Here is a 72,089-nt window from a genome sequence, read left to right as displayed (position 1 = left end):
TACGTTCTCAAATCATTTTCAGATTAACTGCTCTCTCCGGCTTTCTACCTGTCTTATTGATATTAAGTATTCTTTCTTCTCAGAAATAGATACCTGCACTATAGATTTCCCACAAACTACTGCTTTGGTTGCATCCAACAAATTTTGATTTGACCTTTTTTCTGTAGGTGATCTATGGTTTTCACATAGGTCAGGCTGGCCTCAAATTTCTTATGTATTCACAGCTGGCTGTGGCCTTCTGATTTTACTCATTCCCCCTCTTCTCTGCTCTGATTGATGTGTGTGTGTGTGTGTGTGTGTGTGTGTATGTGTGTGTTTGCTTAAATAAAATATTCTTAAATTTTCTACTGAAATACTTTCTTAGATGTGCATATTAATTAGAGATTGGTCTAATTTTAAATTATGATATCTTCAATGATCACTCCATTTTCCTTTGTAGTTTCACTCCACTGATAATCTGAGAACATACTCTGATTTTTAATTTCTCTTAAGTTAGCAAAGTATGTTTGCATAACTGTATATTCCCATATCAGGAGATGTCCCTCTCAGACTTCAGAAGGTGCCATTGTTTAGTAGCTTATCCTGTAAAAGCTAATTACATAAAATTGACTTATATTGCTAATTTACTGCCTGTTTGTTCTGTCAATTACTGGTGGGGGGAAAGGGTAAATTTCAGATTACCATAGTGGATTTATGTACTTTCTGTAGCATTCTGTCAGTTCTGGCCTTCCATGCAATGTTGCTACTGTGGAGGATATGCATCCTAAGGATAACTACAGCTTCTTCAACAACTTACACCTTACCAGCTCTTTGAGACTGATAAACTTCCTTAGTCTGAAGTTTATTCTGTCAAAAGTTAATAAAACTGTTTCTGAGTTATTTTAATCATGGTGAAATAGTAAAGCTTCCTTAATCCCCTTTCCTTTCTATCTTACTCTATAAAATGGGCTTTTTAAATTGGCTGAATTATTGTTTCATCTGACAAGTTGTTTCCCTATGACTATTTTTTGCATTTTAATTGAATTTAAATCTACTCGTATGTTTATAGCTCTTTTCTCCAATTTGCATTTATTTTTATAATCTGTTTCACCTTGTCTAAAGTGACTATTTAAGGTGATCACACTTTATCTTCCTTCTCTCTCAGCATTTCATTTATGCTTCTGAAAACTTTAGCTATAACCCTCAAATATATGCTACATACTTTGAACAAATATAAGTCAACTTTCAAATAACAATTATTGAACATGGTAGCGTGTTTTTGTTTATTTGATTTTATTAACTTTTTTCTCAAATTTCAGCTTGGGAAGTTTGTACTGATCTGCCTTGTGATTCTCTCTTTGGTCTTGCCTAATCGTCAGATTGGCTTTTTCCATTAATTCCTTATGTGCTTTTGTGACATGTTGGGAAATTTCTTTGGTGTTTTTATTTATTTTTTCATAGTTTCCCTGTTTCTATTCACACTACTTAACAAGTGATATTATGTACTGCTCACCACTCTGAAGGTGGTGGAACCCGGAAGAGTGGAGACAAAAAATGAGGCAACCAAAGATGCTTGCAATCCCTGGGTGAATAATTCCAGCATTATCTTTTATTATCTTTCTGTTCTGTTTCTTACCTATGACTAATTCTTTTTTATGTTTTCTCTTACAGTACCTTGGAAGTTTGTTTATTTGTTCATCTTGTCATTGGATATTAACAAATGAGAAAAATAGGTCTCTTACCTGAAATTTTATGTTCATTTGCAATAAATATAGGCTCTAGTAGGGCTGTGTAAACTTTTCACTCTATGATGTGATGTTATCATTTACACATGTGTTGGATTCCGTTCATAACTTTTGAAATGCCTGGGGTACCCTGCTTTCTCTTGTCTCTCACCTCAGCTTCTGCTCCGTGTCTATCTCTTCCCTACAAAGCCCTTTCCCATGTCAATAATCGCCTGTATGTGTGACCCAGTGAGTTTAACTAGGGACATCTGTGTGAATCTCAGTTTGAAAATATATTATAGAACCAGGAAGTGCTCTATAATCTTAAGCTCAAAAATCTTTCTTCCATGGGTTTGTGCCTGCAGATATGAATTCCATTTGTGTTTTTGTTTGTTTGTTTGTTGTTGTTGTTTTTAACCTTTCTCCCATAAATCAAAGATTCAGGCAGACCAAAAGGAACTGGTACTTTTTAAGTATGAAAAAGGAGCTTAATGCAGGTAAGATAAAGGTTTTGTAAAAATCCCGTGAAGAGTATTCTTTAGTGGATAATGTTGTGGGTCTGTTCACCAATGATGGTTGTAGGGCACAGGGGACAGCCAAAGAAACACACCCTGACCCTGACACCTGAGTCAGTGAAAGAAGAATACCCTGGCCCTAAAACAAGAGCAACGGAAAGAAACACACTTTGGACTGAAAGACCCCGGCCCAGCATAGGTGGCTGAGGCCTATGGAAAATTCCTTTCCCCCACAGCTCAGCCGAATAGTCATTTTTTATCAGAAGGGAGCTCTGCCCAAGGACATGGGCTTTGGGTGTCTTCTGTGACCACATGGCCAGCCCAGCAAGATTGGGCAAGCACAGAGACCTATTGTTCCTCAGATAGGGCCAAGGCCGAGACTTGAGTTCTAAGCAAAACCTCAATTGCCCTCATTCTGAGCCCCAGCCTCATTTAAATTGCCCAATCAGGGGCCTGTAACTAGGCTTCTTGCTTCTGTACTCCGCTTTTGCTATAAAAGGACCCCTGAGTCCCCAGCTCGGGGCTCTCAGTTCCCGAGACTGAGATGCCCCGGGTACCCGTGTATTATCAATAAAGCCTCTTGCTGTTGCATCCAAGCTCGTGGTCTCGGTGTTCCTTGGGTTCGGGTCTCCCTCCCGTGAAAGTCCCCCGCTTGGGGTCTTTCATTTGGTGCATTGGCCGGGAATCGAAACCCCGCCCAGGGACCACCGACCCACTTCTGGGAGGCAAGAATTGTCCGGACTAAATTTCTGTTATTTCTGTTGTCTGCTGTCTGTCTATGCCTGTTGTTTTATCGCGCCTGCGTCTGTAATATACAGCTGTATACATCTGTATCTGGTGGCACCGACCGCAGCTCCAGGAGACGTTCTGCCCTGTCTGGAGTTCTTAGGAACTCGTCTGTTTGGGGTAGATGTCAATCTGCCCCATCTGGAGTTCTTAGGAACTCGTCTGTTTGAGGTAGATGTCAATCTGCCCCGTCTGGAGTTCTTAGGAACTCGTCTGTTTGGGGTAGATGTCAATCTGCCCCGTCTGGAGTTCTTAGGAACTCGTCTGTTTGGGGTAGGTCTGTATCTGGAGCTGGAGTTCTTAGGGATGCGGTTGTTTGGGGTAGATGCCTAGGAATCTGCCCCATCTGTTTGGGGAAGTCCCGCTGGCCGAGGGAGTTTCCATCCTGATAGGGGACAAGGACGGGAGCACAAGGCCCCCGTCCCCGATCTGAATTTGCTTTTGACTTTCGTCAAAGCCGCGCAGCGAAAATCTGTTTGTTTTTGTTTCTTATCTGTTCGTCCATCTTAGTGTCGTTTGTCATCGCTCTCGAGAAAATGGGCCAGACAGTTACCACTTTGCTCAGTTTGACCCTTTCACATTGGCCACAGGTTCAGGAGTATGCTCGTAACCGGACTGTCGATGTGCGCAAGAAGGAATGGATCACCTTTTGCTCTTCCGAATGGCCAACTTTTGATGTTGGCTGGCCACGAGATGGCACCTTTAACTCTCAAATTATTTTCCAGGTGAAAGAGAAAGTCATGGATCCTGGACCCCAGGGCCACCCGGACCAAGTATAGTTACCTGGGAAGTGCTGGTCTATGACCCTCCCTCCCCCTCCTCTTCCCTAACCCCCGCCGCCGCCGCAGCGACAGGCACCGCTCGGGCTGCGGCTCATTTCCGGTTCGCGTTCAGCGTCCCGGCCGCTGCGGGAAGGGCGCCCTGAGTGTGAAGGCGCGACCGGCGGCGATGCGAGGGGAGCTTCATCTGCCTCCCTGGTGGTCTAGTGGTTAGGATTCGGCGCTCTCACTGCCGCGGCCCGCGGTGGACTGGGTACGGACAGAGAGCGGCCGCCACGCCCTCGCCCCGCTCCCCGGCAGACACTCAGGCCCTTCCGGGCGGCGCCGCCGCCTCAGCCCGCTCCGGTCAACCGCCCTGCCTCCGGACGGGCCATGATGCCAGTTGCAGTACTGGCCGTTCTCTGCCTCAGATCATTATAACTGGAAAAGTAATAACCCCTCCTTTTCAGCAGACCCCGTGAGACTGACTGATCTATTAGAATCGATTCTCACTGCCCAACAGCTTTTTGCAAGTCCTCCTAACTTCGGAGGAGAGACAGCGGGTCCTTCTTGAAGCCCGGAAAAATTGTTCCTGGGGCAAATGGACAACCTACGCAGCTTCCAAATGAAATTGATGCTGCTCAGACTGGGACTTCACCACTGAGGCAGGTAGGACCCATCTATGTCTTTATTGCCAGTTGCTTGTAGCGAGTCTCCGAGAGACGGATAAGCAATCTATAAATTTGGCCCAGGTAAGACAGAGAGTTCAGAAGGCAGAGGAATCGCCAGCTGCATTTTTAGAAAGACTTAAGGAAGCTTACAGAATGTATACCCCATATGACAGGGGTATACACTACCAGATGTATTGAGGGAGGCAGAACGCATTTTTAATAAAAGAGAGAGAGAGAAAAGATGGAGACAGAATGTCAGAGACAGGAAATTAGAGAGAGGCAGAGAGAGGGACAAAGGGGGCCTCACTTAGAAAGAAGGACCTTTCAGAGACCCAAACCCCCTGCTGGTCCCCCTGGAACACTCCCCTGTTGCCAGTCAAGAAGCCAGGAACCAATGACTATAGGCCGGTCCAGGACCTCCGGGAAGTCAATGAGTGGGTTGAGGACATACACCCCACGGTCCCCAATCCCTATAACCTCCTGAGTGGACTGCCACCTGACTATGTTTGGTACTCAGTCCTGGATTTAAAGGATGCCTTCTTCTGCCTGCGATTACACAAAGACAGTCAGCCACTGTTTGCCTTTGAATGGCAGGATGCAGACCTGGGAATCTCGGGACAACTTTGACTGGGGGGAGAGCCAGGAAAAAGCCTTCATGGACATCAAGAAGGCTCTGCTCTGCTCCCCAGCTCTGGGGTTACCTGATCTGACTAAACCCTTTGACTTATTCGTGGCTGAGCAAGAGGGTTATGCGAAGGGGGTCCTAACTCAAAAACTTGGGCCCTGGAGACGACCGGTTGCCTACCTATCTAAGAGATTAGACCCCGTAGCGTCAGGATGACCCCCATGTCTCCGCATGATCGCCGCCACCACAGTTCTCATAAAGGACTCTCACAAATTGACTTTGGGGCAGCCTTTGACTATCTATGCCCCCCGCTATGGAGGCGGTCATCAGGCAGCCACTGGGCCGCTGGCTCACCAATGCCAGGATGACCCATTACCAGACTCTGTTGCTGGACAAGGACCAAATTCACTCCGGGGCTCCGGTGACCCTAAACCCCGCCTCGCTACTCCCCCTTCCCGGGGAAGCAGAGACTCATGACTGCTTGCAGGTCCTGGCTGAGGTCCATGGGACGAGAGCTGACCTCACGGATCAACCCCTTCCCAACCCTGACCTTGTCTGGTTCACGGACGGAAGCAGCTTTGTACATCAAGGGGAAAGGAAAGCCGGTGCTCCAGTGACAACTGAGTCAGAAACAATTTGGGCCGAGGCCCTGCCGCCAGGAACTTCGGCTCAACGAGCAGAACTGATTGCCTTAACACAGGCCCTGAGACTGGCAGAAGGTAAGAAACTCACTGTTTACACAGACAGCCGCTATGCTTTTGCCACCGCTCACATCCATGGTGAAATTTATAGGCGAAGGGGGCTATTGACCTCAGAGGGCAGAGACATTAAAAAAAAAAAGGAAATCCTGGCCCTCTTAGAGGCTCTGCACCTCCCAACCGCCCTCAGTATCATATATTGCCCAGGGCATCAGAAAGGCGACAGCCCAGTTGCCCGGGGAAACCGGAGGGCAGACCTGGCCGCCCGGGAGGCTGCCCTGGCCATGAAAAGCAGCAGTCACCTCCTCCAGGCAGCTGTAGTCCCTGTAACTAATGAGGCTTCCGAGAAGACCTCCCCGTCATGGGACTATAAGATAAAAGACATCAAGGCCATGAAAAGACTGGGGGCGACCCGAGTACATGATGGTCTCTGGACCTATCAAGGAAAAACTGTCCTTCCCCGCCTAATGACTAGATATCTGGTTAACAGCCTACACAAACTCACTCATTTGAGCTCCAGGAAAATGCAAGAACTATTAGCCCGGGAAGAAAATACTCGCCACCTGTTGGGAATAGAAGAAATAATAAAACAAGTGACTGAGTAATGTGACGCCTGCGCCCGCGTCAATATGACCAGGCTAAAGCTACCCATGGGGACCCGAGCTCGGGGGCACCGGCCTGGGGTGCACTGGGAAATAGATTTCACAGATCTCCTGGTTTTTGTTAACACCTTCTCGGGATGGACTGAAGCCTACCCCACCAAGCACGAGACAACAAAGGTGGTCACCAAGAAACTTCTTGAAGAAATCTTCCCCCGTTATGGAATGCCACAGGTATTGGGGACAGACAACGGGCCTGCCTTTGTTTCTCAGGTAAGTCAGTCTGTGGCCACCTTGTTGGGGATTAATTGGAAATTGCATTGTGCTTACTGACCCCAAAGCTCAGGACAGGTAGAGCAAATGAATAGAACCATTAAGGAGACTATAACTAAATTATTGCTGGCAGCTGGCACTAAAGACTTGGTCCTCTTGCTCCCCCTTGCCCTCTATCGTGCCCGGAATACACCGGGCCCCCATGGCCTCACCCCTTTTGAAATTCTGTATGGAACCACTGTTCCCTTTGTTCAGTTCTTTGACCAAGATATTTCTGACTATGCCAATTCCCCCTCTTCAAGCTCACCTGCAGGCACTCCAGCTGGTCCAGCAGGAAGTCTGGAAGCCCCTGGCCCAAGCCTACTGAGACCAGAGGAGACACCCTATCGTCCCCCACTCCTATTACGTGGGAGACAGCGTTTGGGTCCGACGCCACCAGGCTAAGAACCTTGAACCCCGCTGGAAGGGACCATACACGGTCCTGTTGACCACCCCTACTGCTCTCAAGGTGGACGGGATTGCTGCTTGGATACACGTCTCGCTTGTGAAAGCTGCCACCCCTGAGGATCCGGACCCAGGATGCAGGGCTCAGCGCACTCAAAATCCTCTAAAGATAAGACTCTCCCGAGATGTTTGATTGCCTTCTTATGCTTCATGCTTACCTTTCCCCTTATTGAGGGAAGTCCTCACCGAGTATTCAGTATTACTTAGGTGATAACCAATCTGGGGACGGGACAGACTGCAAGCCTAAGTTCCCAACTTGGGGCTCTGACAGACACCTTCCCCACCCTGTATTTTGATCTATGTGATCTGGTGGGGGAAGATTGGGACCCCTGATCATTATACTTTTGGTTCTGATGTTTGGGCCATGCATCTTAAACAGATTGATCCAGTTTATAAAGGAAAGGTTATCAGTTGTACAATCACTGGTTTTGACGCAACAATACCAGCAGCTAAAGCAAAGGGATTTCGAGATGGCAGAAACCTCTGAATGAAAGATTTCATTCAGTTACAAGAGCAATGGGGGAATGAAAGACCCCGGCCCAGCATAGGTGGCTGAGGCCTATGGAAAATTCCTTTCCCCCACAGCTCAGCCGAATAGTCATTTTTTATCAGAAGGGAGCTCTGCCCAAGGACATGGGCTTTGGGTGTCTTCTGTGACCACATGGCCAGCCCAGCAAGATTGGGCAAGCACAGAGACCTATTGTTCCTCAGATAGGGCCAAGGCCGAGACTTGAGTTCTAAGCAAAACCTCAATTGCCCTCATTCTGAGCCCCAGCCTCATTTAAATTGCCCAATCAGGGGCCTGTAACTAGGCTTCTTGCTTCTGTACTCCGCTTTTGCTATAAAAGGACCCCTGAGTCCCCAGCTCGGGGCTCTCAGTTCCCGAGACTGAGATGCCCCGGGTACCCGTGTATTATCAATAAAGCCTCTTGCTGTTGCATCCAAGCTCGTGGTCTCGGTGTTCCTTGGGTTCGGGTCTCCCTCCCGTGAAAGTCCCCCGCTTGGGGTCTTTCAGGACCTGGTACTGGGACCAGAGAAACACATACTGACTCTGAAACCAGAGCCAAAAACAAACAAGCAAACAAACGAAAAACCCAAAGCCCCACTTTGGGCCTGGAACCAGAGCAAGTGAAAGAAACACACTTTGGCCCTGGATTTAGAGTAAATTCTGCCCCTGACTAATTGAACACTAAATCAACCAATCCTTGAGCAAGAAAACCAGCCCATCTCTGAGCATGAAACCTAGCTAGTCTGAGCTTGCCCAAGATGAAAGGAATTGAAATCTGACCAATTCCCACCCTGAAAATCTTCTCCATGGGAAACCTCTGTCCCTAAAAAGTCCTATTTAACACTGTGTCTATTCAGTTGGCATCTGTCCATGGTGATATATTATGTATGATTTAATAAAAAAATATGAAGCATCAAAATGCAAAGCCAGTCTCACTAGTTAACTATAGAAGCTAGGTAGTGGTGATATACACCTTTAATCCCAGGACTCAGGAGACAGAGGCAGATGGATCTCTGTTAGTTCAAGGTCACACTGAGCTACATGAAGTTGATCCAGTCTAAAAGAGAAACAGCTCACACAAAGGAGATCTTAACATGGGATCCCACACATTTAATCCCAAGATTTAAGAGGTATAAAAGGAAGAAGATAGTCTTAATTCTCATTAGAGTAGCTTCTCCACTCCACTATTGCTTAGGCATTTCCCATGAAGGGATACTCTCTTAGCCTAGATACACAAGTGAGGGCCTAGGTCCTGCCCCAAATGTTTGACAGATTTTGATGATCCCTCATAGAAGCTTCACCCTTCCTGGGGAGTGGGTGGGGAATGGGATGGGAGGTCTGTGGGGGGCATGGGAGGATGGGGGTAGAGGGAACTGGGATTGATACATAAAATAAGATTGTTCCTAATTTAAATAAAATTTACCAAACAGAAAAGGAAGAAGAAAGGGTCTCAAGAGAGATTTAGTCCCTAACCACATTGAGGAGAGGCAGGAGGCTAGGGTTGCAGTCTGCTTCCTGGATAACCCTTTCAGTCTGAGATAGATGTAAGGGCTACTGGCTGGCTGCTTCGCTTTTCTGGTCTCCAGTTTGAAGCTTGAACCTCAATATCTATCTCTGGGTTTTTATTTTTCATGTTACAGTTGCCCTTCTCCATCCTGGCACAGGCAGCCACTCCCATGGATTCCTTCTTCCCAAATAAATCTTCTGAGAGTGTTTTGGGTGAAGACCTTTTTTCTTCATAGTAGAGTAGACTCTGCTGGGAACAGAGAGCAAAGGAAGCCTCTGCTGGGAATCTCCTTTAGGTGAGGGAGCAAAAGTAACAACTTGTCTCCAGAAAAGCAACAGATTGTTACATTTCTGCCAGAGTGAGGGGGTGGGAGTGGGGAGGGTGTTCTGCCTTAGCAGTGTGAATGGAGAAGTAACAACTTAGGCCAGAGCTGAGAAGACACCCTCCTCTCTGATGGGAAACTCCCTAGCAGAGCAGAGCAGAGCAGAGCAGAGCAGAGAATCAAGGAATACTTCTGTGACACCCCCCAAGGGGAGTAGAACAGAGCTCTGCTGTAGCAGTTCTGTCTCAGAGAGAAGAGGACACATCCTATGAGGAGACCGTCCCCAACCAGAACCCAGCTTCAGGTACAGCCTGGCTTCCCAACAAATCAGGATACCTTTCCCTCTTGCAGGTGTTCTTCCTTTCCATGTTGAGCTCTTGAGAACCACTTTTCATGAACTTTCAACTGGAGAGCCTGGTGAATCCTACAATTATGGGTTCATCTTACACTTTAGAATCTCAATTTGCTGATTCCTCCATATTTCAGGATGAAAGTTTGTCCAGGTCACTTGGGAACATAGATAGGACAGGTCATACTGATTTTCAAGTTTTTGGCCTTTCGTGGTTACTATAACAATAGAAGTTTAAACTTTCCAGATCCTTATATATTGCTGCTAAAAATCAGTATTTCCTTGAGAAATTATTAGTAGATCAAGGACTTGCTTGTCTCAGTTTGATTTTTTATTGCTGTTTGTTTGTTTTTGTTGTTGTTGTTGTTTATGCAATGACAAATTTATTTGTTTTCCTAATGTATTAACCAATGTTGTCCATAGAAACAGAAGTAATGAGGGAGTAATATAGGTAAATAATTAATGATCAATAGATAGATAAATAGATAACAAAGACAAGATACAGAAACACTGACTGCAAAAATTGATTCATTCAATTATGAAAGATGAGACCCACGACTTTAAAGATGGAGAAGCCAGAGATATGATAATATAGTTTCATTCTCAGTGCAAAGACCTGAGAAGAAAGAAGTCCATCAGGGCTCATAAAATGATTTGACTTTATCTTGGATTAAGGTCATGGAGTTCAAAACTATCATACTCTTCCATGTCATAAGACCTAAAGATCTATGGCGTGACTACCTTAGCATGTTTGGTCTCAGGCATGGATGTCTTATCTAAATAACAAGAGACTTGGTCTGAGGTATGGTTAGTCTTAACTGTCAAGGCCAGATAACAAGAGATTTAGTCTAAGTCATAGTTATCAAATGATTGGAGAATTAAAATCTGTTTCTTCCTTGTATCCTGATAAAGAAGTCTTTTGCCATTTGCCTCTTTTGGTTGGGGTATTTAAGAATGTTGAAGAGTACACTTGGTACATTTAATATTTACTGGAATGCTCTGCTGACTGTATTCTTTGTCTCTGTATTTTCCTTAGCCTCTTTACCTTCCTTTTCTCAATTCACACTCCCCTCTCTGGTATGAACCGGGCAAGTCAGATGGATCTGACTGAAGCCCCACAAAGATGGTTTATTACATATTGATGCTGCAGAGTGTAGCTACTGCAGAAAGCTAGGTGTCTAAATTCAGCTATGAATGTGAGTCTGAATGTAAAATAGTTTTATTTTCAACAAAACAACCTTAAATCAGACAGTGAATTGTCCCATGCTTCAACTTTTGTTCTATTCTGCTCACTCTTTTCGATGTACTGGGTGAAGTCCACAGGAATGAAGATGGCTCTCTCTCTCTCTCTCTCTCTCTCTCTCTCTCTCTTTATATATATATATATATATATATATATGTTCAAGTGTTAATCTCATCCAAAACATCCTCATAGTCTAATACAGATTAAAGTTATTACAAATATCTGTTTATGCCATGTTTGAAACCTGCTGTCTCATTTAATTAATCATTATTTCCAGGGTAAATCAAATTTTTAATATTTGCTGCTTAAAGCATATTTTATATACCATGTTTCTCATCTCTAAGAGGTGTAGCACTTCTTAATGATTTGAGATTTTAACCCCTCCACAGTTTTATGGTTCTAATGATCATTAACTTCATCTTATACATGTAATTATAATAAAATAGCCACACTTATTTTATAGCCAATACTTAGTGGAAGAGTGTAATAAGAATGAAAAAGTATCTTGTAAGAATTATCAAAGAAGAAATAAGGTGGAGCATGAACCATAATTTTCTGACAATGCTAAAAGAAAGCTTTAACACAAGCCTAAGGGGAAAACCCAAAATTAAGTTATTATTCTTATTCTCTGTTGCCTTATTCTTGTGAGGGGTATAGGAGTTTATTCACAAAAAACTTGTTCACATGAATATGCGATAACACTGTGTAATCAATCATTTCAAAAGCTAAGTTTCTAGTTATTTGGAATTCTTCATGTCCAGTGTGCTTTTCCTAACATCATAGTCAGGTGTAAGTACTACATTTTAGGAAATGTGGATGCTCATGTGTTATTGAAATTAAAGTTCACTACAAGCATCTCACTTACAATTCCCAGCTTAGCTTGTAGTTAACTGTTTCCAAGTCACACTTGACTGAGTGGATTTAAAACTGAACAAACATGTAGAAAATGTCTGGGTGTGGATGGAGATGATTTTTAACTCTTCATAACTTTAAGGAGGACTTAGCTGTGTTCTACCAATTTCTCAGGGAATTCAAAGAGTTCATTTACTAAAATAAGAGCAATTATGTTGACTTGCTGCTATAAAAATTGTGCACATATATTTTCTTGTTTTTATATATTAGGTCATAGCAAAGGATAGTCAGGCCCTCCGTCCCAATAGATGGAACAAGAATACAGCAAGAGGTGTGACTTCAGCACTTTTGAAAGTAGTTCACCTCGAAATGACTTATTAGCTCATTAACACTTGAAGGTGGAATGGTTTTTAGATTAACAAGCTTCAGTGAGCACAGAGTGAGCAACGGCACAAATACATCTGTCCTGACACTAAATTTCTCTTTTCATTGCAAAGCTGACACACATTTGCTTGAGTGTATTTAGAGAACAGATACGAATGGAAAACCTAGGAGTCACCCATAATCATCTCTTAAGATTACTGACCTTCACATTTGTGTAAATATACTTGCTTTTTTAATGTGTATATAAAATATACTCAGTTTAAAATTTAATGACACCACTTAAAAGTGCAGATATGAATGTATTTCTTTATTACTGGGCTTGTTCACAAATCTCCATGCTCATACTTGCAGTGGAAAATAAACTAGACTTTTCCATTTTAAGGTGACTGATGTAATTCCTGTCTAATTTAGTCATCTGTGCTTCAGTTCACTCAGCATTTCAACACCTGCCTTTCTCTCTCTCTCTCTCTCTCTCTCTCTCTCTCTCTCTCTCTCTCTCTCTCTCTCTCTCTTTCTCTCCATGTTATGAGGTCATAGTGGGAGGCTTTTGGTTTGCACCCAGGTTGGCTGTCGGTGGTAGATCTCAGCAGTATCTAGGCATACCTTTCTGATGGGCGACTTCTGAGTTTTTGTGTCATAGACACAAACACAGAAGTTTCTCCTGTGCAATTATCTGATGTCCTGTGGCTAAGTTGCTACTTAGGTGTGTACTGAACCCCCAGTCAGTCTGGGTGATGACTCTGTTCAGTGCTTCAGTGATTTCCCTAGTAAACAGGACAGCCAGCCACTCTCTTCTCCCTCTCTTCATCCTCAATGAGGCATGTACACTCTCTGTGGAATCTGCAACATTGGACTCAGATAATCATAAAGGGAAAGTAGTCCCTAACTATAACACACACACACACACACACACACACACACACACACACACACACACACACGATCAATGGCTAGTTGTAATGTAATGAGTGCTTCTGTTTAGTATTATCATTCCATAGGTGAAATTTTAAACTCTATAATATAATGTTACATGCATGTACATTTTTGGAGCTACCCATTTGTCACTGGACAATCATTGTGCTCTTTCCTAGGGAGGGTCATCTCTCTAATTCCAGCCTTTCCTTAGCAGCCCACAGTTCTTTGTTTACGATTGAGACTTTATGGGTTTTTCTTATCCAGGTCCAGTTTGGCATGTCTATTGGTGTCATTTGTGTACAACTCATGTCTGAGCAATCATGTTTTTAAGGCTGCAAAATTATATCGACCGAACAGGTTATATTAGGAATACATACATACATACATACATACAGATAGACAGACAGACAAATCAGCTGGCAAGAACAATTAGTAAAAACAGAGTGCATGAATTTGAAGGAGAGTAGGAAAGGGTATATGGGAGGGTTTGAATGGAGAAAGGAGAAGGCAGCAATGTTGCAACTGTACTATGATTTCCACAATTAAGCCGAATGAAGAATTAAAAATTTTTGCTTTCAAGTGAACCTGCCGTCATGTTCCTGGAATAGTAAATATCTACCTTCTGTTGTGGTCTTGTGTTAGTGAAGAAGGGTTAAACAGTTACCGAGAATGGAAATAGACATTAATTATATTCTAAAATGTTCTGTTGCATAAAAATACAGTATTTTAAAATATAATTCTCAGACATGCTGCCTGTGCTTAGGGTCTACTGTTGCGTCTTCCATCCCTTCCATCCCAGCAGCAGGAACCAATGCACCATAGTCTCCTGCTCCACCCACGGGACCAGGTAAACCAGGGCCCATTTCTGGACCACCTGCTGGTGTTTGGGGGCTGCCACAGTGGCTTCCATCCCAGAGGCAGGAGGCAAGGCACCCCAGCAGCCGAATCTCCGGTTCTACCCATGGGACTAGGCACCTGACTTCTCCATGGAAACTATGAAAGCCAGAAGGTCCTGGACAGATATTCTACCAACATTAAGGGACCACGGATGCCAACCAAGACTGCTATACCCAGCAAAACTTTCGATCAATATAGATGGAGAAAACATGATATTTCATGACAAAACCAGATTTAAACAATACATATCCACTAACCTAGCCATACAGAAAATTCTGGAAAGAAAACTTCAACCCAAGGAAGTAAACTACAACCAGAACAACATAGGAAATAGATAATCCCACTTTACCAACAAGCAAAAGAAAAAGTGGTGGAAATCCACATACAATTCCAACACCACCAACCATTCCAAAACAAACAAGAATGAGCTATTAGTGGTCATTAATTTCCCTCAATATTAATGGTATTAACTAGCTCATAAAAAGACACAGGTTAACAGAATGGATTCAAAGGCAGAATCCATCTTTCTGCTGCATACAAGAAATACACCTCAGCTTCAAAAACAGACATTATATCAGAGTTAAGGGTTGGGAAAAGATTTTCCAATCAAATGGACACAAGAAACAAGCAGGATTAGCAATCCTAATATCTAACAAATTAGAATTAAACTAAAATCAATCAAAAGAGATGAAGGAGGCCACTTCATACTCATCACAGGATAAATCAACCAAGATAAAGTCTCAATTCTGAAAATCTATGCGCCAAATACAAAGCCATCAATGTTCATAAAGAAAACATTAATAAAACTCAAAGCACATATAAAACCTCAAACAATTGTAGTGGGAGACTTGAACACCCCACTCTTACCACTAGACAGGACCACAAGACAGAAAATTAACAAGGATACAAAGGACCTAATAGAAGTTATGACCCAATTGGGCCTAACAGACATCTATAGATCACTTCATCCAAATACAAAAAAATTTACCTTCTTCTCAGCTCCACCCAGAACCTTCTCAAAAATCAACCATATACTGTGCAATATAGCAAACCTCAACAGGAAAACAAAAATTGGAATAACTCCATGTATCTTATCAGACCACCATGCCTTAAAGTTAGAATTCAACAATAACATAAATTGCAGAAACCCTACAATCACATGAATATTGAATAACACACAATTGCACCACTCCTGGGTCAAAGAAGAAATGAAAAAGAAATTAAAGACTTCCTACAATTAAATGAGAATGAACACAACATACCCAAACTTATGGGACACTTTGAAAGCAGTGCTAAGAGGAAAGTTCATAGCACTAAATGGCCACATAAAGAAACTGATGAATAATCACATTAGAGAATTAACAGCACAACTGAAAGATCTAGAACAAAAGGAAGTAAACTCACCCCAGAAGAGCAGATTCCAAGAAATAATTAAATTGAGGGCTAAAATCAATAAAGTAGAAAATAGGAAAAAGATATAAAGAATCAATGTAACAAAGAGTTGGTTCTTTGAGAAAATCAACAACATAGACAAACCTTTGTCCAAACTTACCAAACAGCAGAGTATGAACATGCAAATTAACAAAATCAGAAATGAAAAGGGAGACATAACAATGGACAGTGAGGAAATCCAGAGAATCATTAGGTCATATTTTGAAAAGCACTACTCCACAAAATTTGAAAATTTAAAGGAAATGGACAATTTTCAGGATAAATATCATTTACCAAAATTAAATCAATAATAGGTAAGCAATTTAAATAGTCCTATAACACCTACGGAAATAGAAACTGTCTTCAAATGCCTCCCAACCAAACAAATCCCAGGCCCAGATGGCTTCAGCGCAGTATTTTTACCAGAAATTGAAAGAACAGCTTATACCAATTCCACTCAAAGTATTCCATGAAGCAGAAGGGTCTTTGCCAAACTCTTTCTACGAGACTTCAATAACACTGATACCCAAGCCACCCAAAAACACAACTAGGAAAGAGAACTTCAGACCAATATCGCTCATGAAAATTGATGCAAATATACTGAATAAAATACTGGCAAATCGGACCAAGAACACATCAGCAAACTCATCCACCATGATCAAGTAGGCTTCTTCCCAGGGATTCAGGGATGGTTCAACATATGAAAATCCATCAATGTAATCCACCATATAAACAAACTGAGAAACAAAAATCACATGATCATCTCACTAGATAAAATCCAACACCCCTTCATGATAAAGGTCTTGGAGAGTTCCAGGATAACAGGATCATACCTAAACATCATAAAAGCTGTATACAGCAAACTAACAGCCAACATCAAACTGAATGGAGAGAAAATCAAGGTAATTCCTCTAAGATCAGGAACAAGGCAAGGCTGTCCCCTCTCCCTATACCTCTTCAATATTGTACTTGAAGTTCTAGCTAGAGCAATAAGACAACACAAGGAGATCAAGGGGATACAAATTGGAAGGGAAGAAGTAAAACTTTCACTATGTGCAGACAATATGATAGTTTACATAGGTGAACCAAAAATCTCTACCAGGGAGCTCCTACAGCTGTTAAACACCTTCAGCAAAGCAGCAGGATACAAGAGCAATTCAAGGAAATCAGTAGCCTGACTATATACAGACGATAAAAGGGCTGAGAAAGAAATCAGAGAAACATCACCCTTTACAATTGCCACAAACATAAAATACCTGGGGGTAACGCTAATCAAACAAGTGAAGGACCTGCATCAAAAGAACTTTGAGTCTTTAAAGAAAGAAATTAAAGAAGACACCAGAAAATGGAAAGATCTCCCATGCCCTTGGATAGGTAGGATCAATGTAATAAAAATGGCAATCCTGCCAAAAACAACCTACAGACTCAATGAAATCCCCAGCAAAATTATTCACAGACCTTAAAAGAAAAATTCTCAACTTTACATGGAAAAACAAAAAACTCAGGATGGCCAAGACAATCCTGATTAACAAAGCAACATCAGGAGGCATCACCATCCCTGACTTCAAGCTCTATTATAGAGCTATAGTCCTGAAAACAGCTTGGTATTGGCACAAAAATAGACAAGTAGACCAATGTAATTAAATTGAAAGCCTTGAGATTAATCCACAAACCTATGAACACATGATTTTCGACAAAGAACCTAAAATTATACAATGGAAAAAAGATAGCATCTTCAACAAATGGTGCTGGCATAACTGGATATTGACATGTAGAAGACTGCACATAGATACATGTCTATCGCCATGCACAAAACTTATATAAATGGATCAAAGACCTCAACATAAATCCAGCCACACTGAACCTGTTAGATGAGAAAGTGGAAGATACCCTTGAACAAATTTGTACAGGAGACCACTTCCTGAACATAACAGCAGTAGCACAAACACTGAGATCAACAATTAATAAATGGGACCTGCTGAAACTGAGCAGCTTCTGTAAGGCAAAAGACACAGTCAGCAAGACAAAAAGACACCCCACAGATTGGGAAAGGATATTCACTAACCCCACCTCTGACAGAAGACTGATCTCCAAAATTTACAAAGAACTCCATAAGCAAGTCTCCGAAACACCAAAAGACCCAATTTAAAAATGGGTGACTGAAGTAAATAGAGAATTCTCAATAGAGGAGTATAAAATGGCAGAGAGACACTTGAGAAAGTGTTCAACACCATTAGTCATTAAGGAAATGTAAATCAAATCAACTCTGAGATATCATCTTACTCCTTTCAGAATGAGTAAAATCAAAAACACCAATAACAGTTTGTGCTGGAGAGATGTGGAGAAAGAGGAACACTCCTCCACTGCTGGTGGGAGTGCCAACTCATACAGCCACTATGGAAATCAGTATGGAGATTCCTCAGGAAAATGGGACTCGGTCTACCACAAGACCCAGCAATTCCACTCTTAGGCATATACCCAAAAGATGCCCATTCACACAAAAAGGATGTCTATTCCACTATGTTCATTGCAGCATTATTTGTAATAGCTAGATTCTGGAAGCAACCTAGATGCCCCCAAATGAAGAGTTGATAGAGAAAATGTGGTACATTTACACAATGGAGTACTACTCAGCGGGAAAAAAAACAACAGAATCTTGAAATTTGCAGGCAAATTGATGGCACTAGAGGAAACCATCCTGAATGAGGTAACCCAGACACAAAAAGACAAACATGTTATGTACTCACTCATATATGGATTTTAGACATGGATCAGGGGAGTGTCAGCCTACAACCGCAGTGCCAATGAATCTGGGAAACAGGGAGGCTCCCAAGAGAGATGCATTATACCCCAGAGAAGTGGAATGAGGCAAGATCTCCTGAGCAGATTGGGAACATCAGGGGAGGGGAGAGGGAGTCAGTAAAAAGAGAGGGGGATAAGAGGATGTGAGAAGAAGGTATGGGTGTGCAGGAAGGTTGAGTCGAGGTAAGAATAGAGGAGAGCAAGGTGAGGGATACCTAATAGATTGAGTCATTATAGGCTTGAGGAGAGAGCTGACATTAGTGAGATCTCCAGAGATCTATAAGGATAACACCAACTGGCAAACTAAACAATAGTGGAGAGACTACATTTATTGCCCCTCCTTGATGGTAAGGCTATATTCCATCCTAGAACCTTCATCCAGTGACTGATGGAAGCAGAGACAGACACCCACAGCTAAACACTGACCTTCACTCCTGGAACCTAGTGACAGAGATGGAGGAGTGATGAGCAAAGGGATCAAGACCATGATGGTGAAACCCACAAAGACAGCTGACTGGAAAAGGGGGAACTCTTGAATCCCAGACTGATTCCTGAGAGGCCAACAGGGGAGTGATCCAGACTCCATGAATGTAGTGTCATTTAGGAGGCCACAGAAATCACTGGGGCCTTGGGTAGTAGATCAATGTTTACCATGGGTTATGAATGATCTTTGAGATCCCATTCCAAATAGAGGGATGCTCTCTCAGCCTGGACACATAGGGAAGGGCCTAGGTCCTGCCCTGTATGAAATGACAGACTTTGGAGATCCCCCTAAGGTGGGCCTCACCCTCCCTGGGGATTATTGTGGGGATTGGGTTGGGGGCCTGGAGGGCTGGTGGAGGGACAAGGGAGGAGGGGTGGGAAAGGGAGCTGGGGTTGACATGTGAAGTATTCATGTTTCTGATTTAAATAAAAAAGAAAAATATATAATTCTCCTTTTCATATCTATATTGAAATATTTTGTCATGCATATACAATGTTTCATAATTCATAATAATTATGCCATTAAAATGATAAGAATTTACCAATCTTTGACCATTTAGAATTGTATTTATGTCCTTAACATAAACAGAATATGAATATAAAAAATCTTAAAGCAAAATACTGTGTATTTTTAGATCTAAAATTCCATTTATAGGGATTAACTTCCTGGATTGAAGAATATTTTACATATTTCCCTTCAAATACGAGATGGGTAGAAATTGGATCTTTGGTTGTGCCATATTTAAAATTACTCAGTAAAAAATGTTTTTAATTATAGTCAGGGTTTGGCTCTGTAAAATTATGATTTTTGGGAAAGCAGCTCTGAAAGCTGATGTAATCCTGGAGAATGAAGCCTTGCAAATGTCCCAAATGTCATGTTTTAAACATTTATAGATGCTCTTTGCTAAGAACATGCTGAGATTTTTTCTTGTTTGGGGGGGTTGGGAAGGGTCTTCTAGTAGCTATAAAGTTCTCATGAATTTCCAGGCAAGGCCATAGTATAAGATAATTATTACAAATGTTTTGTGCATGGAGTCATACAATAAGTGTTTTAGGCTTTTCAGGATGCATGGCCTCTTTTACAACCACTTGGTTATGACACGTAGCTATATAAGATGAATAAACAAATGAGTGCTTCTGTGCTTGAGTTACATATAGGGACTTGCAGAACTTACATTTCTAATTTACAGATATATTAAAATAATCCATGTGTACAGCATTGGACTTGCACAGTCCAGAAAGAATCAAGATGTCAGGACTAGGAATGGGTGGTTGTATATACCCTTTAGGAACTTAAAACCCGAAAACACCTGATATAACTGCTTCTATTTCAAAGAGCTATGTATTTGAGTTTACTCCGCAGTTGGTGGTGGTGTGTATTAGTGCATTTATGAGAGAATGCTTTTACCACTGAAGACATAAAGAATCTTAAACAATTCAATCCATCACCAGGAAAATTGAATTAACTGAGAAAATTGTTAACATTTGAGGAAAAGCTGATTATCCTATAAAGTAAGACACAGTACAGTCTATTGATTTGTTTGACATTAACTTGCTTAAGAGGTTTTTCTAAAGATGACTTCATTGTTTTGTTTTAATTTAAAGCAGGGATATGCAGTGAGACAAAAGTGTGTGTGTGTCACCATTTTGACCATAGAGTCTTAGATATGAGTTCCCAGAGCAATGTTGACATTCCCATCTCCAATGATCTTTACATTACCAATAAACCTTTCTCACTCTTCAAATTCATTCACTAAGCAGGAAATAGCCTATGAACGATTTTAAGATCACTCAGTTTGACTGACCAAGTTCAGGTTCAGTTATACTTAGGACAACACCCACCCAACCTTTCATATGTTCACTAGGCCAGATGTGAGATAATAGTTGATTCCAGTTCTCCATATGACTAAACACAGACCCTCATTTCCTTCGATACAGTTCAGCTGCTACGTAGCTCAGGCCTTCCCTATAACCATTGGAAGACTTCCCAGCACCCAGGAAGGTACCTCTTCAACTTAACCTCTTGCTCCACAGGCATGAGATGATACCTGTAGTGGTGCAAGTGTGGATCACCATGAAGATCTAGTAAGCCAAAAACTCAGTAACAGTACTGTTTCTGTATTGGCCTCTTATGCCCTAATTTGGTGCTTGGCTAAAAGATGCCATGGAAAGATCATTAGAGATGGGAATGTCATCATTGCTCTGGGAACTCATATCTAAGACTCTATAGTCAAAATGGTGACACACACATGCACACACACACACACACACACACTTTTGTCTCACTGCCTTTCCCTGCTTTCTTCAGATATCATTTTCTGTTGAAACATCCATGGAAATGGTCTGTCCTCCAGATGTGCATTGTGAAGATGCTTGTTAAAACAGGGCACATCCAGTTTGTGCAGTGGGTGAGCCTCATCTAGCGTGATTTTCTCATATTTTTCAAGAGTATAGTGCTATTTTGGATAGCAGTCACCCTGCTAACACGTGCTGCAAATTTTTGTTTACATTATAATAATATTGCTACAAATAAGCACATTTCATTCATTTTGCTATACTAATATTTTTGTACCTGTCAAAGAAAATGGAAAGATAGGATGGATTAATTAAAATCTGCATTCCAAATAAAAACTCAGGGAGTTAGGAAGAATTATACCTGCCAAACCACTGCTTGTTTACTGAAAAATATTGAAAAAATGATGCCTATGGCTCAAATTGAGTAATAAAAGGCCATTCTTCTAAAATTAATATTTTTTAAAAACTGGTATTCTTGCACATAATTTGGCCATTGCTTATTGTGTAGTCAATGATCATGGTTTCCTTTAGATTATTCTCCATATGACACAGTTTTTTAAATCACTTTGTCTTGACTTATATGGCTCAGCATTTAATAGTACTTGTTCTCTTACAGAAATTGGGTTTAGTCCCAGCACCCATAGCGTAGATGACAAACTCTCCTAAATCCATTTCCAGAAGATCCAATTTCTTCTTCTATTATCTGTTTTCATTTGCATACATATGCTGCACACATAAGGTCACACACACATTTTTTAAAATAAGATACATTTTTTAAAACCCAGTCTCTCTCACTTTGCAGTGTTTATTACCTGTTAACATAGTGTACAAATTAGACTCTGTGAGTTATAAGGTCTATGAAGATAAGAGTTACTGTATTATTTGTTGCCAACTTCTCAAAACTTAGAACACTTCATTTTTAATATAGTTTCTACACATTCATACTTAATATATTAAATCTTACTTAAAATATGTCTTCTCTCTAAAAGTATCAATGTTTATGTAATATCAATAATATCCCTAACACTTAAGATATTATAAACCTCATAGGATTGTTCCTAGATCAATCTTGTTACAGATTACAAAAAATCAGATTAGCTAGAAAAGTCCTCTGTGTCCATTATACTGATAAACAATCTACCTTTGTGAGTGGAATGTTCTATAGATGTCTGTTAAGTCCATTTGAGTCATGACATCTGTTAGTTGTCTTACTTCATGGGCATAGGAATCCACTTCCTAAATACCACACCACTAGCACAGACATTGAGAACAACAATTCGTAAACGGGACCTCCTGAAACTGAGAAGCTTCTGTAAGGTAAAGGACAGGATCAGTAAGACAGAACAATAGCCCACAGAATTGGAAAACATTTTCATCACCCACATATCTGACAGAGGGCTGACCTCCAAAGCATATAAGAAACTCAAGAAACTAGACATCAAACTACCAAATAATCCCATTTTAAAATGAGGTAGATCTAAACAGAAATTATTCAACAGAAGAATCTCAAATGATTGAAAGACACTTAAGAAATTTCTTAACATCCTTAGCCATCAGGAAAATGAAAATCAAAACAACTCTGAGATACCATCTTACTACAGTCAGAATGGCTAAGATAAAAAACACCAATGATAGCTTATGCTGGAGAGGACACAGAGGAAGGAGAACATTCTTCCATAGCTGGTGGGAGTGTGAACTTGTACAGCCATTTCTCAGAAAATTGGGAATCATGCTACTTCAAAACGCAGCATTACCTCCCTTGGTCACATACCCAAAAGATGCACTCTCATACCACAAGGACATTAACTCAACTGTTTTCATAGCAGCATTATTCATAATAGCCAGAACCTGGAAACAACCTAAATGCCCCTCAACTGAAAAATGCATAAATAAAATGTGGTACATTTACACAATGTAGTACGACTCAACAGTAAAATCAATGACATTATGAAACTCACAGAAATTGACTAGAAAAAAACATCCTAAGTGAGGTAACCCAGACCCAGAAAGTCAAACAAGGTATGTACTTACTCATAAGTGGGTAACAGATGCAAAGCAAAATCCATTACCCTAGAGAATCTAGGTAACAAAGGGAACCCTAAGAGAGATACGTATGGATCCCCTGAGAAGTAGACGAGATATCCTGAGAAAATTGCGAGCATAGTGGTGGTATGGAGAAGGAACACAGAAGAGTAGGGGGAGGGGAAATAAGGAGGGGAGAGGAAAACATGGGGAAACTGGAAGATGGAAATGTGGTAAGGGCAGAGAACAAAGAAAGAGATATCTTGATTGAGGGAGTCATTATGGGGCTAGTGAGAAATCTGGCACTAAGGAAAGTCCCAGGAAGCCACAAAGATAACCCCAACTAAGACCCTAAGCATAAGTAAAGAGGGTGCCTGAACTGGCTTTCTCCTCTAATCAGATTGTTTACTACCTGAATTATCATCATAAAATCTTCATTCAGCCACTGATGGAGGCAGATGCAGAGATCTACAGCTAAGAGCTGGGTCAAGCTCCCAAAGGCCAGTCAAGAGAGGGATGAGTAAGAATATGAAGCAAAGGAGTCAAGACCATTTTGGGGATATCCACAGAGAGAGCTGAACTGAGCTAGTGGGAACTCACTGACTCCACCTGGCAGCCTGGAAAACCTACAGGGGCCCAAACTGGGCCCTTTGAATGTGATGACAGTTGTGTGGCTTGGGCAGTCTGTGAGGCCACTGGCAGTGGGATCAAGGTTTATCCTTAGTGCTTGAACTGGCTTTTTGGAGCCCATTCTCTTTGGAGAGATACCTTGCTTAGCCTAGATATAGCAGGGAGGGCCTAGGTCCTGTCTCAAAGAGATGTGACGGATTTCCTTGACTCCCCATGGGAACTTTACCCCCTCTGAGTAGTGGGGCAGATGGGGTGGGAAGGTAGGGAAAGTGGGGGGAGAGGAGGGAGTGGGAACTGAGGAGGGAGTGGGAACTGGGATTGGTATGTAAAATGAAAAAAGATCAAATAAAAATGTTAAATAAAAAAATTGTATGGGGTGGTGTCTTGGTCCTGCTTCAAGTGATATGACAGACTTCGTTGATTCCTCATGGGAGGCCTCACCCTCTCTAATGAGTGGATGGGGAGAATGGGAGCAGGAGAATCACAGGGAGAGGGAATTTGGATTGGTATGTAAAATAAGATTGTTTTTAAAAATTGTACGTTTTCTCCAAGCTAAACTTTTTGTTATATAAAAAAGAATGAGTCTTCTCACTTTTTTTTAAATTTATGACTGATGCCCCGACTCTTTCAAACATGTCATTTTTTTTTAATTCCAGTTACAAATTCAGGCCTCTCCTTGTACAATTCCTACATGCCTCTCTTACATTTGAGAGCAAATGTAAGACTTTCTGCCTAGAGACAATGCCCCCTGTAACCCAGACTGGCCTCTAGCTCTTTATGAAACCAAGGATTACCTTGAACTTCTGTTCTTTTTGTCTTCATTCTGCTTCTGCCAGATTACAGGTGTGTACCAAACAACACATTGACTTATGCTACAAAGCACAGTACATTTTCTTTCGTGCTAAAGCACCTGTTAGCTTGTGGATGATCTGACTCCTTATGCATTTTCGTTATAGAATTAAGGGAAAAGTTAAGCAAGACAAGCTCATGAGTGAAGACTGCAACACTAGATGATATTTTAAAAAGAACAGATTATACTTGATAACTTTCTACATATGAACCACTGTTTGATTCCCTTGAAAGCCTATTATGCAGATAACCTTAGCCTTTTCAACATCCTAAAATCGAATTTTGATTTTTCTCCCTCAACTTATCACTTCCTATCTCTGCTGAAAAAGCTTTCCTATTTTGCAGCACTCAAAAACTAATCTCCTGACCTGCTATGCTTGCCAATCAAATTAGTCAGAGCTAATTAGCATGAAAACGAATTTGATCATCTAAGGAGAATTTTGTTTCCTGCATTTATTAGAAAATAGCCTGTGATGGCTCAGTTACTTCACTTAGCAGAGAAATAGGAAACTCCTCCTCCCCCTAGTGCTCTTTAAAAGCCAAGGGTGGTTTCACTTGTTTGTCAAATACGGAAATATTATATGTTAACCAGTCACAATTTACAAAATGATAAAAGAGCAGAATTTATCACTCAATTCAGCTGTGTTAGAAGGAATGCAAAGGTGTGTGGCTCACCCTGAAGAGGACATTGTATGACACACAGGATTAAAAATAGAGATGTGTGGGTAGCAACTATCTGCTGTGACAAAGATCCGATCTACTAATTATCTGCAACTCATTTTGGGTCCCGTGATTGCTACCCCAATCTTGTTACAATTCACTGGAGGGTGATTTTGGCAGGCTGTCAGCAGGCAAACAGGGAGATGAGTTGGAAAACATTAATAAAATTTGAAAACAACAGCTTTCCCTGCTTCTGGCTCATCCTTCAAATATAGCACAAAAATGTTAAGGTGAAGAACAGGGACAATATACTTGAGAAAACAAGAAAGAATGATGTAAATATTTAATGACAGTAAAGTTATCTTATGGACTTTTTTGTTAAATACACGGGAGTAGTTTCCTTGAAGTTGTCTTCATGCTTTTCTTTTTTAGGAAATCAACAAATGAATTCTTCTTCCCATAATGAAAAACGGCACTCATAAGTACAGCAAAATCTTCCATTTAACATTGACTACAGAAACAAAGTAGTAAGCATGTGTAGAAAGGAACAACACCATCATGGCTAAAAGATATTTCAGTGAAGCAGAACCTAAATATCAACTAAAAGTCATTTATCTATGGCTAGAACTCAATGCAATTCCTAAGGCTGTCGTATATGTGTGTACATGAAGGTATGTTTGTGTGTGCGCTTGTTTCTGTGTAAGATAGTGGACACATGCCATATATGTGTCAAGATAAGCATCTTGATGTCAGGCGACATTAGGTTACCTTTCTACCTTGTTTGGCACAGGGTGTTTTCATCACTATGTGAGCTTCTGGCATTGTCCTGTCTCAACCTCCAATTTCCAAATAGTGGTGCCCTAGAATTACAGATACTTGCACTATTAAATCTGATTTTTGTACAAGTTTTGGGGATCCAACACAGGTTGTCAAGTTTATAAGGCAAGCATGTTACCCACGAAACTATCTCCTTATCACCTAAAGATAGATACTTCCTTCACTTGGTGTGTATTTCTGAAATTTTCACACCACTTATGCGCAAAATACATGAGCACTATGTTCAGTATATTTAGACTCCATGCTAACTGAATGAGCGTCCCAGTTTATAAGGCGGTTTGAAAATAAGATTGCAGTGCAATTTATGCCAACATGTATGTCAATCATGGCATAGCAAGGGCATGTCTTAAGTTTTGCAATTGAATTTAAAGTTTTATCTCTTCTGTTGACCAGCTCTGAGGCCTGGAGGGAGGTCTGAATATTTAGGAAACTCAGATTTATTATTGGAATCCTAAGTGCTCCCTTTAGAATGGTGTTTATCTGAAATAAATATTGAATGTGAGACTGCGCAGCAAAACTGAAGCACATGTGTCATAGCTGGTTAAATAAAGCTGAGGGAAACATTCAAAAAGGAAAAAATGAAAACAGAGTTAATGTACACTACACCATCTGCAACCTTAGGAAATTAATGATGTGGTATTAAAATATTCATAATGTTGAAATGAAAATCCTTTTGGCCTCAATTTAAAATGAAAAATGCAAGTTTTAACTCATGTATGGAGAAATAAAATTAATGTAAATATAAACACATAAGGAATAATGTATAAACTTTGTCATCCCTGCTACATAAAGAACAAACCTAACTTTTATTATAAAATTGGACATTTTCTTTTTAACACAATGCTTCTCTAGTCAGACCAAGCTTATCTGCAACTACTTATGTAATTGGGAGTTCAGCCTTAAACTCCCAATCCCCCTTCCTTACACACTCAGACCTTCACAACCATCTCCCTGGCAGCTTTCTTTGTGAATCACCCCTTTGTGTTTCCTCCTCTTTCCCAGTAATTAATCAGAACTTCATCCTTCCTACTCTTGGAGCTTTTACACAAATATACATTTATAGAAGATGAGTTATTTCAATCTTCATTCTACATTTTTTTTGGTTTTTCGAGACAGGGTTTCTCTGTATTGTTTTGGAGAGGGTAGCTTTTCTGTCGTACAATATCCTCTGTTTGTGATAAACACACACACACGCACACAATCATTGTTCATATCCTCATATCCTGAAATCATGGCCAACACAGAATCATATGTGTAGGTTGGTTCTCCAATATATCTAGGATATGTTAATAATTTATAAAAAGCACATGAGAGGTTAACAATAAAGTAGAACAATAGTTGTAAAGTAATGTGGTAAAATTAGGTAAATGTGATTCTTTCTCTCTTTTCTTCTATCTTTGTCATCCCCATCTCCACATAGGGCATACTGCATAAACATCTTGGATACACTGGACAAAGAAATCGAGGGAACACCAAGAAATTTTGGTCAATCTCCTCAGAATTATTAAGAATGACAACTTAAAAGGTATGGGTTATTTCTAGATATTTCCATCAACATTTTTGAACCTGGCTTGACCACAGATAACTGAAACCATGAAGAGCAAAGATAAAGATACAAAGGGAGTTTATGCAAATAGACTGACTTCACTGTTGTAAGCAGCCAAGCAGCACATCATATAAACATGACACTCTATCTTTCTTTCTAATGACGATCATGTAAGCTTTTTAAAACCGCGTTATACAAGGTTTTAATCAGGACCTTCATGCATATTTCCTTGTGCCCCTGTAAAAGAATATTATTAGACTATGTACCCAAAAGCTCAATTACTGGAGAGTCATCAAACTTTGAAACTAATAGGTATCTTAGATTTCATCAGATACTGCATACTCATTATCCTGAGATATGATTGAGCTAATTAGTGGCAAAGCTAAAAGTAGACTCTGAGCCTCCTAACTTTGGTTCTGTGCATTTGACACCACGCCATTTCTGTGTCTGTACCTTGCTGTTTGCTACACAGGACCTTGCAAAACTTTTTAATTATTTTTTTATTTAGGTTAGAAATAATCTTGTTTCACATGTCAATCCTATTGTAAGTGTAACTCAAGAAAGCACTGCCTTAGATTTCAACCAAAGAATGGAATAAGTTATCAGCACTTTCAGGATCCAGAAGCTTCTAGTCTAAGCTGTGTTTATGACTCCATATGACCATGGAGTTGACTTCAATTGCCCCACTTTTTCCCACAACTTTCTTTGAGGCAAAAACTTCCCAATGGTGTTTCTAATCTTCATTATCATACGCATACAATTTAATCTGTCCAGAACTGAACCCTTCATTTACGGTTCCACCACTTTTGTTATTTTTCCATAGCGTTTTTCTTTTCATATCCCTCATAAACAGTATCTTGCACTCAAAGTTTTATATTAGAACCTAGTACTCTTTTTATAAATCTTGACAATCTTCCTCTACATCTCAGCATTAAATACTTGCTCAATTCATCTTCAGTCTATTCTCTAGTTTGTGTCTCATAATCTGACCCATGGCTATTTTTCTAATTATTTTTCTCATACGTCATTCACTACCTAGCAGTTACAATACATTTCAAATGTAAATTGAATTATTTTACCCAGACTTAAAAGCCAGCAATATTTCCTTACCACATTTAGGATAAAAGACAAGTTATTTTGCAAGATCCAGCAGTGTCATTTTCTGCCACTGTTTCTTTCATGGGCAACACACCGACTACATGCATCTTTTTCTTCTAGCCATACACAGACCTAATCCATTCGTAGCTCAGGGACTTTGGACATACTCTCTATAGCTCCCATATGGCTTTGTTCTCATTCCAAAGATTTCAGCCTAATACAAAAGTCCCTCTGTATCTGACATAAGACTTTATTACCATATTTGCTTCCAAGATTCCCCATAACCTTCCTTTTCTATCACCATATTTGTTTGTTAGAATTTCTGGAACAAAGCGAAATTTAAACAATGAAATTTATTGCTTAACCATTATGGATTAACAGTCAGATATTCAGGGGTCAGCAGGGTTAATTCCTTCTCAGGGTAGTGAGATAGTTGAGTTTCAGCTACTTTACTGGAATTCTTGGACATTCCTTTGCTTCACCCTGGTCTCTGCTTTCATTTTTGATGGTACTTGCCTTTGCATGTACAAATGTCTCCTTTTCACTTGAAGAGCAGCCATTTTACACTAAGGGTCCATCATACCCCAGCTTGATCTTTCTGAATTCTTCATATTCATCAAAAACCTATTTTTGAATAAGACCATGTTCCAACACGCTAGGGGATAAGACATGAACATATGAATGTTTAGGGGACAAAATGTAACCAATAACAAGGACTTACATAATTATATATATATACATTTGTATATGAATTCATATATACATATGCATGCTAGTTTATTTGATGACCATTACACGAACTGGACAGAAAACTTACCTACTAGGACAGTTTTTCTTTTTTTCTTATAAATTTTATACCCACTGTTTTCAACAGACATGGAACCTGATAGTTACTCAAAAAATTTATTGTTTTTTGACTCATGTAATTACATGATTTATAAAGTCTATTACTGTTCTGAATTTTGTGATTTTCCTTGGGCAATGCCCAATTTTATCATCATAATTTCATGCAATGCCATCCTAGGGCAAAGTTTTCAAAATGCAAACCATATGTCAAAATAAAGCAAATATAAATCCTGTTTTGTTTCATAACTTCCTAAATAATTCAACCCCAAATACATAGCTTTCAGAGTAGAGATGTAAGCATTGCCATAGTTCACTTAGTAATTTTTCAACCAACTTTCAATTTACTTTTGCTTTGAGGTATGAGTTCTAAGAATAATAATAAAAAATGAAACTGCTCTGTGTTTTATGTTGAACAACAGAAAAGGCAAAAGGATACATCTTCACGGTCATATCCCAGCCTTGTAGATGTTGTCATGAAAGAGACCCAGTTCCTTCCTTTTATAGCCATCTAACTCCTCACAAAGTTCCCTGAATTCTCCATTGTGTAAATGTACCACATTTTCTTTATGCATTATTCAGTTGAGGGTTGTTAAATAAAAATAAAAACAGCAAAAAAAGAAGAAAGAAAGAAAGAAAGAAAGAAAGAAAGAAAGAAAGAAAGAAAGAAAGAAAGAAAGAAAAGAAGGAAGGAAGGAAGGAAAAAATGAAAGACCTGGAATCCAACCTTAGCAGAGCCTTTGTTTCCCTCAGCCTTCTCTTACCCATTCTCTTCCACTCTGTCAAAAAAGCATGAGCCTCCCATTATAAGAAGTGCTGTTAAGTCTTCCAAATCTATTATTGGATCTGGTCGCTCAACTCAAACTCCTTGATATTTCCCTGCAGGGTCTCTAAATCAATCCTGTCACCTCTGCCAGATGAAACGTCCAACAATGCCATTTTCATTATGCCACTTCCCTGATGCTGACTGCATTGGCACCATATCACGTTTTTTATCAAGTTTGATATTCTGAGACCCCATTAACTCATGCTTCTTAAATTTCCACTTTGTCTCCAACTGAAGCCATTTGCTTTGTTCTCCCAACAAACTTGCCAGTGTCCACTGTCTTACTTTATTCATGTTTTTTTACAGATGAAAAGGGCTTACTAGTCTAGACTGAAACTATACTCACACACTTCCAGTGTACTGTAGATTCTCTCAGAGCAACTTCTCTGTCTACACAAACTTGTCTGAAATTCTAAGGTAACTTCATTTTAAGTTGAACATGGGAAGCAATGTATATTTATTTAAATGTGTGAACACTAAACTTTTAGTTAATCCATGCTTTCTGGCATGTTTCACATCTCAATATATAGCCTTACTCAGCACATTACCAATTAAGTCAAAGCTATGTGAAATCAATTAATGAATGTGTCCATAAACATTTCTCATTATATTTTCCTTGTTTCAGTCTACTCTTGCTATTTTAAAACCAATGTACTATAGTCATAAATACCTAACTATATGAGTTCAATTAAAATAAATTACTATAATAAAACTAACCAAAGTCTACCATACTATATAGGAAGCTTCTGCAGACATATGTCAGAAGAAATTATAGATATTATAACAATATAAAGGGCACACAGAAAATATTCAGCTTTCATTCAACCAATGACATTTCCTTTGGTAGCATTTCTTTCATATCAGTCGATTTTAATTTTTAACCAACATAAAACTTATTTAAAAGATTATTATACTCCTGGATCATGCTTAACTTCAAATTTAAAATATAATCCTCATATGGAGAGAATAACAAGTACAAAGATAAAGGAATGGAAATAGAGCACAAAATTGTTTGAATTTAGAGTGTACATCCTTTAAAAAATTGAGTTACCTTTCCATATAGAAAAATGCATTATACAAAGCATATGTAAAATAGAAGTTACTTATTCATAAACATTAATTTTATAAGATACATTTTAATCCATAATGCACATTTTTTTACATTTTTGTTTTGTATACTAGATTATAAACCCCATGAAGACAGTGGCCACATCTGTGTTACTTACTTTTATATTTACACCTCCTAGACAGATACTGGCACAGTCATTAGCCAGATGTGGTTATGTCATACTGGAAATGTGACTAGTCCTTCAGTTTCATTATAACTTAAATACACAGTGAATGGTGAAGGCTCAATACATTTGATGTTATATCTTTTGTATGTATAACATTACACAGAATTTCTGGAAATATTTTTGTTTCTTGTATATGGTGTACAAATTATGAAATTTAAATATTTGCATGTGATTTGGACATATTGATTTAGACTATGCATAAAATGTCATAGGCATTTAAGAGTTCTTCAAAATGAAAAAAATGAATATATTAAAACACCTGGTTCTTGCCACAAATATATACTCTACACTCATAACATTAGCTACTTACAACCATGTTTAAATTTTTTCTGTTCATTTTATTTTGTGTAAACTTGAAGATGTCAGTAAGTTCTCAATTAAACAAAAGAGGATCCATGTTTAAATATTACTGTTTTCAAAATACTTAACTGTTACTTTTTGATATACTAATAGTTACCACAGTGTTTATACAATGCAGCACACTTTAAATATAGTACATGCACAGTGTAGCATATATTCCAAATACTGTCTATGACACATAGCAAACATAGTAAAACTTTTTGGGTAAACCAATAATATGTTTAATACTTCATTAAAATTCACTTACTATGTTCTCTGAGTTGACCTAATGGTTTGATTTTTGTCAATTACCTTAATGCTGCAGTAAGCCCAGAAAGGACAATATGCCCCTGCCAGTTAGAAAGATGCCTTTCTCTTGCTCATTGCCACACAAGTTCCTACACCAAGAACTAGCCCACTCATCTAAGGCAGTGTGTACAGGCATGGCCTGAGCTCAGCATTAAATTTAATAGAGCTAGGGGATACTCAGTTTAGCTATGATTAAATTGAGAATTACAGTTAGAGTTTGTTTTTGAAAGCATCATATTGCCATCTGGTTCATTTCTACTGAGGCATCCATGGTCTATAAAATTGAGATATTGAGTTTAATGACAAAAAATAATCATGGATTCTGACTGAATCCAAGAGCAAGAGGATGTCTCCACTAGCAACAGGAAATATATAACTTTCAAGGGCACTTGTTTTTCAGAGAAGTTAAAAATATAATGCATAGCTTCTATTCTTTCAATGAAACAAGAGATGCTCAGGGAATGTTTAACGCAGAGCTTCAGGTCCCTGCATGGTCTCAGCATGTTCCTCCACCAATTAATTCCTCAATATTGCATCCAATACCATTTTCACTGTAGAATTATTTCATAGTTCACATCCATATTGATTTTCCAAATCAGAGTTCACAAATAAGCCATCAAAATCTGAAAACCATATCCTATAAAGGACTAGGCAGGAAGATAAGTACAAACTTCTTAAAACAAGTAACAGTGAGGTTTGTGGTGGCAGAAAGAGACACAGCATCTCATCAAAGTGACTGCTGTGGGTGTCCCTGTGACTTGGATATGGTTTATCTCTTAGAGGTTGCTGTGCTGCACGTTTGGTTCCAGTGTGGAGGTGCAGAGTGGTGTAAGCTTCAGGAGATGAGATGGGGCATTATGGAAAGTAGTTAGTGCATGGATTAATGAATGGATTAATGCTTTCTCCAAAAGTACCTTGTATAGTACAGGGGTACAATATTTCTCTACAAAGAATAACTTGCTATAAAGAGAAGTATTCCTGATACCTGTTCTCTTCTGGACAGGGCAAATTTCTGCTCTACTCCTCTGCCAGTTTTTGATTCAGGTAAAGGATAATCACCAGTGCTTGCAAGTAGGACTCCCCAGGTACCAGTGTTATAAGCCATAAAAACCTCTGTACTTTGTGAGTTCTCTGGCATCAAGTATTTTCTTATAGAAGACTAAAATGGATTAAGACAATATACTTTCATAGTTTTAAGTGTCTGTGTGTGTGTGTGTGTATGTGTGTGTGTTCCTTTTGCATTGGTATGTGCATCTTAATTGCACATAAATGTCATATTTAAAGGGCCACCACAGATTCTTCTGTCCTCAGTAACAGATTTCTTCCTTCAAATTTCCCAGAATTATTATCTGTCACCTGTCATGAATATCCGTGATCTTTCATCATTCTGACATGTCTCCTTCATAATTGCATGATGAATACACAGGTATTAGTATTTTAGAGAACAGCAAGTATGCTTTATTAAATTAATCACTAAATTGCCAGTACATTCTCAAGAGAGGTCTAAAGTGCACCACAGTACATTTGTCTTAGACAATTGATAGATGCCAGTTTGTTGGTGGTGATGTATTGCTGTCTCCCTTCACTGGGTCTGTGAGAGGGAGGTTAACATGTCCAGATGCTGAAGGGAAGCTGTGTGCTGACAGAATTAGCAGTTGATAGTGACTATTATTTATTGTGTATCCTAGGAACCCCTGTATGAATAAAGATGTGAGGGGCGCATTGCACAGGTCTCCTTCCTGGGATTCTACAGTGCTGATACAACCTCTCTGGCCCCACACAGTGGTACTGCTTTTCTGAACTAAAGGTCATTGCACTCTACAGAAAGTTCCCTGGTTAGCTTCATAGAATACTCTGAGAGTCAAGAAAGCGCTAATGCTTGGTCCATTTTCCTCTATTGTCACAGGAAAAAATATAAGCAAAGTATGTCTGAATCATTTATACACAGCCGTACCATAAGGCACTGAAGGAGGCAGGTGTGGTCTCAGATGGTTGTCTAAGTCCAAATTCCACGCTCTATCTGCTAGATAATCCTGCTTTCCCTCTCAATAGAATATTTCCCCAGATAGTTCCTGCTACATTTATAGCAGAAGCCTGCAGAGTGACTGTTATAGAAGTTGGTGGAAAACTTCCAGGCTTCTAAAAATGTAAGAAACAGCCACATTTCACTTTGGGTATTCACATTTGAGAAGTGATGTGGGTTTTTTTCTCCCCTCAAATATTCAAAAGTTTGATCTAAGGCAAAAGTTTTACTATTCTGCCCTAAACTGGAGGAATGAAAACATCCATGAATTTTCATCAGTTTGCTGGAGGCAGAAATTTGCCAGTTTGCAGGAAAATGGCTTAAAAATCGAAGCTCAGATGAAATACTTGAACTTCCTGTGTGAACCCATGAAAGTAATATTTTTTATCAACTGATATGAAGGCCTGCACAACCCTACATTACTTCAGTATAAAAATGAGGTTTCCTGTCTAAAATGTCACAAAGCTGTTTGGATTCTTTAGAACTCATCCTGAAAAGATTCTTTCCTCCTTAATTTTGGCATATGTCACCACTTCACCCTTGTGCTTTATCTATTCCTATATTTAATAGGAAATCTCAACAACTAAGTTCCTTTTCCACTCCCTGTAAGGTACATGTGTATAAGGGGTAGTGAATGGTGTAAACTCGGAGAAGCATTTCTTTCTCTGAGCATTAGACCAGGAATTTGCCTTCTATGTCCCTAGAACCTGTGATCAAACAGAATATCAGCCAGCCATCTCAGTTTATTTAAGGCACACCTTTGGTTTGTGCTACCCTGCAGCTTTATGACAAAAATGCAGTGTGATTCCATTTGGGTGAATTGTCTATTGTAATACAATCAACAAAATGACTTGTGAAATAACCTTCTAGCACTCACAGGACCATAGCACTGTAGTTAAAGGTACTTTGTCATGTGTCTTTATATCATGTGTTTGCTGAGTCAGTTTCATCTCTGTAGCATGCTTCTCACCAGACCACTTCCTCAAAAATCTTTATTTCAAATTACCAAATACTTATGGTCATCATAAATCTAAACACTGATATAATACATGCTATGGAATACTTAAAATACTAACACTGATCATGGAAACATGAATGTATAAGTATAAAGTATATCCAATAACTGACTTCTACTTGTACATGGAAGTAGTGAGATGTATGTCTTCCATTGGTTTGACAAACTTGTGAAAGGGGTACTCGATAATCCTTTCACTAATGTGCATCTGAGAACCATTTTTCTGGATTTACTTTATTTTGAGAATTGAACACAATTAAAAGACTAAGCAAACTAAAGTTTTCAGAATGTTCAAACCTATGTAGCTTCTGACTTTCATTGTTCTTTATTCCCCTACATATTTCTATTTCACTGTCTGATGTATTTCCCTGGCTCACTCAAACCACTCTGCCATTAGGCATATGTTTTACAACTAAGCTCATGTTTTTGTAGTGAAAGATGTCATATATATATATATATATATGTATATATGTGTGTGTGTAATTATTTTATTTGTTAAGACTTTCTGACTTACACTGAGTAAGAAAAAATTGAAGTTACTAAGCAGATGAAAATCTCAGTCACTTATCATTAGTGAATGGAAGAGAGCCAATCTGTCAACTGTTATATAAAAGGAGCAAAAACTACTTGTATAATCATGAATATTACAAATCTATCCTGGTTTGGTATATAGCTTATGCAAATTAACTCCATGAACTAATTTTTGCTTTCACACAATATAGCTGTTACTGTAAATTCTCAGAGATGCAGAGGCACAGACTGTAATACATGGTGCTTTGGCTTACATATGGAGTGACCCTAAAAGATCCTATGTCAAAGGCTTCATCACCATGACAGCACTAAGGTGAGGCTCCTTAGGTCATTGGAGTCATTACTTCAAAGGGATTGTAGGACTACAACCCCTGTCTCTCGCTGCCTAGTGGCTAGTGATTTGAGCCATCTGTTCTGCCATGTGCTTGCCCTAGGATATGCTCCAGTCAGCAGAAGCCACAACTTTCATTGCAGCCTAAAAAATTGTGAGCCTAAGTCTTTCCTCTTTACAAGTTAGCACTCTCAAGTATTCCCTTATAGCAACATGAAGCTGACAAACACGTATGAACAAGAAACTTTGTATGGTAAACACTAATGAATGTTGGCATAAGGGGCACAAGAATCTTTAAAATTCTTTAAAATAAAATGTTTATCTGTCTGGGATGAAAGAGAGAAGGAACTTCATTTGTAATATTGTTGTTTTAAAAAATTGGCAAGGTAAATAGCCAATGAAAAGGACTGTTTACCAGAAGAAGTTCCCACCTCGTAGAGATGGCCAATTTTTCCCAAGAAAAAAAAAACATCAAAAATGGCAGCCTTAGCATAATTGTGGAGATAGAATTTTATGCTCCAAATATGTCATTGCTCACTTGGTATGATATTCTTGGTCCATCAGCTGAGACTCTTAGCTGAACAATCTGATGGCCATCACAGACCTAGCCCTCTCATCTCATTCATTTCATCACAGACACTAGGATAGATATTACCGAGAACCTCTATTTCTGAGTAGTGAATTAGAAGGAGTAGTCTCAGAGCAACTGATTTCTGGACCACAACTGATACATCAACTCTCTCCTCCAACATGCATTTAGAAATTCTCTTCTCATTCAGTAATCACCTGAACAAGTTTTTTCGTACATATTATAGGGTTAAAACCTTCATTCTTGGAAGAGTATGCTGAAATTTTGGTTTTCATACCATCTTCAGGCAGAAGTTGCCCCACATGCTTTCCCAATTACAAAGGGCAAGTGAATCATAGGGCATGCTCATACAAATCACCTGGATTCCACAGACATCCTTCCCTATTCCTACTGCATGAGAATTAGTCAATAATCTTTGCAAATGTAACAAAAATCTCTTCTATCCTGCTGATCTCTTGACACAAGGGTTCTAGAATGATCAGGCAATAATGGTAAGATGTGTTTTGATGGAGCACCTTTGTCCCCTGCTAGCTTCCAGGAACTCCAACTCTATAAAACTCAGAGTTTCAGAGTATAGTGGAAAAGTATTTTTTATGATGATAACTACCCACTCAATTGTTTTTCAATGAGTATGTTATTCCCAACTAGGAACCCAGCATTATGATATTAATTGAGATCATGAAGGAAAGGAATTCAAATGTATTATAGGACAAGGATCTGACCTTGTCCTGTTGTCACTCCTACCATGTAAATAACTCAGTGTAATCAGCTGAGCTACAAATGGCTCATTAATCTCTCCATGGAATAATAGCACAATAGTTTGGTGTCTCTAATATGAAGGTTATGGGTTTGGGGGGAATAGTGCATTCTCAGCCAACTGTTAATCCCTAGACTTTGTCTACACTATTATAGCCTTGCCAAATCTTAAGCAGTTGAAGGAAGGTTGGCATCAAGTGGCTGAATTATTTTTGTCTACTTGCTTGTTTAGTGACCTGTCAATGCTAAATGTGTTTTATATTTTGCATTATGTGGAAAGCAAAAAGCTTTGAAAATGTGTGTCCAATCCCATCCCATATGTTCAACCATAAACCTCTAAATATCCTAGTTTCTTTTTTGAAAAGATTATTTTTAAATTTGTATTTGTGTGTGTGCACGTGTGGTGTTTGTGGAAGCTAGAACACTTTAATTCTGCAGAATCTGTAGTTTCATGCAGTTGTGAGCTCCTGTAGTGATTTCTGGGAACTGGACTCTCTCCTCTTCAGGAGCAGCAAGCACTCTTAACCACTGTGTCATCTTTAAAGGCCCTCTAGTTCCTTATACTCAGCAGTTTCCTTCCCAGATTCCAGCAAAAATGTCAGATCATTGGTCACTGTTCCTGAAAATTTTTGTAGACAACATATGATGTATATGTATAGATGTAGATATAGATATACCAATTAAGCTAACAAGCAGGTATGCCACTCACAATTTCCCAAATTGGGAAGGTATATTTTTCATCCACAAAATTTTTCAGTGTCTATAATGTATTCACAATTCTCTTTCAGCTTGCATCTACGAAGTGTGAAGATACAAATATCTATCTTGCCATTCCTCCCCCCTTAGCCCCCCCGATTCAACTGTCAACAAAGACCTACATTATAACCTCAAGAGTGAAACCAGGAAGAGGCACAAGCATGGCCATAGTGAGAAACATTACGTGACTACTAGACCTAACTTGTTTGTGCTTTCCTGATCCTCTCTGATCCCATGAGAGTCGATCACAAGCATGTTATGTTTATACTAATACAGTTGCTTCCACACTAAGGGCACATACAGCTTTAGAATATGGTAATTCCCAAAGAATCTCATCTATGATGCTCAGCCAGGGAGCAGTGGAACTTACAGTTCTGTGATCCAGTGTTCTTCTCTACTGCTGTCCCATAAGTGATGCTCTCGGGATAATATTTTCTCCTAATTCAGATACCATAGTCATGCTCCCAAATCCCATATTCCTGTGAACAGTGTCCCATCCCTATCTTTCCTAAACCCTATAGTGTAACTTTTTATACTTTAACAAGCCCATGGACCATGAAAATGTTGAAATTCAAAACTTTGAGTCTTCATACAAATATATTCTATCTTTGGGGTATTTATAGGCTTCCAAAGTTTCTGACATTATCTGTGGGAATGGAGTTTTGTTGCTAGAATGGCTTCCTGGCTTGCAGGAAGCTCAGCATATTATCCCCAGTTCCACACACACCTTTATTTCCAGCACTTAGGAGATAGAGGCAGAAGGATCAGGAGTTCGATGTTATACTTGGTTACACAGTTGGCTCCATGAAAGTCTTCTCAAAAAAAAGTTTCCAATGCAGTATTATGTTTGACTTTCTCTTCAATATTCATATCACCCATGGAATGGATCAGGATTTTTTGGGCAAAGCATGCAACAGGTATGAGATTAAACAGCGATCTTAAGCAAAACTATAAAAAAAATGAGCACTAGAGTCCATCCCATAGTAACATTTAAATCTGCTCCTATCATGACATGAATTTAAAAATGGGAGTAGTTGACAGAACTGAATAAAAATAAGTGTGTTGGAGTTTTGTGTGTGTGACCTTAAAAAATGGTTCATATCTGTCCCAGGAATGGCCACCATATTTTAGTATGTCCATATGTATTTAATTAAATGACAGCCTCCAGTTTCACTGTTACAACATCATCTCCAATCAGTGAGTGTTTTCATTAAAATTAGCCTGTAAGCTATTTGAGCTGTGTCTGGGGTTACTTTCCCTAGAAACAAAGGCCAAAATAAAGTCCTGGACATAGCTTCCAGGATTATCTACTCTTAATATTTAGCCTTCCCCAATAAGCCCCTTTGATCGAATATAAAACAAGAAGTTAATTACTTAATGTTATAAATTCTAGATTTCTCACTAATATGCTAGGTTGCAGGTTTTTCTTTCATCTTAAAATTATAATTTCTTTAAGATGTTATTGTGAATTTGACTCTTAATGCCCCCTAAGCCAGTGTGCTCAAAGCTTAGCTGTAAGGTTGTGAGGTCATGTAGTTGTGTAGTTTTTCCTTCTTCTTTATATTCTTTTGTTGTTGTTGCTGTATAGTTTTTGAGAGATGATTGAACCTTCAGAAATTGGGGCATCAGTGAAGGAAGTTAGGTCACTGGGGCAGTGACATTGAAATGAATGGTAGCATCTACACACACACACACACACACACACACACACACACACACACGCACGCACGCATGCATGCACCTCCATTCCCAGCAAACATGAGGTTAACGGATTCTCCTCCCACTCATTTCCTACAGGAATGCTACCAAAGGCCCAGCAGCCACAGAGTCCAGCAACTATGACTTAAGTTGTAAGCCAAAAATATTCTTTCCTGCTTAAGAGTTGCTTATCCCAGGTATTTTGTTAAGGAGATGGGATACTAACACAGAATCTCAGGATACTCATTCATAAAGCCATCTACCTATAAGGAGGGTTTTCCATAGAATTCTGCTCTAACATAATAGCTAAAAGGGGACTTGAATTTTACAAGCATCATTGTTACCTCACAGTTAACATGCAGCACATTTTTAATGAGTTTGTTATTCCTTTTTCCTCTGCATGTAATAAGCCCAAATAAGCAATGTTGAAGTCCTTTAGTGAGAGATGAGAAAAACCATCAGAATATATGCCTGCCATTATTAGGGCAGGACACTTATTCAGGAAATGAATTCTGTGTGCACAGTGTTATGCCAATGAAGAAATCAAACCAAGGGCTGTTAAATATAAAACATGTTTTGCATTGATGGAGCACTAAACAACAAAGTAGACAAGAGTAACTCAGCCAGCCTGACATCATGCTCTTTTTGCCTCCTCCTCTTCTTCCTAACCCAGTTCTTTTGTGCCCCCAGGATTCCTTATGTTTTGCATGTATTCATGACTCTTCCTGGGGGCCAAGCTTCTTTAGCTGTTGATTTCAAATCGGTATTCTTTAGAATTCATCTGATCTGCTATTCCAATTCAAAGACCAGTCCTGTCTAGTGAACACTTATCTCTCTCTCTCTCTCTCTCTCTCTCTCTCTCTCTCTCTCTCTCTCTCTCTCTCTCTCTCTCTCTCTCTCTCTCTCTCTCTCTGTCCCTCCATTAGACTGGCATGGAAATTGTTAGGACTAGCTAAATTTCTTAGTGATTTTAGAAGTCTCTTTCCCAATACAATGATGATGCTCATAGGGAATGAAATTTCCTCTTGGCTCCTGGAAACATCATCAGCTGATGAGCCTTCCAGTTTCTAACCATGTATCAACTCCAGAGTGATTGATTTGCCCAGCCTAATTATTTCTGCCACTAATGTTTAACTAGACAACACAGATATTTCTTATTCACTTTGTGCTGGCTGTTATTTCTTTTGGCGATCAAAAGAAAATAAAAATTTCCAAAGAGGGTATGACCCATCCTTTAGGATCTTTGCTAGGATATGTCTTGTCCCTAGAGAGTTAATTAGCTCATTCCAAGAATATTTGCTTATACAATTATACAGTATTTGACCACCAAAATTCCCTGTCATAGATAAATTTCTCTGGCTCAAGCTAGTAAAGCCAGCTAATTATTTAAACTTCCTTCATTCCACATAATACAGTTTCTTCTCTTCTTCACTCATCTAGCATGATTATTCTGGAACTCAGCACTAATCATCAGACTTCAGGCAACACAGAAAAATGGTCACTTTCTGAAAGGACCAATCACCAGTGTGTCTTCCATTGTATAGGAGATGACATCTATTTCTAAGGAAGGGTACTGGAGATGCTGCAATAGGCATTGTTAAAAACAAATGCTCTAGCCGGGCTTGGTGGCGCACGCCTTTAATCCCAGCACTCGGGAGGCAGAGGCAGGTGGATCTCTGTGAGTTCGAGGCCAGCCTGGTCTACAAAGCTAGTTCCAGGACAGCCTCCAAAACAATACAGAGAAACCCTGTCTCGAAAAACCAAAAAAAAAATGCTCTAAATTCCCAACTCCTTATACTCCAGTCAAACATTCATCTGAGCAGACATTTTGCTACTTCTCACCAGTGAAACCTTGAGCCATAAGGGTTACCTACACCCTCATCATCTACAGTCTGTGCATAAGTTCATCCAAGTCCCCCATCTTCATATTGGAATTCTGATAAATCTTGGTGCCATTGGTGTTATTGGCCACTCAGTGATGATGGTAATTCCATAGAATTAGATGTGAAAAATTTCACATGGAAAATCACAGGTACAAGCTGGACAAGGAGCCAAAGGATGCCTGAATCACTAACAGATTTGATGCATGTCTGACTCTTATGAAGCAGAAGAGAAGAAAGAAAAGCTAAGTGTGAGTGTTGGAAAAGGCCTGAAACTTTCCAGAGGACACAGGCTATCGGTGACTCCTCAAGAAATGCTGCCCTTCAAAATGTCCTTCCTCCCAGTACTGGTCTTGGCATTTGGTACCCTTAACCTCCATAGTAGAATCTAGTATAATTTTCCCTTATATTTGGAAATAGAGAGTATCCCTTCTGTGACTGGTAATTAAATTGTGGAATTAAAGTATTTAGATTCATGAACATTAAAAAAAGAATATAGCAATCTTTGTGCTCTGAGTCATAGTCCTCTATTTTGCTATTTCTACTTTGACAATAATTCCTACATTCTCCTTTTCTACAACTCACTTTGTCTTTGAAATCTTAAATACTCCCCCCAAGGATATTTTATAAGCCTTTTAGGCTTCATTTATTATTTATGAACTGAATTATTTCATTGATGACATTTCACAAATGAGGTGAGGTGGGAAGTACAGGTTAGGAGGGCTACAGTTTGGGCGTGGTTGTACAGGTTAGGAGAGCTGCAGTTACACTATGGGGGATAAAGGTTAGGAGGGTTACAGTTGTTGTGGTTTGGGTAGCACAAATTAGGAGGGTTTCAGCGGGGCTGTGGGGAGCACAGGCTAGGAGGGCTGTCTTTTTTAAAGAACAAATGTTTTGGTTTTAAATAAATCATAATTAAATACTGAATTATTTTGATTAAACACTCTCCATATGGCATTGTATTAATATCAATATCTTCTCCACAGATATCTGATAAGTGTCTGAGTCTTCCTTTCTTATTTTCTGTATTACCTCTTTTTTGTTTCTAAAATTCATCTGTGCAGAAAATCTAGCCATCAGTGGGCTTAGCTGAACTTGCATGTTCAACAGAATATGATCAGGCAGTTTAATTTCCCCTAAGTGCAAGCTACCAGTCATCGATACTAAATGTCTAGTCATAATAAAACCCTAAATATTCAAAATCAATAAAATTTATGAAAGTTGAGATTTTTATTTCATATGTTTAAAGTATTTTGTTTCAAGTGTTTCTTTTCATTTTTACCTGTTATTCTATTGCATGTAATAGTATCACATTCCTTGAAAATTATGCCCTGAATAATATAAATGCTTCCAAGGGGATATTTGTAGACCTGAAGGACTTTTCTAAACATAGTAAGTTTTTTTCCTGAGTGAGATTATTATCTGTCTGTTCAAATGATTACAAAGAAGACAGCATACCTTGTCAATACACTGCAATCGATTCCATTTGCCTCATACTATTTTACAATAATGGCCCATCTCCAAATAAATGATCTAATTGACCATAAAGAAAGCCATGCTGGCCTTAATATTGGCATCAGTACAGCACCTAATAATGGAGGTTGATCTTTTTCAGTTGGATGGGCACAGCCTGACAAAAGAGATGAAGGTCTTTAGTTAATAGTGTGATGAGTTAATTTCCTCTGAATCCTTTATGAAATGAACAGATTTATCAGGAATATAACTTGCCTCTTCTCAATACAATCTTTTCTAGAATTAAAGTGAATATTGTGCAAAGTACACAATTCCTTTTCAATTGTCCCATGCCTGCTGGGGTTCTTATCATAGGATCCTTGTTTGGGATTATGCATAAAATTTAACATTTTTTAACTTTACCTTAAGGTCCTTCAGTGAAAACCACAAAAGGAGAACTATTTCAGGTTTCATTTTTGTAGAGCCATACCCTATATTCTGCTTATACTATGTGAAAATTAATCTCCACTGTTAACTTGATAAGATCTAGAATAATCTGGGATGTAGGTCTCCGGGGCATTCCTGAACAGATTATCTTGATTCCACTAATGGAAGTGTATAAGTCTACCTCCTGTGAGTGTCACCATTGCCTGGGATGGGATCCTAGGCTCCAGACAAAGGAGAATCTGAGTGAGCACAATCACCCATCACTCTCTGCATCTTGGCTGAAAATATAATGTGAACAACTGCCTCAAGATCATGACACCCTGAATTTTTTGGAAAATAAATAAAAAATTTTAAAATCTCAAACTTCAGGCCAGAATAAATCCTTCTTTCCTTGCATTGCTTTTGTTGAAGCAATTTATCACAGCAACAGGAAAAGTAGCTAAGACAGTCTGTGAAGATGAAAGCAGTCATAAACAAAGGAACAGCATGCCCATTAGAAATGCAGATATGAGGGAAAGCAGCAGAGACCTGCTGTGTACCAATTAGGAAAATAAAACCAGTTGAAGATATACATACATACATACATACATACATACATACATACATACATACATACACACACACACACACACACACACACATATATATATATATATATATATATATATATAGAGAGAGAGAGAGAGAGAGAGAGAGTAAGGTTCATAAACATGCATCCATGTTTCCTGCTGGTGATTCCTGCCAGATCTTATTTATTGAAAGGAATGGATCCATGTAATTATAGAGGTTAAGAAGTGCTACAGTTTTCCATCAGTTTTCACGCTAGAGAACCAGGAAACCCAGTGGGAGAATTCTGAGAATGTATTAGTGAAATACTAATTGTGTAAGTTCCAGTGAAGAAATAATGATTAATATCCCCACTCAATCTATCAGGCATAGCAAATTTCTTCTCACTTTTCTTTATTTTCAGTTCCGTTCATCAAAGAATTAGGTGAAGTCCACTGTCATAGGAAAGATCATCTACTTTATTCAGCCTACTGACTCAAATGATAGTCTCTCCTGGAAACAAACTCACACATATGTTTAGAAATTATGTTACATCTGGCCACCTCCTGTCTCAGTCAAGTTAAGATGTTAAAGTAACCATCATATATACAAGAATAGACTAAGCAATAGAAGGCAGAGCAGATCAGTAAACAGATAAAATGAACAGGGCTCAACACTGTCCATTTATACACCTTTTTCTTCATTTTTGAAATACAGGTGCTACAATGATGATATTATTTCTAGATATTCTATTTTTTCATTTGTTTCCATTTAGATAATTCCTGTACATGGAGAACAAATTTAAATAGGAAGTCTTACATATCCTCTGCAGAGTTCTCCAAAATTTTGAGACTGGATACAATGCCATCATTTACAAATGTGTTAGACTAGCTGGGAAGTGGTGGCATATGCCTTTAATCCCAGCACTTGGAAGACAAAAGCAGGTGAGTCTCTGAGTTTGAGGCCAGGTTGCAGCCTAGTCTATAGAGTGAGTTCCAGGACAGCAAAGGGATTCAGAGAGAAACCCTGTGTTTCAAAAAATGTGCTAGACCTCATAATAGTTATTTTGGGGCAAATGCTACCCATGGTCAGAAAGTTAGACATACCTGCCACTCGGGGTATTGGCCAGTGGGGAAATGTATTAGTTGTTTCATTGCCATGGCAAAGCAACAAAGAGAGAAAGAAAAAAAGAAAGATAGAAAGAAAGGAAGGAAGGAAGGAAGGAAGGAAGGAAGGAAGGAAGGAAGAAGTACTCAAGGGAGGAGAGGTTCATTTTAGTTCACAGAGACTCTGACAGTGGGAGCATGACGGCTGCAATGAGGAGACACATTGTGGGAAGAGCTTGTCACTTCATGGGATCACACAATAAGTTAGAGAACTGTAAAACAGATTTGGAGTCTAACCACCAGGAACCTATATAGGATTGCTACACCACAGTCTCAAACCTTTCAGAACTTTCCAGAACATTCCAAAACTGCAACACCAGAGGGAGGCTACATGTTCAAACACATTCGCCCATGGAGGACATTCTAACCGAACTTTAATAGGGAGATAATTAGATTTTTTGAAATAAATTACAAAATTGTTTGTGTATGAATTGACCAGAGAAGGGCATTGTAATGAGTCTTTCTTGGTTCTACCAGCCACCTCCAAATAATCACACTGAGACTCTTCTTTTTAATCATGTCTCAACCTAGAGTTTAAACTTTTTCCTAACTAACTTTTACAACTTGGGTTAAGCCATTCTATTAATCTACATTTTACCTGCAACATTTACCTTTCTTTCGTTCTCTATGTCCGACTCCTTTCATGTCTCCTTGGAATCTCCTCTGAGCCTCCATTATCTCCTCTTACTTCCTCTCTCTGCCTGGAAGTCCTGCCTATACCTCCTGCCTAGCTACTGTCCATTTAGTGCTTTCTTAAACCAATAACAGAAATACATCTTCACACAGTGTACAATATCCCACAAAAGCAGATACATTGTTTCCACCTATACCTCACCAACTCTCTAAAAACAACTACAGTGCTAGGGAAGCTAAACACGTACCATTGTACTAACTTTATTTTCAGAACTTTTTTTTTACTTTCTACTTTAAAGAAAAAAATAACTTGATATTATTACTCTAATATTAAAAGCACTTTTTCTCAATGATGTAATTTTATTTCTCCTCAGATAGCAGGTCCCCTGTAGTCTCCAATATTTATTTAGCCAACCATGACATCAGTCTCATTTTTTCAGTGCCTAACAATTCAAGCTGCCATCCTTACTGTCCTCCCTCACGCCTAACCAATTTTCTCCATGCCATCTTTTAAACTATTACTTTCTGATGAAATTCTTCTCCTCATTTCTATTTTACCAATGTTTATTTCCAAATTTGTGTTATAAAAATCCTTAGTAAAACAATTCAACCATGACATCTAGAAAAATGGGTGATGAGATAATGTAAATTAATAGGAGGATATTTTTAAATATTAAATGAAGAAGACTACATGACAAGTTGCAAATATATATACGTGAGTATATGTGTGTATAATATATATTTTTTCCTTTATATTTGAAATTTGGCACATATAGTCAATATGTGGCCATATCTACCCCATATTTTTGCCTCCTCCAACTCCGACCTCATTCATACCCTCTCCTAACTGCAGGTGCCCATTTATTTATAAGTCACTAAGTCCATTTTGGTTGGCTTGATTATACATAAGTCTCATGTAGGCAATCTCATTTGCTATGAGTTTATGAAGAGATAGCCACGTAATTTCCAGAGGACAGAATTTCAATGTAGTTCTCCCCATCCTCTTGATTGTCCATTCTTACCATGCCCTCTTCTATAATGTTCTTTGAGATTTGTTGATAGGAAGCTTAATACTGATATCCCACGTGAGACTGAGTATGTAGTCTCTTATTTTCAGTGCTTTTACTAGTCATTTACTTCTCAATGCATAAAGAAGCTTTTCTGGTTAAAGCAGAGAACTCTGATAACCTATCAGGTATTATTCAGAATATTGTTGAGAGAATGATACCATATCAGAAATAAGGGTTTGTACCTTAATAGAGAAATATTGAACATACAAAAGTACATAAATTGTGTTAATTACTATGCTTTGCTAACAACTTTTAAAGATAACAGTACCTTAATTGGACATATGTTAGCAATAATACAATCTACTTCAGAATAATACAATCTAAGAATTATAATTGAAGTAATAATACTACTCAATTTTTCACTTACATGTTACTAAGTTTGAAGATTTAGCTCAAGTCCTTATATGGTGGGCAGTAGCTCCACTACTATGTAGATACTCAGTCTGTGAAAGGCAATTTGTGTTGACCAAAGAGACTTCTGTCTTGAATAGAATCATTGTACTACAACCAATTATTTCATTTTAGAAGTATTTCATTTATCAGAAATATGCATGTCTCAGGAAAAATGTCTTTATGTATGTCATGGCACAGGTATGGATGTTGGATAAGTTTTGGGAGTCTGTTTTCTCATTCTATAATGTGGATCCTGGAGACAGAACTCAGGTTATTAAGCTTGTAAACAGGTGACTTTACCTACTTAGCTTTATATATACTTTTCTATACACTTAGTATACTTTTATATACTCTTAATATACTTTTATATATTCTTAGTATATTAAAAAGGTAGATTACATATAGTTACATTAGCAAACAAGATTACATAAGTAAAATATCCATTTATCAGTATATGTAAATATATACTCATGTTCATATTCACTAACAAAAGGCATAATTTTAAAACTGGAAGATAGTATTGAATAAAATGAAAATACTGTGTTTCATGCATAGCCAATGGGTTTAGTACAAAAACAAATGCTGATTTGCTTCAACTTCTAAAATATTGGGATTTATTTTGACTTTTTCTTTCTTGTGTTTTTTATTTAATTTAGAAACAATCTTATTTTACATATCAATCCCACTTTCTCTCTCCCTCCCATCCTCCCCTATGCCCCACCGACCCCTCACACTATCCCCTACTCTTTAGGGAAGGTGAGGCCTTCTGTGGGGATCATCAAGTCTGTTATATCATTTGGCGGAGACTTCTAAAATTTTGATATCAAATTTCTCCACATTCCAATCCCAGATTCTTTCTTTAACATGTCACTCCAGAAATTTCAACAGCTACCAGACTTCCCATGAGGCTTATGATCTTCACGAACTTTGTGAGACTTATTTATGTATGTGAGGAAAATGAATTGAGAGAGTTAGTGACTTAAAACAAAAACCTAACCCAGTCAGGCTCTCTTGCAAGAATAAAGTGAATATGGGCCAGTTCCAATGCATGAAAGGTAATGCAGAAATTACATTAATCTGAGAGTCAATTTGGCAGCAATCTAACCTCAGAAATAAAGGAATTTAAAGAACTGTCCCATTAATCCCCAAATACCCATTTTAATCCTATGAGACTGCAAGGAACTTAAGAACACCTAAATATCTTCCAAAGAGGCACATCATGGTGGTGACAGGAAAATATTTATATTTCATTATCCCTTTAAAGAATCCTGGTAGCACACGGCATCGATGTTTGTTTGGAAATAAGATGAAAGACACTCTTGGCAGGAATATGGTTGAAATCTTTCCAGAATGTATTTTTGTTATCAATGGAACAACAGAACTGGGTCTTTTCTCAGTTTTATAAAGGAGTGTGGTTATTCATATATTCACGCGTCTGTGTCAAATCAAATAAAACGTCTTAACTTTGACAGAAGCCCTCTCCTCCTCTTGAACCTCCCCCCACATTGCATGAGGGAGACGGAAAGATAAACCATTATGATATCTGTGTGTGTCCACACAATAAATGTCTCTATGAAAATATGGCTTTCATAAATATTATTTCGTGTATATTATCTGTAACTTGATTATTTACGCTCAGAATTCAGTCATGGGGAACTTGTTATTGTTGGTATATAGAGACATTCCCTTACTGTGCAGAAGATCCATCATGCAATGAAAGCTTCTTTCCGCTAAATGCTTTTTACACACATAGCACTTGGAGTGTTTCGCATGCCTGGTTTCATGTGACGCTCACAATTGAGTAAAACACCAGTGCTTATGATTATGTTTTGCAGGGAGAGACTTACGCTAACAGGGAATTTTAGCTAATCCTTCTGGGTTGTGATTTGGGAAAAGTGGAGCCAGGTTTGAGTGCGGCAGTCAGATTTCTCCCTACAGCATTCTTCACGCCATTCTTTATAGGTGATACTGAAGACTTTCTTATTAATATCCTTCAATAGGAATCAATTGGCCTATTAGATGGTTCTTTATTTGAGTGCTGGAGATATAACACAGGATTTGTTTTATTTTATTGGCTTTGTTGTTTATTTTTTTAACAAGGTAAGCAAAAACTCTACCATTGAGCTGTAATCAAACCCACCTCTTCTTTCTTTCCTTCTTTTCGTTTATTTTTAGCTTATATCATAATTACATAATTTTCTGCTTTTCTTCCCCACTTCCAAAACCTCCGAGATACCCCTCCTTGCTTTCTTTCAAATCCATATGCTCTTTTCTCATTAATTGTTGTTATAAGCATATGTATATACCGAGACATATGTATGTTTTTCTAAATATAACCTGTGAAATTTGTGTAATGTTACTGAAAACCATGTTTTATTAAATAAACATGCAGCAACATCCTAGACTTAATTTCTTCTTGTACACATGTGAACATCCACTACTGCATACATTTAAAAGTGCAATTCCTAGTTCAACATTAAACATAAGCTATGCACTTTCAGTACTCTGCTTAGTATGGATCCTATAGTCTTGGAACTATTGGCTGTAGGGTCAAATGTGTGTTCTAATGAGGGGTATACTCAGACATACATTGCAAATACTGACAACACCTCTTTTACATTTTGTTCAAGAATGTTGATGCATTCAGACCCTGATCAGTTGCCTATTAATTAGTATTTAGGAAAAGATCACTGCCATCATTATTAACTTCAACAAACTTTTTTCTCTGAAATTCATGTTTAGTTTCCTACCATATATCATCTTACCCCACAAGGCTTTTTCATTTATATATAATTCATTACCAATATAATAAAAGAAATCTATCTCTCTTATTTCTATCTCTATTTCTATCTCCCTTACTTCCTCTGTTTTCCTCCTCATCATTATTCTCCCTTTCCATGCTCTATTCTCCCTTGTAATCTATCTATATTTTATTAATCAGTGAATAATGGAAATACAGGAAATAGGCCACTATCAATAGGTTTCTCCTAATTCTTTTCCATTTCCCGGCTATCAGTATCAGAAATGCTTAATCATATTAATTTCTACATATTTCTTTCATAAAAATAATTTCTTTTTTTTCCTTACATGAAAAAACATTTTATTGAAAATGAACACAAGTATAAATTTTAAAGTCTCTACCATATTTTTTACATGAATAGGGATTTCTCTTCCATGACTTCTTCCCCATTACCTTATATAAAGATGTTACAAAAAGGGGAAAAATATGAACAGGGTTAGAGATACAGATGAGAATTATTAAAATAACTTCTTAATTAAATGTCATTGTACATATCTTTAACCTGAGCACTTAGAAGGCAGATGCAGGAAGATTTCAGAGAAGTTGAAGCCAGATGGTCTACACAATGAGTTCCAGTCCTGCCTGGGCTACAAAATGAGAGCCTTTCTTTAAAACACTGATTTTTTTACTATTTACGAAATAATGTAATTTTAAAAATGCAAACAGGTAATTTTCTAATTGTGTTGATATGACAACCTGAGAGCTACAGAGGAAAGCATAGCTTCATTTCTCTTATGTAGCCATACTCATTGTCTTAGTAAGGTGTCAATTGCTGTGATTAAAAAAAAAGCATTATGACCAAAAATAACTTTTGAGTTTATTTCATATTGCAGTTTGTAGTCCATCACCTAGGGAAGTCATAGCAGGAACTCAAGGCAGGAACCTCAAGGCAAGAACTAATGCAGAGGCCAAAAAAGAGTGCTTCTTGCTGACTTCCTCAGCATATTTTCTTATACCACAAATGTTGTGGAATATCATTTTAATTATCTAAAGCTATGTTATGTTGATGGAAATTACTTTATCTATGTTGAGGTGTGTTACATTTGTTTATGCGACATTTGTTTAATTATATAAAGATGTGCTGCTGTTTTACCTTGCCTGCCTAAGACACCTGACTGGTCTAATTAAAAGCTAAATGGCCAATAGCCAGACCAAAGCAAGATAAGGTGGGGTGGAGAAAATAAGTAGGAAGAGAAATCTAAGCTCAAAGAAGGAAGAAAAAGAGGGAGATACCTGGTGCCAGATAGATAGGCAGCCATATTTCGAGTAGGACATACAGAATCAAAGAGAGATTAAAAAAACATAAGCCAAAATGCAGATGAAGAGAAACAGCTTGATTTAAATTATAAGATCTAATGGAACAAGTTCTCTGTGTCATGCTTTGGGAGCTAATTAGTAGCCCAAAGAAAGCCTGATACAATCTGTGACCATCTCCCCAGGAGTAGTGCTATGCCCCATGGCTTGGACCCTTCTGTATCAATTATTAATCAAGGAATGACCCACAGGCTTGCGTATAGGCCAAGGTGGGGACATTTTCTCAGCTGAGGTTCCCTTTACTAAATGACTCTATCTTGTGTCAAACTGACAAAAAAATAACTTTAAAGAAGCACATACAGAGAAATTTCCAGATTGTTCTTTGCTGTATAGATACAGCATGAATTCACTGTAGTTTGTTCTATTCAGTTTGCCTTGAGGAAAAGCCATTTACTTGAACTGATGGCACTCTGAGATGATCTGATGACAGATGGCATTGGCAAGATCTTAGTCACCTCACTGCAATGACAAGGGTGCCATGCACCTGTGCAGGTCTAATAGCAATGAGACACAATGCCACCTAACTTGTAATTATGATACTAGCATTGCTTGACTATCACTTATCATGTGCTTTGGGATTCCATTTAATTATTTACTTTGATTTTCAGTCCTATCACCCTGGTTGTATAATTTTTATTCCTCTCTCATTTCATTATATTTTGTGGCTCACAACTGACTCCCAAGTCCTATATTTGGAAATTCTGCTTCTATGTGAATAGGAATTTGAGATTCATTCTTCTTAAGGTCAAAGTTAAAAAAATAATCTGCAGCTAAGTTTGTGTGCTTGCCAAAGTACAAACGTGAAATGAAAAGCAGGGAAAGCATCCAAAAATGAGAATGGAAAAATAATTCAAATGCAGACAATTGGAAGATGTCTAGTTTCATCTGTCTATGATGTGTAATTCCTACCTTTGCCATGGGTTTTCTCCTCCTCCTTCCCCTCCACCCCCTTTTTCTCCCTCCCTCTTTCCCTCCCTCTCTCTGTGTCTCTACACCTCTCCCCCATCTCTCTGTGGGATGTGCTTGCCTGTGTGATGCATAATTAAAGAATGCAGTGGAGAAACAGGAGTGAGTTGAATGCTCAAACTGATTTTCATGTGTGTGCAGTGAAGAAATCAGTTTGTAGAACCATAAAGAAGGCTTCATGTAAAGCCTCGTGGTAGAGGAAAAGGCAAAAGATAAGATCACAAGGAGCAGAGGTCTCCCCACATCCCAATGAAAACTTGAGAAATACTTGGCAGCTCGTACAGCTCCTGACAAAATAGCAGCACTGCAAGGCACAGGCAGATGTCCAAATGGTTGAAACAGTCAGCCCATCCCACCACTGTGGATTCAAAGCACCCATTAAGGGCTGGCCCACAGCAGTCTCCATCAAGTACCTACTGTGATATGTTCCAAATCCATGTCCACAGAGCAGCATGGCTATTTACGACTCTGCTGTTAGTAACCTACTGCACTAATGAGTTGTTCCTTTACCAGTCAAGTGAGATTTGGGGAGGGAAAGGGTGACTTAGTGTAGAATAATATTAAAATTGTTTCTTCAATACAACCTCTAAAAGGCACTCTGTGTGTCAACTATCAAAGTCTCCCCCCACCAAAGTTTTGGCATGGTAATGAAAACTGTGTGTGTGAAGTACCTAAATTAACTGTAGGACCTTAGTCCTAAGGAAATGACAAAGCCCTCCACTTTAAGAAATCCTTGCCTAGATTCTATTAAGACATTTGTAATGTAAATATTCCAGTTCTTCTGTGACAGCCATATAGTCATTCTATATGATCAAACTCAATCTGTAAAACATTGGGAAAGACCTTATGTCTGTACTGATAAATCTTCTCATAAAATGTTAGTATTTCTGGCAATCATTGTTCAATTTTTCAATTATGTTAGAATTTGTATTTATTAAACCTCTGCATCCCTTTAACAGTCACTCCTAATTTGATACTCTCAAAGCCAAAAGCTATGGTGGTTCATTAATTTGCAATTGGTGTTGTGCAAATGTTCTCTGTAACTTCTGTTACTTCCACAGATTGCTTTCTGAGTTGCATTCCAACTAGCAGAAGTAATTAATTATACTTAGTTCTTGGTTAGTCTTTGCAAATAGCTTCCCAAATTAGCACTAAGATGATATGTACACATCTTTGACTCAATGAAGTGTGGTTTATAAAAACATTTCTTCATCCATTTAATCATTAAAACATCACTTATGGGCACACACTTATGAAAAGGCAATGTGAACATCCCAGGATTATGAAGGCATGGCTTATTCAACATAGCAGTCTAGTTGACAGACATAGAATGCAAACTAGTGTATATGTACAGAAGGCTGCAGAAGAGAGTAGATGAAAAGGGGGGAGAGCCATCTCGACTTGAAGGGAAAGAATGGTCATTTCTACAGATCAACAATTCCTAGAAAGCCATTCAAAGACTAGTATATGCAGTTAACACATCATTCATCAACTTCTGACCAGATGACATCATAGACAAGCAAAAATCTACAATGAGCCCTTAAGAGCCTCGATCTTCTATATGCTCACAAGCACATAGTGAACTTATACCTTGTAAAATGTTGACCTAAGGGAAAATAAAATGTATTCGTGTCCTAGATGCTCTTCAGCAAACTCTCAGACTTCTTCTCTTTGTGTTTCTCCTCTACCTTAAAGTGTGGTAAAACATGTCTGCCTAATGCATAGTCACTTTAAAAGGAAACCAATCAAGCTGATGGATTTCATACCTTTTACATGCTAGAATTACATTCAGAAGATTTATTTTTATATTCCATTCCTCTTAACTGCGATTCTTCCAAGAATGCATACATAATGTCATTGGTATGGAATATAAAAGTATACATTATGTATTCACGATGAAGCACCATTTCCTCTTCTCCTATAGGGAAGTCCTATAGAATTCATTGTTAATGAACCCCATTAAAAGGATTTTAATGATTTTCATGTTCCAGATTTGAAGATTCTACTTTGTGTTACTATTTTTCTTTTTTCAATGTAATCATAAATTTAATTAAGATTTTATTAGTTTTATTATCCATTTACAGTAGGTAGCACATCCCTACAATCTTGCCACATAGAGAGATGTGGCAAAAGGGTTTCTGAGAGTTTGGGACAAGCATGTGCTGTTCAGTGTGTCCTAAGCATCAAAAGATGGATAGTAAGATCTTGTCTCATAAAAAAGACAAATACTTAAGACAAACAATGTGTTATCAAATTAATAGAACTTTTCCATGTACATCATTGTGACTATTTGTGGTATAAAGTATCCCACAAATATAAAATTATCTTCATGAGGCTTATAGAAGTTGGTAAGTTGGAAGAAGTTATCTTCTGTTCTCTATTAGAAATGAGGCACATTATTAAGTAGCAGGTAGAGTTTGTCTCATTTTCAGTTAAATTATAAGATCCAATTATGAGAATACAGATTTTTAGTCTCTATATTATTACATCCAAATATCATAATTGCTTTAATAATAGAAAGAATAAAAAGATTATCTTACTGATATAGTCAAATGAAGCATTTAGAATCATTTCCCAGGAAACCACAAATAAAAAGCATTGACGGACTCTTCCCTTTTTGTTTGCTTATTTGTTTGTTTGAGACAAGGTTTCTCTGTGTAGCCCTGGGACTCACTCTCTAGCCCACACTGGACTCAAACTCAGAGATCCATCTGCTTCTGCCTGCCTAGTGCTTGGATTAAAGGCATGTTTCATCACCACCCAGCTTCTACTTTCATCCTTCAAAGACCGGAAATGTCCATTAAAATCACTTTCATAGAGATAAAACTACCACTTCCAACAAAACATAGCAATAAAAGTAATAATAACAGAACACAATGAATACGAATGCTCAACTGATTATAAAGGTTTTCCCAGTAACAAATAATAATTGGAATTAAATAACCCTTAAGCGGCCTTCATATACCAAGTAATCCTTGTCTGTAAGTGCATGTATCAATGTTTTGTATATTTCACAAGCTGTGATCTTGTCTTTGATACAATATTGATATCATGGCTGACACAAACTAACTTCTTTTTTTTTTTTTTTGGTTTTTACGAGACAGGGTTTCTCTGTATTGTTTTGGAGGCTATCGGTCTAGCCCAGCCTCGAACTCACAGAGATCTGCCTGCCTCTGCCTCCCGAGTGCTGGGATTAAAGGCGTGTGCCACCACCGCCCAGCACAAACTAACTTCTGATCAAATAGAAATGGTGTTATATAGGATGTTTTGTTAGTCACAAAGACAATGGTAGCATTAAGTAGGTATAGGAATGGCAAAAAGTAGTCCTTTTTAATTTTCTTCCTACTGCCTCAGAGGAAATATGTTAATTCTTGGTACAATTAGCTTCCCCAAGAATTCTGCTCTAAGGATCCATGACTATAGCTTTACCTTCCAGGAACTATTACAATAATATTTTTAATTATGAAGCTCTCACCCAGGATGCTCAGGATGTAACATCACCGATTAAAATGCCATTATCATAAACAATAGTAACAACAGCCACATAAAGCACTGCGTGAGGACAGCACAGCACACTAAACACAAGCACTGGACAAGGAGAGGGGCCCCTGCTACAGTGCTCCACGAAATGAGTAGTCACATGATCTCACTGTCAACTTCAGAAACACTTCCAAATCATCATTAGTTTGTGAAGCACAATATTGTTCATTTCCCTGTGTTCCTTTTTATCTTTTATTTAAATTAGAAACAAGCTTGCTTCACATGTCAATCCCAGCTCCCTCTACCTCCCCTCCTCCCACCAGCCCCTCTCCACTCTCCAGGGAGGGTGAGGCCCTTCATGGGGGATCTCCAAAGTCTGTCATATCCAAGGCAGGGCCTAGGCCCTCGCCCATGTGTCCAGGCTGAGAGAGCATCTCTCCACATGGAATGGGCCTCCAAAGTCCATCTGGATACCAGGGATAAATACTGATCTATTGCCTGAAGCCCCAAAGAATGCCGAGGCCTCCTCACTTACACCCATGTTCAGGGGGTCTGGATCAGTCCCATGCTGGCCTCTCAGCTATCAGGCTGGAGTCCATGAGCTCCCCCTTGTTCAGGTCAGCTGTTTCTGTGGGTTTTGCCAGCTCTAAAAGTATAGTTTGGGGGACTTTCGCAAAGTAAACATCAAGTGCACACATTGCCTGATGGACTAATTGTATAATTGCAATAACAGAAATGCATCAATCTACTGGCATCCTCAAGAAAGGTGGCTACTGGACTTCCATTTTTAATCCTGTCTGGGGCTTCTTTGTCTCAGCTTCTGAAGTTCAGCTGATGCTGCAGGACACAGCAGTCCCTTCACTGACATTACTGTATGCCATCACTTAAATGAGTGTGTCACAACATGAGCATGTTAAGTTTTATTCTTCTGTTATAGATATTTTTGCACGCCGTTTGGTGCCCTAGGGTTTCCGTTTCTTTCTCCTTTTTGGGGAGGGGGGAAGGATGTTATATTGTATACTTTAAATCTCACTGTCTTATTTCTACTGCCCATCATGTAACTATGCCATCAGCTCACAACAGTCGTTAAAACACCTAAGAATTGTTCGTGTCCATTTATTCACTTAATCCAGTCAAGTGTTTGACATTTATGAAACAGCCTCTTACTGACATAACTTCAAAGCTAGATTTCTGTTAATTGCATAATTTGTAATTGACATGTGACCTTTTAAAAGTTAAGAGGTGGGGCTGAGGATACAACTCAGGAAGTAAAATGCTTTCTGAACAAATATGAGAACCTGAATTTGAATACACCAACTCCTCATTAAAAAGTCATGGTGGTGGAATAACACTTTAATCCCAGCATTCGGGAGGCAGAGGCAGGCAGATCCCTGTGAGCTTGAGGCCAGTCTGATCTACAAAGTGAATTGAAGCACATTCAGGGATACACAGAGAAACCCTTCTCAAAAATGAAAACAAAACAAAACAATCAACAAAAAGCATCATCATTCAATAAATGTAAATTGTTATATGGTGTCATTATACATTAAATTTTAATATTTAAAACATTGCAATATCTATTGTTAGAACTACAGCAACAGTGTATCTAAGCCAAGGAGTATGGAATTTTTAATATCTTTTCACATGCAAATAGAGATCTTTTTGTCTTCTTTTATGTGTAGGCCTGTGGTTGAATGACTGGGCCATAGACAGTACCAGTATTCAGCTTTAGTAAATGCAACCAAGTGGTCTTCCAACATGACTGGCTAGGTTTCCAAAGCCATCAATGGCATATACAAATTCCATTTTTTAATATTGTTGTAACATTTATTTTCAATTTTTGAAAAAATTAACCAACATTTTAACATTGGAGTTACTCATTCTGTTCACTTGTGTGTAGGTATTTTTGTGCACATGGGTGAAGGTGCTTGTATACGAGTGTGCATTAAGCGGATGTGTGGACACTAGAAGTTAATCTTTTAAACTTTCAGGTTGTTTCTCAGGAGTCATCTACATTTCTTTTTTTAAAACATCACTAAGTAAGCTGTACTGGATGCCTGCAATTCCTAGGCATCCCCCTTTGCCCTGCCAAGCACTGGGAATACATCATGACTGGCTTTTCCAGGAGGGATCTGTGGGCTTTTCCAGGAGGGATCTGTGGGCTTTTCCAGGTGGGGTCTGTGGACCAAGCACTTTAAGCACTTCACTGCCAGCCCTCCCTACCCCAGTTTCATTTTGCTATTACTTTATTTTACTTTAACTGAATAGATACTCTTATTAATGAACATGTTGAGCAAACTTCTGTATGCATTTTGTGCATTTGAGTCTCTTACTTTCTGCAGTTCCCATTCAATACATTTTTCCCCTTTCGGAACAAAAAATGAGTTGAGTGTATTTTTCCTAATGAGTGAACAGAGTCATTTGCAAGCACCTGAGATGAATTATTTCTCAGGTACAGGTGGTACTGACCTAATCTCCCACTCCAAGGCTTGTCCTGATTCCTTGCTGGTGACTTTATACAAATAGAAGCAATCAATTTTAATAACATTCTTTATGTGAAGCCTTTTTGTTTCCTACTAAATGCATTGGTGGCCATTTAAGAAATATTTATCACCCCTCAAATCATGGAGACAGTATCCTTTGTTATCTTTTAGAAGATGTATTGTTCTACCTTTCCATTTAGATTTTCAATCCACTGAGACACGATTTGAGATAGGGCTTGAGTTTAACGTTTTTCCATATGGAGATGCAGTTGGCTTGGAAATAGGTGTTGCAGAAATATCCTTCCAAACTGACACTGGAACAGAGCTTTATCATAATCAGGCTGAGTGTTTCTGAACTCCTGTACTCCAGTCTTTGATCCCTGTGTCCTCCAGTTTCTTAGTTCTGATGCTACTACTATGTGCAGTCCCCACCTAGCAGCTTTTCAAGATTCACCATTTCATTTTCTCCTGACCTTTTAATTTGTCTTTTAATTAATATCAGCCTATTGATGAATATCATAATTGTAATGATATTATTGGAATTCCATTGATTAATTAGAGTATGTTAGACATTGTCCCATTCCTGGATCATCTAGTTCATAAAGAAAACCATCATTCTCCAACTGTTTATTCTTTTTCAATTTCTCTCTTGCCTAGTCATTCTGTAAGGAAATGTATTTATTTCATTCAATTCATTTCTAGGCCTACATATATTTTCAAAGCAATTCTATTAAACGTTGTCATTGTAAAATATTTTTTTCAAATATTGTATGATTTCTAAATCAATTTCATGTTTACATTGCAGACTTTTTTAACTCTCCTCCCAGTTTCATGTTTATTTATTTGGCCTTGATGCTTTGGCCAAGCTCTTGAGGATGAGCTTAATATGAGAGGGGTAATATCATTTTGTCTCAATTCTTTCAAAGGTAAGCTTCCAATATTTAACCACTAAATTAGATGCTTGCTATCAGTTTCTGTTGAGACCTTTTGGAAAATTAAAGAGTTCCTTTTTATTACTGAGGTGCTGAGAATTTCTATCATGAAAAGATGTTGAATTTTGCTAAATACTTTTTCTCTACATTTATAGTGATAATGTCACATTCTACTTTGCTCAACATAACAACAAATTATCAATCAACGTTTGGACTGTTAATCTATCATTCTCAGAATTCGTAGACTAAACAGACCACATGTTTTTCTTAAATTTACACAGGATGTTCAAATATGGACAAAATTTCATTATAGAAATAGTAAAACTTTACACTATATCATCTTCTTTTCAAACACATCTGACTCTGTCATGCATCTTGCTACGTTCCCTGACATAGGACCATTTCACTGGTTTCCATTTCCTGCTATGTATTCCATCAGAATGACCTGGATATTTCACATTTTTCTTTGTCTAATAACTTATGTAATCAAGAAACTTTCTCTGAATAGCTCCATATGGGAAGACTATACTTTTATGTCATCAATTTTTATCTGTCTATTTATTTGTATTCGTGTACAATAACAATTGTTGTAGGAAACTATCTGACTTTTTAAACTGATTGTTTAAGTATTGACCAAATGAGCTCGTTTTTTAAATACATAATTTTATGGTAATAGATTCTGTTTGTCCACTTTGAAACATTAATGAAAGTTTTAGTGTCATAAAGAAAAGGTTACCCAGATTCCTCAGCTGTGCTGATTCATCGATTTGTGAGCAGTTTCTTCCAACTGATCAGTTTATATGATGGAAAGTCTCATATAAACACAAATGTGGTTTACGGAATAAGATACCACATAAATATATACATGCTCAGTACTCTATGAACAGCCGCACCAATCTGGCAGACAAGATAACTTATTTATGCATACCTATACCAGGAGTTGATTGGATACAAGCATGTAAAGTAAACCCAGTCAAAATATGGCTAATGAAGTCACAGATTCAAGTGGTATGCTTAGTACTGATTTAGGTGAGGTGACACCTTGTCACACTGCCTTCTAAATATGTTTATACCCATTTGCAAACACAACTGAGATCAGGTACAGACTAGCAATAAATGCAGTAATGGACTCTCAATAGCTCAAAGTCCTGAGACTAAGTGACGGCATTTATACCAATCCCTTTATGGTTCACAGAAGGGCTAAAAAGAAGGGACAAGAGAAAAATGTTAAAGAGTTGGAAGATAAAGGAACATGCTCTAAGTTGCCACCTTCTGGTCACAACAAGCCATTGAAATCATGAAGCAGCTGTGGAGCCATCAATCAAACAAAAAGACATGCCTTCAACAAATGGTTCTTACATAACTGGATATTGGCATGTAGAATACTGCAGATAGATCCATGTCTATTGTCATGTGCAAAATTTAAGTCCAAATTATTCAGAGACCTCAACATAAATCCAGCCACACTGAACAACTTAGAAGAGAAAGTGGGAGATACTCTTGAACGAACTGGTACAGGAGATAACTTCCTGAACATAACACCAGTAGCACAGACACTCAGATAGACTATTAACAAATGGGACCTCCTGAAACTGAGAAGCTTCTGTAAGGCAAAGGACACAGTCAAAATAACAAAAAGGCAGCCCATAGAATGGGAAAAGATATTCACAAACCCCATATCTGGCAAAGAGTTGATCCCAAAAGTTTACAAAGAACTCAAGAAGCAAGCCTCCAAAACACCAAAGGACCCAATTAAAAAGAGGGGTACAGAACTAAATAGAGAATTCTCAATAGAGGAGTCTAAAATGGCTTAGAGACACTTGAGAAAGTGCTCAACATCCTTAGTCATCAGAAATGCAAATCAAAACTACTCTGAGATACCATCTCACTGGTGTCAGAATGGCTAAAATCAAAAACTCCAGTGACAATTTATGCTGGAAAGATTGTGGAGAGAGGAGAACACTCCTCCACTGCTGTTGGGATCAGTATGGCAGTTCCTCAAGGAAATGGGAATCAATCTCCCACAAGAACCAGCAATTCCACTCTTAGGCATATACCCAAAAGATGCACATTCATATGACAAGGACAACTGTTTCACTATATTGATAGCAGCTTTATTTGTAATAGCCAGAACCTGGAAGCATACTAGATGCCCCTCAACAGAAGAGTGGATAGAGAAAATGTGGCACATTTATACAATGAAGTACTATTCAGCAGAAAAAAAAAAATGAAATCTTGAAATTTGCAGGCAAATGGATGGCACTAGAAGAAACCATCCTACCAGCAATGGAGGAGTGTCCCCCTTTCACCACATCCTCTCCAGCATAAATTGTCATTGGTGTTTTTGATTTTAGCCATTCTGACAGGGGTGAGATGGTATCTGAGAGTTGTTTTGATTTGCATTTCCCGGATGGCTAAGGATGTTGAGCACTTTCTCAAGTGCCTCTCAGCCATTTTAGACTCCTCTATTGAAAACTCTCTATTTAGTTCTGCAGCCCACTTTTTAATAGGGTCCTTTGGTGTTTTGGAGACTTGCTTCTTGAGTTCTTTGTAAATTTTGGAGATCAACCCTCTGTCAGATGTGGGATTAGTGAATATTTTTTCCCATTCTGTGGGCTGCCATTTTGTCTTGCTGACTGTGTCCTTTGCTTTACAGAAGCTTCTCAGTTTCAGTAGGTCCCATTTATTAATTGTTGATCTCACTGTCTGTGCTACTGGTGTTATGTTCAGGAAGCTGTCTCCTGTACCAATTCGTTCAAGGGTACCACCCACTTTCTCTTATAAGAGGTTCAGTGTGGCTGGATTTATGTTGAGGTCTTTGATCCATTTGGACTTAAGTTTTGTGCATGGCGATAAACATGGATCGATCTGCATTCTTCTACATGCCAGTCTCCAATTATGCCAACACCATTTGTTGAAGATGCTTTCTTTATTCCATTGTATATTTTTAGCTTCTTTGTCAAAGATCAGATGTTCGTACGTGTGTGGGTTAATACCCGGATTTTCAATTCGATTCCATTGGTCTACCTGTCTATTTTTGTGCCAATACCAAGCTGTTTTCAAGACTATTGCTGGTGGGAGTGCCAACTGGTTCAGCCACTTTGGAAATCAGTATGGAGATTCCTCAGAAAAATGGGAATAAAACTACCACAAGACCCAGCAACTCCACTCTTAGGCATATATCCAAAAGATGCCCATTCATACAACAAAGATGTCTGTTCCACTATGTTCATAGCAGCTTTATTTGTAATTGCCAGAACTTGGAAGCAACCTAGATGTCCCTCACCTGAAGAGTGGATAGAGAAAATGTGGTACATCTACACAATGGAGTACTATTCAGCAGAAAAAAATAATGGAATCACGAGATTCGCAGGCAAATGGAAGACACTAGAAGAAACCATCCTGAGTGAGGTAACCCAGTCACAAAAAGAGAAACATGGCATGTACTCTCTCATATATGGATTTTAGACATAGATCTGGGGAGTGCCAGCCTTCAATCCTATGGCCAGAGAGGCTGGGAAACAGAAACTTTATTTAGTGCCTGATCGAAGAAGAGGCAGACTCCCTTGGTTAAGTACTGAGCTGAACTCAAGAAAGCCAGTAACAGAGAGGGAGGACTGATGATCAAAGGGATTAAGACTGGGCTGGTTTAACCCCCAGAAACAGCTGACCAGATAAAGGTTAACTCTTGAATCCCAGGCATCAGCCTGGGAATCCAGCATGGGACTGATCAATACCCCCTGAATCTGGGTGTCAGTGAGGAGGCCTAGGGAATCTATTGAGCCTTGGGCAGCAGATCAGTACCCATCCCAAGTATACACACGGACTTTGGACTCCCATAGAACGGTGTGAGGTGCACTTTCACCCAAACTCTTGGGGAAGGGTCTAGGCCCTGCCCTATATGAAATGACAGACTATGCACACCCCCATGGAGGGCCTCACCCTCCCTGGGGAAATGAGGGGACAACGGGGGTGAGGGGGGGAGGGCTCGGGAGGAAGGGAGGGAATGGGAGAGGGACCTGGAACTGACTTGTGAAGCAACCTTGTTTCTTATCCAAATTTAAACTGGAAAATAAAATTTAAAAAAAAAAGAACACACAAAAAAATATGGATATCCAGATCAGCTCCTATCCAAATAAATCAGATCTAATAGAAATCTAAGTACTACATTTCTACCTTCAAGATCTGTGGTTCTGACAGTGAAACATGGAATAGGGTAGCAAGAGACCTATAATAATATTTTTATTAGAACGAGAAAGAAGAAAGAATTTTATTCCAAACAAAATACTCTTCGGTAAACTCACAAAGATTAAAATAAAAAGAAAGAAAGCAAAACTGCTTTTTTTTCTTTTCAAGACAGGGTTCCTCTGTGGCTTTGGAGTTTGTCCTGGAACTAGTTCTTGTAGACCAGGCTGGCCTTGAACTCACTGAGATCCTTCTGCCTCTGTCTCCAGAGTGCTGGGATTTAGGGCATGGGCCACCACTGCCCAGCTCTAGTTACACTTTTTATGTTCTAGAAGACAGTACTTTGTAGAAATCTTGAGACATTTACCACATTCTGCTTTGCAATGTGATAGCTTGATAACTGTTTTATTCCCTGTCTCATAAACCAGTAACAACCCTCTGAATCAGTCAGGCGGTGGTGACACACACCTTAAATCCCAGCATTCTAGCTAGTCCCAGGACAGCCAGGTCTGTTATACAGGGAAACACTATCTGGAAAAACAAATAAAAAAAGTCTGAATCATCCATAGGATTTAAAAAAAAAGAAGAAGAAACCATCCTGAGTGAGGTAACCCAATCACAAAAAGACAAACATTGTACGTACTTACTCATATACAGGTTTTAGAAATGGCTCAGCGGAGTATCAGCCTACAATCCCACCATCAGAGAGTCTGGGAATCAGGTAGAACCCTAAGAGAGATTTGCATGTTAACCCAGATGAGCCAAGATCTCCTGAACAGACTGGTAACATGGAGGGAAGGGAGGGGGGCCAGAAATAGGAGGGGGGAGGAGAGAGGAGAACATGGGGGAACAGGAAGATTAAGTCTGGGGAAGAATAGAGAAGAACAAGATGAGAAGTAACATAATAGAGGGAGTCATTATAGGCTTGGGAAGTGACCTGGAACTAGTGAGATTTCCAGAGACCTACATGATGACACCAACTGGCAAACTAAGCAATAATGGAGAGACTACCTTAAATGCCCATCCCTGACTTCATTATATGCATCCTAGAACCTTCATCCAGTGACTGATAGAAGCAGAGGCAGAAACCCACAGGTAAACACTGAACTGCACTCCTGGAACCCAGTGACAGAATAGGAGAAATGATGAGGAAAGGGGTTAAGACTGGCCTGGTGAAACCCTCATAAACAGCTGACCTGAACAAGAGGAAGCTCTTGGACACCAGCCTAGTGGCTGGGAGACCAGCCTGAGACTGATCCAGACCCCCCGTGAATGTGGGTGTCAGCAAGGAGGCCTGGACAATCTGTGGGTCCTTGGGCGGTAGACTGGTGTTTGACCCAGGCATACAGATGGACTTTGAGTGCCCCTCCCACAGTGAGGGATGCTCTCTCAGTCTGATCTCTTGGGGAAGGACCTGGGCCCTGCCTTGGATGAAATGGCAGACTCTGGGGATCCCCCATAGAATGTCTCAACCTCCCAAGAGAATGAAGTGGGGATTGGCTGGGGACCTGGGGTAGCTGGTGCCAGGGGTAGGGGAGGAAGGGAGGGAGAGGGAATTGGGATTGACAAGTGAAGCAAGCTTGAAATAAAAAAAGAATAATGATAAAAAAGAATGCATGTGGGAAAGGAAATTGTAGAAAGGAAGGGAGCAAGAGGTAAGAGGAATAAGAATTCATTGTATATTGTATAGGAAAATATAACAACAAATTTAATTCATTTTTAAAACATTTCATTCTTTTCCTAAGTATCTGTAACTTACAACAGAATTTGTAATTGGTAAAGCTATGTACAAAAGCCATCATGCGAACATACTTAAGTAGCAACAGGTTTGCCTTCTTAAGTGTTTAGGAATGTATCATCGTCTCAGTTAAATAAATTAAAGTTAACAATAATAAGAAACCAAATGAATTTACAAACAAGCATTAAGAATTTTATAGTCACCATGTATTAAAAGCATGCACAGCCATTCCTTTATCAGTGTTGTTAAGATTCAATTAAACATGAAGCAATACATCTCAGTCACTATTCTGTGGCTGTGCAGAGACACCATGACCACAAGGGAAATTCTTACAAAAGAAAACATTTCATTGGTACCTTGCTTACAGTTTCAGTCATGGTGGGGGTCATGACAACAAGCAGGCAGAAACTGGAGCAATAGATGAGAGCTACATCTTAATCCAAAGGGAGACACACGCACACACACACACACACACACACACACACACACACACAGAAAGAGAGAGAGAGAGAGAGAGAGAGAGAGAGAGAGAGAGAGAGAGAGAGAGAGAGAGAGAGAGAGAGAGCACTGTGCTTGGCATGGGTTTTTGAAATCTCAAATCCCACCCCTGGTGACACACTTCCTAATCCCTTCTTAGATAAAGCCCATCATAATGACTAAGCATTCAAATACATGAGTCTATGGGGCCATTCTTATTTAAAGTACAACACAGTGAAATTTAAATTGTCAAAAGAAATCAACTTGACCTGAAAGACCTCGGCATCAAAGCGCCGGGCACTGAAGCGAACCCTTTGCCCAAGAACCGGGGCCAGAACACTGGATGCAAATGCAAGAGGTGATTTATTGAGTACACAGCCGCTTGTGGATGCTACTGCAACTCGGGTGCAGAGCATACCGGGCTTGCAGGGAGCACAATATTTATAGAATTTTAATGGTTACATAAGTATCAGCATAGCAACAGGCATTTCATTGGCTCATCTTGGGGGCAGGGGTAGTTCCCACAGACTAAGTTTCCTGGTATTACCTCATGAAAGACCCCAGCACGCTTCAGCAGTTATTATCCGGGTCCCATGACTGCTCTGGTGACCACAGATCCTGTTTGACATCCTACCAGCTGGGCGAGGCACCTCGTCTGGTTTTTTCATTAGGTAATGGCCTGGCCTTGTTTTTCTTTTCCTAGGGGGTCCTGGGTAGGGGTCTTTCAGACCAATAATGTGAAACCTGTGATAAGTTCACAATAGTAAGTTTATGTGATTAATTCCGCTAAACTTTCTTAAAATCAGAGTTCAGTCAAGTAGGATTTTAAAATTGAATTATATCCTCTTTCAAGCATTGTCAGTTGATTTTTTAATTTTGTTTCTCTTATTCTTCAAGAGTTTTACACATGTGTGCATGGATCATAATCATATCTACACCTTATTCTCTCCCTCCAAATATTTTCCATCTCTCCCAACACACCTCTCCTACCTTCATGTCCTCTTTATGCTTTGTATAACTGATGGGGAAGTCCTGTGTATATGTCAATAAAGCACTGTTGGCCAATAGGGAAGCAAGATAGGTGGAACTAGGAGTCCAGGAGGGCTCTGGAAAGGAGAAACACAGGGAGTCATCATGTAGCTGCCATAGGGGTAAGAAGTCCGGACTTCTCTCTGGTAAGAGAAATACTTAAATTAACAATTATAGAGTAAACACTTAAGTCAGAGCTAGCCAGTAAGAAACAAGCAAGGCCAACAGCTTCATAGTTAATACAGCGTCTTGTGTGTTATTTGGGGACTGTAATGTGGCTGAGCCCAGGTGACTGGTGGGGAAAAACCAAAGCGACTGGCAGAGGAAAACTACACATTACAGTATAAACTACTAAGTCCAAGTAATGATGCCATGCTCACACGTTATAAGATCATCCACTTTGACGTTATTTCTGCCTCTTTTTCAATGTTATTCCGTGAGCCTGGAAGGAGGGTGTCCATACAGATGATCCATCTACTTCTGATCATCCACAGTCCCTTGTTCACAGTAATTTGAAGAGTGTTATCCATGACCTGGTACAATTAGAAGCTTCTTTTAGCAAGATGGAAAGCAGCACATACCTATTGCTATAAACGTAAATATTAAGAAAATGGTGTGACAACATGTTCATTTGTCAAACATCACCTTGTTGTTATGCTGGAAGCTTCACCCTAACCCCTGGCATCCATATACCCAAAGAACCTGGAGTGTTATGGTAGAAATTCCATCCAAGACTCCCTTGCTATGTCCCTCCAAACCTTGATGCATCTGAGAAGGCCCACCAAATGTTGAGTCTCTTCCCCAGAGATGCTCAAGACCACTCTCACAGGGTATTTAAGCTGCCCTCACCCCGAAAATAGACGTGTGGTTTTCCAATCTGTTTCCTCTCTAGGGGGCTAGAAGGCCATCTGGGATTGTTGTATCCAGTAAGCATGGGCATTTTTAATTTTTGCCTTGATTTGGATTGCTGCATCAATGGAGAGGCTTGTTGGTGTACAGAAACTTGTCACTAGTGTTCCCCTCTGGCCTATAACTTTGACCATGACTATGAGTTTAGCCATATTCATAGTACATGTATAAATTTCCTTCTATGGAGCAGAGCTCAGTTCTATTAAAAAGAGTGAGTATTTGCCCCTCACAAACTGTCTTTTCATTATTGTACCAGTAGTATCTCTTACCTGGCAAGTTGATATTATAGCATTCAGGATCCTGAGCTGGGTAAGACCTTACAGTGTTTTCTATCCCACAAGATACTGCATTGTACTTTCTGTCACCATAAAAGATGGTGTTCAAGACTTACCTCTCTATGACTACAATTAAATTACGTGAAGGTACCAGGCCTCATGAAGGTATGGTGGGCAATGAAGGGCACCATCAATAGCCTGTATTATTTTTAGTACCTCTGAGGCCTCCATGACCAATAATTCTTAGGAAAGTAACCCATGCCTGGCACTGAGATTTTCATTTAATTACCCCTGTCTTTTGGGAACACTAATGTGCTCACTAATGTGGGTATTTCTGCTCAAATTCCTTTTTAAACCTATATTTTTAATTGTTTTACACACTAGTGGGATTTCATAATGCTTCTTCATACACCCTTAGTTTTATTGAATCTTCCCTTGTATCTCTTTTGCTCTCCTTCCCTGTTCCCATCCCTGCTTAAACCTTAAGATCCCAATATTTATACTTTCCAATTCTTTTTTATCTTGTGCTCTGCTATCTCCTGATACAATTTTTTGAGTTACTTAATCACAGTTTGTAGGAGAATACCATTTTATGGTGTGTGGCTTTTGTTTATGCTGCATTTGTTTAACTCTGTGGTGTCTATCTAAACCACCTGATGGTTTAATAAAGAGCTGAATGACCAATAGCAAGGCAGGAGCAAGGACAGGCAAAGAATATAAATAGGATAAATGAGGAAGAAAGGAACAAGAGAACAAGGAGAGGAGGACATCAGGGGTCAGCCACCAAACAGCCCAGCCAGCCATAGAGTAAGAGTAAAAGTAAGATTTACAAAAGAAAAATATAAAAGCCCAGAGGCAAAAGGTAAACAGGTTAATCTAATTTAAAAACACTGACAAGAAATAAGCTAAGTTAAGGCTGGGCATTCATAACTAAGAATAAGACTCAGTGTGTGATTTATTTGGAAGGTGAGTGGTGGGCCCCCCAAAAAAGCCAAAAGAATAAACATCGTACAACAATAGTTTCCCACTTAGTTTTTTATGTACTTTTCATTTTGGTTAACACTTTCTCTGCCCCATCATTTCACCATCTCCACCACTATTTACCTGCTCCCATCTTTCTGCCCCCAGCATTACCTCTTACCTAACTCTTTGAGTTTATAATAGTGACACTGTACTCACTACTGAACAGTCAATACACAGTTGACCAAGTAGAAGTTTTATCATCGAATATAAGAACTGTAATTTAGGGAGGAGGCAAATCCATTATTGATCTTTGCTATTTCAACATCTTGATGGTGAAATTACCCATGCTAAATTCATTAGCTTCCATGAACAAACATGCGGGACTTCATTCACTCTTAGTCATAATTTATTTAAATTATCCTTTGTTCCCTTTAAGGTTTAAAATCCACACTTGAAAATACTATAATTATTTCAGTAATAGAAGTGAAAATTTCTAAGATATATCAGCATTGACATCAAAATCAAAAAAACTTCAAAAGAAAAAATCTTATCCTTAAAGGAATTAATTTTGTTTTACTGATTTGCACTCAAAATCTTTGTGTATGTGCTACCTCTTACTCATCTATGTAATCGCTAATAGGATACATATTTGACTAAGTTTCTGTTTACATTAATTTCTGTGATAGGTTTAACTGTGACTTCAGAAATATCTTACTAAAAACTTGGAGTGTGTTTCATAGTCTTGTTTTATCTACTGAATAATCTTGTTATCTTTTGTTTTTCTTCCTGTTAAATTCATTAATTACAAATTATCTTCAGGAAAAAATGATCTGTGTTTAAAATATTTGATTAAGCAAAATTTCTATAAAGCTGCACCTAGAAACTCACCCCCACACACATAAAAATATCCATGGGGTACATCAATTTCCACCATGACTCATGTGGCCCCTTCAGTATTTCAACACATTTACACTAATCATTTGTTTAATACACAGAGAAAACTTCATACCTATCTCTTTAAAAGCCAAACATCATAGACCAAACTCTATTGTTCTCTATGCAAGTCCTATTGTTTTGGTGGGTACCACTTGATTACGGAGTTAGAATGGGCAGCCTTACTGAGAATTCCATTTTCTCATCAGGAAGTTGAAAAGTGTATAAGTAAAATTATTTATTAACTAACCGGCATTACCTAAATGTGTCTTTCATTATTCAGTTCAGAAAATTCTAACAAGATCCTGTGCTAGACATTGGCTCTGCTGAAGGGCAAGTGCAGAACCAATGGTACGTGGGTCTAGAAGAACTAAACTTCAGCCAGTTCTACTCCCAGGAAGGGCAAGAGCAAATAATCAAATGCAGAAACTATCATAGAAACCATCAATAAACTATCTTGATTTATTTTTAAGTATAGTGAAGAAATGTTTTCATTTCTGGAGTTTCTACATTTCCTAGAAAGTGAGACTAATAGAAGCAAACAGGACATATTATAACCTTTTAGAGAGGAGAGGAATTGACTAAATCATTCAAATAAATTTCCTGTAGTGTTGGGGAAGTCCTTTGCCAATAAAGCACTGTTGATCCAATAGGAATCTAGATAGGTGGGACTAGGAGTCCAGGAGGATTCTGGGAAGGAGAAACACAAGAGATTTCGAGATGTAACCCCATGGGGTAGGAGGCCCGGAAATTTCTCCGGTAAGAGACATACTTAGATTAACAATTAGGGGGTAATTACTTAAGTCAGAGCTAGCCAGTAAGAAACAAGCAAGGCCAACAGCTTTATAACTAATATAGCCTCCTGTGTGTTTATTTGGGACTGACGCTGCTCTAGAACCAGGCTGGCGGGAAGGCTTCTGTCAAGGAAAAAGCCTCTCTTAACACTGTAGCAACTTCATTAAACTTATCTGAAATAAAATCTTAAAATGAATTAAATCCCAAAATAATTCACATACTTTCTCTTTCAGTGAAGTTTCCTCTATAGACATAGGGACAATAACTCAATATATTACTTTTTTACTATAAATGTTTTTATATGGTGCAAACATATTTCTCTGTGCAAGGACAGTACTTATATAAATACTAATTCCAAATATCAAATTTATAGTCACAGAATTTTAAGATGTACTAAATTTATCAATCAAATATTTTAAGTTGTTTTCCAAAGTTAGGGAAGATATATATAATCTTCAATAGAATAGAATCTGTCACAAAAATAAGAGAAACCATGGGAGGGTGGGAGGGAGAGGGAACTGGAATTAATATGCAAAATAAGATTGTTTCTAATTTAAATTAAATTTTATATTTAAAAAGAGAGAAACCAAACACAGTATAATAAGCTACAATAATATCCCTGGAAGGCCTGCTCTCTTTTTGAAGGGAAAGAAAAAAGTGGATCTGGGGAATAGGAATAAGGGTGTAGGGCAGGGAGGAGTAGAAGGAGGGGAAATTGCAGTCTTGCTGTAATGGATGAGAGAAGAATATTTTTTTTAATTAGAGAAACAATTATTCTTCTCAATAGATTGGGTTGTAAATAATGAAATACATTTTGTGGTATTTAGAAATGATTGCACATGCATTCTAAGTATCTGAAACATTTAGATTCTAAATATATGAAACTTTCATCTTATTGCTATGATTTTTACCACTGACAAACTATGGTCTCTAGAAAGCAGGTGTTTCCTAATATGCAAGAGGAGTCCATTGGGTCAGTTCAGTATTTGAGTTGACGCCAATTACATCTAGCTGAATTTTTTTACTTAAACCTGTTTCTCAGAATCAATTGCTCCCTGTATTACACACTTGTACCTTCTTTGTTCTGTAATTCTGCCTGTGAATCCCTACTGGCTTCTGTTGGTTGTACAGCTGTTTACATGATGTATAA

This window comes from Mesocricetus auratus, unplaced genomic scaffold (assembly GCF_017639785.1).
Source record: "Mesocricetus auratus isolate SY011 unplaced genomic scaffold, BCM_Maur_2.0 Super-Scaffold_100015, whole genome shotgun sequence".
NCBI classification, from domain to species: Eukaryota; Metazoa; Chordata; class Mammalia; order Rodentia; family Cricetidae; genus Mesocricetus; species Mesocricetus auratus.
Note: the sequence above shows the minus strand (reverse complement) of the source record.